We start from the raw sequence: 71,515 nt of genomic DNA on the forward strand, positions 1-71,515 counted from the left end.
TTTGGGATCATTGCAACAAAATTTGATCAGAATAAATAGTTTTCAAATTAAAGGGGACCACAATCAACTAATCAACAACAAAAGATGTTTTGCTGGACAATACAATTTGTATTGTATTCTATAATTCTTTTTCAAAAAAAATCTTCATTCGAAGAAATTGCTACCGCACAATTTTTATTTTGCCACGTTTTTTGTTTATTTTTTGAATTTTTTTGTCATGTCTTTACTTGGTTGCCACAACTTTGTTGGATGCCTTGCAAGATTTTAATTATTTTCTTCTTTCCATAATATATATTTATTTATAAGATATAAATACTTATTTTTAGGTGTATAAATATAAAATTGTGACCATGTTTCGAAACAAAATGCTGGTGAGATGATTTCTTTTTCAATTTAACTCTCAAATATTGTCAACGGGTGAAACAAAAACCTGTTAAAAAATTGCTAAGTCAAACACTAACAGGGGTCGTGGACCAAAATAATACGGGCTTGGAATATGAAAAGTATGAGAATTGTACTAGGAGTTTAAGTTAAAACTCAAGCGAAAATTTAAAAGTACGACGAAACCTTTATAGCCGACCTTTTATTTTCTGATTCATTGAAATAGACCTGTTAAAATTTAAATTATTTTTTTGAATTTGAATAAGTAAATTCAATCTAACATTCGAGCTAAATTCGAATAGCTTGGATATACCACAATCACGAGACATCAATTTTATATTTTTTAGTCTTTCAGGCTCGGTTTTTAGAGAGCTCCCTAAGGTTTTAGAAACATATTGCTCTTTTTAACTTTTTCCAAACATGTTTTCCGACCAAAAGAACAAACCAAACAATCTATGTAAGTGTCATTGTAATTGTAGGTTCTACAATTTTGCATAAGACTCTTGCTCAATGACATTAACAGTATTAAGCAGACTCTGCCTATTCTTTATTGACGTATTATATTTTCTTCTAAGAAAGCTATATCAACAACCTGCTTTCATTGTGTCAGAGCAAATGCAAGAAGAGCAGTGTCATATGTACCTATCGTTGTGGAACAGTCAGTAAGTTGTTATTTATTGCCTTGTTTTGTTTCATTGTCCATGGCTTGTTTTCCCCACTTTGTCTTCTTTTGTCTTGTCATGACGTCATCACGTCTTCCGTAACCTTCTAGTACTTGTCTTATCTTGTCTTGTGCTGGCTTGCCTTATCATGGCTTGTTTTCCCTTGCATTGTCTGTTTTTGTTATGTCTTGTACCACATGTCTCATTTTGTATTACTTGTCTAGTTGTGTTATTCGCCTTATACCGCCTTATACTGACCTTTTTGTCTCTTCCTCGTTTATCTAGTATGGCGCGCTGTTTATAGGGCTGTTATATTGGTTGTTTTATTCGTTCTACTAATCAAAGTTCGTTCTGGTTTAATAATTTTTTTGTTTATCTGGTGTGCAACTTTGTGTGTAATAACGCCAATCAGAGCTGGGTAATTTTCTTCTTTTCAAGTAACATCACATATTTTACTTTTGTAGGGGCGTTCAGAACGAGCGTATGATATATACTCAAGATTGTTAAAAGAAAGAATAATATGTTTGTTTGGACCTGTAAGTTATTTATTTATTTATTTATTTATTTTGTAATGCCAATATTAGGACCAACAATGAGTATGTTTATTATTTTTTATTGACAATATATTTCGGATAAACATTATCCATCATCAGGTCTAAAAGCAAATAAATAATGTTAAAAACAGTTAAAAACAAGTATAAAATTATTCAACATATCATACATAAACTACACCTCACACTACAACAAATCAAATTTACAAGAAAATCTAAAAACAAAACGAGTTTAGAAGAGAGTAAGGTAATTAAATTTTTATTACCAATGCTCTGCTTCTATATTCGTCTTTTGTATTTAAAACCGGTTTGATGTAATTGATCTTTAACGCCTCAAGAGTCATTAAATGATAAACGTTCCGTGTTGATGAACATAAAATTGATACATTTTCCATTGTTAAAGATTATTGCAATCGTCGAAATGCTTTCCCACCGGACCAGTTCTTTTATGTTCCTTAAGTCGTTTGATTAAATGTCGGCTCGTCTGTCCGACATAGCACGAGTTGCATCGTGGACATTCTATTTTGTATACCAAACAACTTTTGAAACATTTTTCAATTACAGGTTTCAATAGAGGCAAAGAACTTTTCAACTTTTTCAATGTGAAAATAATTTTACACGGAATATTCAACTTTCTCATAGAAGTTTCAAATTTCTCCGAAACTCGCCCACGGTATTGAATGAAAATCATCTTCTCTTCAGACTCTTCTTTCTCGTTTTCTTCATCAGGATTCTCGTTATCATTATTTTCCATAATCTTAGATATCGTACTTTTAATTATCGGGTCATAGAAAGCTTTCGGATATTGATTTTTCTCAAGAACAGTTTTACCTTTTTCTAGACTTTGGTGAAAATTCGACAATGTGCTACACGCTCGATATATTCGATGAACTAGGCCGGATACGACTGACCGTTTATATTACAGACGAGCCGACATTTAATCAAACGACTTAAGAAACATAAAAGAACTGGTCCGGTGGGAAAGCATTTCGACGATTGCAATAATCTTTTAACAATGGAAAATGTATCAATTTTATGTTCATCAACACGGAACGTTTATCATTTAATGACTCTTGAGGCGTTAATGATCAATTACATCAAACCGGTTTTAAATACAAAAGACGAATATAGAAGCAGAGCATTGTTAATAAAAATTTAATTACCTTACTCTCTTCTAAACTCGTTTTGTTTTTAGATTTTCTTGTAAATTTGATTTGTTGTAGTGTGAGGTGTAGTTTATGTATGATATGTTGAATAATTTTATACTTGTTTTTAACTGTTTTAACATTATTTATTTGCTTTTAGACCTGATGATGGATAATGTTTATCCGAAATATATTGTCAATAAAAAATAATAAACATACTCATTGTTGGTCCTAATATTGGTATTTTATCGTGAAGCCACAATGTTTTTATCTTATTCGGTATTTTCTAATGCTTCTGCTCTTTGATTTTAATGTCAATGCTACTCGTCTTTGCTCTGTGATGGGAATTCTTTTGGATTGACTGTTCCCTTTTAAATCATGAATGCTTAGGCAGCTGTAACTGTTTAGGAGTCTGCCATGTGGACTTTGGAAGAGTACAACAGAGTGCGCTCATGGAAAAAAGATTTTTTTTAAAGCTTCACATGTTGTTGCTTTTTCAATTTTCAGGTTATGGAAACTATTTACGTAGAATTTTTCTCATAGAAGGTTCTGTTATTGCCGAACGAAAGTGCTCTTGGTAAAAAAAGGCAGAACCATCTGGAAAAAAGTCTTGAAATTTATTTTAATGAGTAGGCACCGTGTCCAACTTTTAGTTAGAACATGCAAGCTGGGAAATGACTAAAATAAGATCGCTTTAGACCAACTCGTTGTTGAAAAGGTTTAAAACAACGTTATGTTTATAAAAACGTATTTCTTAAGCATAAGCTGATAACAACAACAAAAAAAAAGATAAAAAAGCGTGGCAAAAAATTTAAAATCAATTTTTTGTTTTATTTCCAATGCTTGATAAACAATAAGAGCAAAATAAGAACCTTGGAATTTACGTCGAGCCTGATTGCCTTATTATGAAAAATACCTGTAATTGTCTGCCTCTGCGCCATTTTGTGGTCGTGCAAATGCGATATACTATTGACTTATTTGCGAGGAGTGAAGAATAGTTGTGCTAAAGAGCATGAATTTAAATATCACAAAGTTAATTTTTTATGTGCTTATAACAAGTGTGTGAATAATCCATCATAGCTGCTATCTTTAATTTTTTTACTATTTTCATGTTTTAGATTGATGATACATTATCCAGTGTTATTGTCGCACAACTTCTATTTTTACAGTCTGAAAGTAGCAAAAAACCTATCCACATGTATATAAACAGTCCGGGTGAGTTTTTGGTCTTATTAGTTGTTTGGGTGTTGTTGTTGTTGTTGTCCATTCTGCCGGTGTTGTCGATGTTATACGATGTTATTGTTTTTAAAAATTATTGCATTTTCCATTATCGACTTTGTTTGTAGCCATTACTTCACGTAAAAAAATTGTGATTTTATCAGCCACTTGAGATCCGCGGTTGTTGGACTTAGAGTTGCAATTTCATAGAAATACAGACTGGGCATAAAATGTTGGTAATAAAAAACCCGGAAGATTTCTATATGATTGTTGTCAGTCTTTGTCCATGTTTAATTACTGACAGAAATCCTGCCCGTGTCCCTGCAAACACACATACGCACACACTAACTGGGGGGCAAATGATTTCAAATTTGTCAAAATTTTGCTATTAAAATTTTAGTGAAGATTTTTATTTCTTAGTGCATCATTTTACAAGGTCAGATATATATTTTAGAGAATTATCTGTATTTAATTGAGATTTGTCATTCCATATTGAAATTGTCATAGCACAGCAAAAATAAATTTGACATGATGGAATCTAAAACTTAATGGCATATAAACTAGAGCAATGAAAAATAAATAGAAAGAAGGGGATGACTTCATGCAATGGTTGCCTTAAGTAGTTGCTTTGATGCTTGTGAAAATATTTCATTAAAGAAAGACGCATATGTTTTGACTTACTGCAAGCTGCAAGCATGCTCCAATTTTGTCTGGTCAAAAGTTTTTCTAACACCTTTTGTTTTTAAACATTTAGGTGGATCGGTAACATCTGGTCTTGCTATCTACGACACAATGCAGGTATGTGTTAAACATAATAAGTTTCATATCAGTATAAGTTGCGACCAATATGCAACAACACCATCCTGTATTTAGCTATTTCGTAGGTGTGTATGTTTGTAGCAGTTGAAACATAAGGGCCGTTTTACACACACTGCAAAAATCGTTAAAATAAACGTAGTGTTTATGATAGTTAACAGAAGACGTTTTTGTAAGTATAAAAACATATTACCTTATTTGATGCCAGATTGTTGCATTTATCATCCTGGAATTTTCTATCTTTTAAGGCCCAAATACACGACATGATTTTTGTCGTATGGATAAAAAAGCCATACATGAGTTTATCTTTAAAAAAAGTTTAATCGAAGTCGGAAACTCGTTTCTTTGTACCTCGTGTGCTCTTACAACTATATAAGACATTCAAGCAAAAAGTTTCAGTACCGTGTTCCACGATTTTTTTATTTTAAGAATGTGCTCTATTTGATGGGATTTCAGACTAAAACAATAGGTCAATTGTTTAGACTAACAGAGAAACAAGAAATTTCAGGTTAAAAACAATAGGTCTGTTTAGACTAATAGAGATGCAAAAAATTTCAGGTTAAAAACAAAAGGTCTATTGTTTAAACTAATAGAGATGCAAAAAATTTCAGGTTAAAAACAATAGGTCTATTGTTTAGACTAATAGAGAAACAAAAAATTTCAGGTTAAAAACAAACGGTCTATTGTTTAGACTAAAAGAGAAACAAAAAATTTCAGGTTAAAAACAATAGGTCTATTGTTTAAACTAATAGAGAAACAAGAAATTTCAGGTTAAAAACAAAAGGTCTATTGTTTAGACTAATAGAGAAACAAGAAATTTCAGGTTAAAAACAATAGGTCTATTGTTTAAACTAATAGAGAAACAAGAAATTTCAGGTTAAAAACAAACGGTCTATTGTTTAGACTAAAAGAGAAACAAAAAATTTCAGGTTAAAAACAATAGGTCTATTGTTTAAACTAATAGAGAAACAAGAAATTTCAGGTTAAAAACAATAGGTCTATTGTTTAGACTAATAGAGAAACAAGAAATTTCAGGTTAAAAACAATAGGACTATTGTTTAAACTAATAGAGAAACAAGAAATTTCAGGTTAAAAACAATAGGTCTATTGTTTAGACTAATAGAGAAACAAGAAATTTCAGGTTAAAAACAATAGGTCAATTGTTTAGACTAATAGAGAAACAAGAAATTTCAGGTTAAAAACAAACGGTCTATTGTTTAGACTAAAAGAGAAACAAAAAATTCATGTTAAAAACAATAGGTCTATTGTTTAAACTAATAGAGAAACAAGAAATTTCAGGTTAAAAACAATAGGTCTATTGTTTAAACTAATAGAGAAACAAAAAATTTCAGGTTAAAAACAATAGGTCTATTGTTTAAACTAATAGAGAAACAAAAAATTTCAGGTTAAAAACAAACGGTCTATTGTTTAGACTAATAGAGAAACAAAAAATTCAGGTTAAAAACAATAGGTCTATTGTTTAGACTAATAGAGAAACAAAAAATTTCAGGTTAAAAACAATAGGTCTATTGTTTAAACTAATAGAGAAACAAGAAATTTCAGGTTAAAAACAATAGGTCTATTGTTTAAACTAATAGAGAAACAAGAAATTTCAGGTTAAAAACAATAGGTCTATTGTTTAAACTAATAGAGAAACAAAAAATTTCAGGTTAAAAACAAACGGTCTATTGTTTAGACTAATAGAGAAACAAAAAATTTCAGGTTAAAAACAATAGGTCTATTGTTTAAACTAATAGAGAAACAAGAAATTTCAGGTTAAAAACAATAGGTCTATTGTTTAAACTAATAGAGAAACAAAAAATTTCAGGTTAAAAACAATAGGTCTATTGTTTAGACTGATAGAGAAACAAAAAATTTCAGGTTAAAAACAATAGGTCTATTGTTTAGACTAATAGAGAAACAAAAAATTCAGGTTAAAAACAATAGGTCTATTGTTTAAACTAATAGAGAAACAAGAAATTTCAGGTTAAAAACAATAGGTCTATTGTTTAGACTAATAGAGAAACAAGAAATTTCAGGTTAAAAACAAAAGGTCTATTGTTTAAACTAATAGAGAAACAAGAAATTTCAGGTTAAAAACAATAGGTCTATTGTTTAGACTAATAGAGAAACAAGAAATTTCAGGTTAAAAACAATAGGTCAATTGTTTAGACTAATAGAGAAACAAGAAATTTCAGGTTAAAAACAAACGGTCTATTGTTTAGACTAAAAGAGAAACAAAAAATTCATGTTAAAAACAATAGGTCTATTGTTTAAACTAATAGAGAAACAAGAAATTTCAGGTTAAAAACAATAGGTCTATTGTTTAGACTAATAGAGAAACAAGAAATTTCAGGTTAAAAACAATAGGTCTATTGTTTAGACTAATAGAGAAACAAGAAATTTCAGGTTAAAAACAATAGGTCAAATGTTTAGACTAATAGAGAAACAAGAAATTTCAGGTTAAAAACAATAGGTCTATTGTTTAGACTAATAGAGAAACAAGAAATTTCAGGTTAAAAACAATAGGTCTATTGTTTAGACTAATAGAGAAACAAAAAATTTCAGGTTAAAAACAATAGGTCAAATGTTTAGACTAATAGAGAAACAAGAAATTTCAGGTTAAAAACAAAAGATCTATTGTTTAAACTAATAGAGAAACAAGAAATTTCAGGTTAAAAACAATAGGTCTATTGTTTAAACTAATAGAGAAACAAAAAATTTCAGGTTAAAAACAATAGGTCTATTGTTTAAACTAATAGAGAAACAAGAAATTTCAGGTTAAAAACAATAGGTCTATTGTTTAGACTAATAGAGAAACAAGAAATTTCAGGTTAAAAACAATAGGTCAAATGTTTAGACTAATAGAGAAACAGGAAATTTCAGGTTAAAAACAAACGGTCTATTGTTTAGACTAATAGAGAAACAAAAAATTCATGTTAAAAACAATAGGTCTATTGTTTAAACTAATAGAGATGCAAGAAATTTCAGGTTAAAAACAATAGGTCTATTGTTTAGACTAATAGAGAAACAAGAAATTTCAGGTTAAAAACAAAAGGTCTATTGTTTAAACTAATAGAGATGCAAAAAATTTCAGGTTAAAAACAATAGGTCTATTGTTTAAACTAATAGAGAAACAAAAATTTCAGGTTAAAAACAATAGGTCTATTGTTTAGACTAATAGAGAAACAAGAAATTTCAGGTTAAAAACAATAGGTCTATTGTTTAGACTAATAGAGAAACAGGAAATTTCAGGTTAAAAACAAAAGGTCTATTGTTTAAACTAATAGAGAAACAAGAAATTTCAGGTTAAAAACAAAAGGTCTATTGTTTAAACTAATAGAGAAACAAAAAATTTCAGGTTAAAAACAAACGGTCTATTGTTTAAACTAATGGAGATGCAATAAATTTCAGGTTAAAAACAATAGGTCTATTGTTTAAACTAATAGAGATGCAAAAAATTTCAGGTTAAAAACAAAAGGTCTATTGTTTAAACTAATGGAGATGCAATAAATTTCAGGTTAAAAACAATAGGTCTATTGTTTAGACTAATGGAGATGCAATAAATTTCAGGTTAAAAACAATAGGTCAAATGTTTAGACTAATAGAGAAACAAGAAATTTCAGGTTAAAAACAAACGGTCTATTGTTTAAACTAATAGAGAAACAAGAAATTTCAGGTTAAAAACAATAGGTCTATTGTTTAAACTAATAGAGAAACAAGAAATTTCAGGTTAAAAACAATAGGTCTATTGTTTAGACTAATAGAGATGCAAAAAATTTCAGGTTAAAAACAATAGGTCTATTGTTTAGACTAATAGAGAAACAAAAATTTCAGGTTAAAAACAAACGGTCTATTGTTTAGACTAATAGAGAAACAAGAAATTTCAGGTTAAAAACAATAGGTCTATTGTTTAGACTAATAGAGAAACAAAAAATTTCAGGTTAAAAACAAAAGGTCTATTGTTTAAACTAATAGAGATGCAAAAAATTTCAGGTTAAAAACAAAAGGTCTATTATTTAAACTAATAGAGAAACAAGAAATTTCAGATTGAAAACAATAGGTCTATTGTTTAGACTAATAGAGATGCAAAAAATTTCAGGTTAAAAACAAAAGGTCTATTGTTTAAACTAATAGAGATGCAATAAATTTCAGGTTAAAAACAAAAGGTCTATTATTTAAACTAATAGAGATGCAAAAAATTTCAGGTTAAAAACAATAGGTCTATTGTTTAGACTAATAGAGAAACAAGAAATTTCAGGTTAAAAACAATAGGTCTATTGTTTAGACTAATAGAGAAACAAAAAATTCATGTTAAAAACAATAGGTCTATTGTTTAGACTAATAGAGAAACAAGAAATTTCAGGTTAAAAACAATAGGTCTATTGTTTAAACTAATAGAGAAACAAGAAATTTCAGGTTAAAAACAATAGGTCTATTGTTTAGACTAATAGAGAAACAAGAAATTTCAGGTTAAAAACAATAGGTCAATTGTTTAGACTAATAGAGAAACAAGAAATTTCAGGTTAAAAACAAACGGTCTATTGTTTAGACTAAAAGAGAAACAAAAAATTCATGTTAAAAACAATAGGTCTATTGTTTAAACTAATAGAGAAACAAGAAATTTCAGGTTAAAAACAATAGGTCTATTGTTTAAACTAATAGAGAAACAAAAAATTTCAGGTTAAAAACAATAGGTCTATTGTTTAAACTAATAGAGAAACAAAAAATTCAGGTTAAAAACAATAGGTCTATTGTTTAGACTAATAGAGAAACAAAAAATTTCAGGTTAAAAACAATAGGTCTATTGTTTAAACTAATAGAGAAACAAGAAATTTCAGGTTAAAAACAATAGGTCTATTGTTTAAACTAATAGAGAAACAAGAAATTTCAGGTTAAAAACAATAGGTCTATTGTTTAAACTAATAGAGAAACAAAAAATTTCAGGTTAAAAACAAACGGTCTATTGTTTAGACTAATAGAGAAACAAAAAATTTCAGGTTAAAAACAATAGGTCTATTGTTTAAACTAATAGAGAAACAAGAAATTTCAGGTTAAAAACAATAGGTCTATTGTTTAAACTAATAGAGAAACAAAAAATTTCAGGTTAAAAACAATAGGTCTATTGTTTAGACTGATAGAGAAACAAAAAATTTCAGGTTAAAAACAATAGGTCTATTGTTTAGACTAATAGAGAAACAAAAAATTCAGGTTAAAAACAATAGGTCTATTGTTTAAACTAATAGAGAAACAAGAAATTTCAGGTTAAAAACAATAGGTCTATTGTTTAGACTAATAGAGAAACAAGAAATTTCAGGTTAAAAACAAAAGGTCTATTGTTTAAACTAATAGAGAAACAAGAAATTTCAGGTTAAAAACAATAGGTCTATTGTTTAGACTAATAGAGAAACAAGAAATTTCAGGTTAAAAACAATAGGTCAATTGTTTAGACTAATAGAGAAACAAGAAATTTCAGGTTAAAAACAAACGGTCTATTGTTTAGACTAAAAGAGAAACAAAAAATTCATGTTAAAAACAATAGGTCTATTGTTTAAACTAATAGAGAAACAAGAAATTTCAGGTTAAAAACAATAGGTCTATTGTTTAGACTAATAGAGAAACAAGAAATTTCAGGTTAAAAACAATAGGTCTATTGTTTAGACTAATAGAGAAACAAGAAATTTCAGGTTAAAAACAATAGGTCAAATGTTTAGACTAATAGAGAAACAAGAAATTTCAGGTTAAAAACAATAGGTCTATTGTTTAGACTAATAGAGAAACAAGAAATTTCAGGTTAAAAACAATAGGTCTATTGTTTAGACTAATAGAGAAACAAAAAATTTCAGGTTAAAAACAATAGGTCAAATGTTTAGACTAATAGAGAAACAAGAAATTTCAGGTTAAAAACAAAAGATCTATTGTTTAAACTAATAGAGAAACAAGAAATTTCAGGTTAAAAACAATAGGTCTATTGTTTAAACTAATAGAGAAACAAAAAATTTCAGGTTAAAAACAATAGGTCTATTGTTTAAACTAATAGAGAAACAAGAAATTTCAGGTTAAAAACAATAGGTCTATTGTTTAGACTAATAGAGAAACAAGAAATTTCAGGTTAAAAACAATAGGTCAAATGTTTAGACTAATAGAGAAACAGGAAATTTCAGGTTAAAAACAAACGGTCTATTGTTTAGACTAATAGAGAAACAAAAAATTCATGTTAAAAACAATAGGTCTATTGTTTAAACTAATAGAGATGCAAGAAATTTCAGGTTAAAAACAATAGGTCTATTGTTTAGACTAATAGAGAAACAAGAAATTTCAGGTTAAAAACAAAAGGTCTATTGTTTAAACTAATAGAGATGCAAAAAATTTCAGGTTAAAAACAATAGGTCTATTGTTTAAACTAATAGAGAAACAAAAATTTCAGGTTAAAAACAATAGGTCTATTGTTTAGACTAATAGAGAAACAAGAAATTTCAGGTTAAAAACAAAAGGTCTATTGTTTAAACTAATAGAGAAACAAAAAATTTCAGGTTAAAAACAAACGGTCTATTGTTTAAACTAATGGAGATGCAATAAATTTCAGGTTAAAAACAATAGGTCTATTGTTTAAACTAATAGAGATGCAAAAAATTTCAGGTTAAAAACAAAAGGTCTATTGTTTAAACTAATGGAGATGCAATAAATTTCAGGTTAAAAACAATAGGTCTATTGTTTAGACTAATGGAGATGCAATAAATTTCAGGTTAAAAACAATAGGTCAAATGTTTAGACTAATAGAGAAACAAGAAATTTCAGGTTAAAAACAAACGGTCTATTGTTTAAACTAATAGAGAAACAAGAAATTTCAGGTTAAAAACAATAGGTCTATTGTTTAAACTAATAGAGAAACAAGAAATTTCAGGTTAAAAACAATAGGTCTATTGTTTAGACTAATAGAGATGCAAAAAATTTCAGGTTAAAAACAATAGGTCTATTGTTTAGACTAATAGAGAAACAAAAATTTCAGGTTAAAAACAAACGGTCTATTGTTTAGACTAATAGAGAAACAAGAAATTTCAGGTTAAAAACAATAGGTCTATTGTTTAGACTAATAGAGAAACAAAAAATTTCAGGTTAAAAACAAAAGGTCTATTGTTTAAACTAATAGAGATGCAAAAAATTTCAGGTTAAAAACAAAAGGTCTATTATTTAAACTAATAGAGAAACAAGAAATTTCAGATTGAAAACAATAGGTCTATTGTTTAGACTAATAGAGATGCAAAAAATTTCAGGTTAAAAACAAAAGGTCTATTGTTTAAACTAATAGAGATGCAATAAATTTCAGGTTAAAAACAAAAGGTCTATTATTTAAACTAATAGAGATGCAAAAAATTTCAGGTTAAAAACAATAGGTCTATTGTTTAGACTAATAGAGAAACAAGAAATTTCAGGTTAAAAACAATAGGTCTATTGTTTAGACTAATAGAGAAACAAAAAATTCATGTTAAAAACAATAGGTCTATTGTTTAGACTAATAGAGAAACAAGAAATTTCAGGTTAAAAACAATAGGTCTATTGTTTAGACTAATAGAGAAACAAAAAATTTCAGGTTAAAAACAAAAGGTCTATTGTTTAAACTAATAGAGAAACAAGAAATTTCAGGTTAAAAACAAAAGGTCTATTGTTTAAACTAATAGAGAAACAAAAAATTTCAGGTTAAAAACAAACGGTCTATTGTTTAAACTAATAGAGAAACAAGAAATTTCAGGTTAAAAACAATAGGTCAAATGTTTAGACTAATAGAGAAACAAGAAATTTCAGGTTAAAAACAATAGGTCTATTGTTTAGACTAATAGAGAAACAAAAAATTCATGTTAAAAACAATAGGTCAAATGTTTAGACTAATAGAGATGCAAAAAATTTCAGGTTAAAAACAAAAGGTCTATTGTTTAGACTAATAGAGAAACAAAAAATTTCAGGTTAAAAACAAAAGGTCTATTGTTTAGACTAATAGAGAAACAAAAAATTTCAGGTTAAAAACAATAGGTCAAATGTTTAGACTAATAGAGAAACAAGAAATTTCAGGTTAAAAACAAAAGGTCTATTGTTTAAACTAATAGAGAAACAAAAAATTTCAGGTTAAAAACAAACGGTCTATTGTTTAAACTAATAGAGAAACAAGAAATTTCAGGTTAAAAACAATAGGTCAAATGTTTAGACTAATAGAGAAACAAAAAATTTCAGGTTAAAAACAAAAGGTCTATTGTTTAGACTAATAGAGAAACAAAAAATTCATGTTAAAAACAATAGGTCTATTGTTTAAACTAATAGAGAAACAAGAAATTTCAGGTTAAAAACAATAGGTCTATTGTTTAGACTAATAGAGAAACAAAAAATTTCAGGTTAAAAACAATAGGTCTATTGTTTAGACTAATAGAGAAACAAGAAATTTCAGGTTAAAAACAATAGGTCTATTGTTTAGAGTAATAGAGAAACAAGAAATTTCAGGTTAAAAACAATAGGTCTATTGTTTAGACTAATAGAGAAACAAGAAATTTCAGGTTAAAAACAATAGGTCTATTGTTTAGACTAATAGAGAAACAAAAAATTTCAGGTTAAAAACAATAGGTCAAATGTTTAGACTAATAGAGAAACAAGAAATTTCAGGTTAAAAACAATAGGTCTATTGTTTAGACTAATAGAGAAACAAAAAATTTCAGGTTAAAAACAATAGGTCTATTGTTTAGACTAATAGAGAAACAAGAAATTTCAGGTTAAAAACAATAGGTCTATTGTTTAGACTAATAGAGAAACAAGAAATTTCAGGTTAAAAACAAACGGTCTATTGTTTAGACTAATAGAGAAACAAGAAATTTCAGGTTAAAAACAATAGGTCTATTGTTTAGACTAATAGAGAAACAAAAAATTTCAGGTTAAAAACAATAGGTCTATTGTTTAGACTAATAGAGAAACAAAAAATTTCAGGTTAAAAACAATAGGTCTATTGTTTAGACTAATAGAGAAACAAAAAATTTCAGGTTAAAAACAAAAGGTCTATTGTTTAAACTAATAGAGAAACAAAAAATTCATGTTAAAAACAATAGGTCTATTGTTTAAACTAATAGAGATGCAAAAAATTTCAGGTTAAAAACAATAGGTCTATTGTTTAAACTAATAGAGATGCAATAAATTTCAGGTTAAAAACAATAGGTCTATTGTTTAAACTAATAGAGAAACAAGAAATTTCAGGTTAAAAACAATAGGTCTATTGTTTAAACTAATAGAGAAACAAGAAATTTCAGGTTAAAAACAATAGGTCTATTGTTTAAACTAATAGAGAAACAAGAAATTTCAGGTTAAAAACAAACGGTCTATTGTTTAGACTAATAGAGAAACAAAAAATTTCAGGTTAAAAACAAAAGGTCTATTGTTTAGACTAATAGAGAAACAAAAAATTCATGTTAAAAACAATAGGTCTATTGTTTAAACTAATAGAGAAACAAGAAATTTCAGGTTAAAAACAATAGGTCTATTGTTTAAACTAATAGAGAAACAAAAAATTTCAGGTTAAAAACAATAGGTCTATTGTTTAAACTAATAGAGAAACAAAAAATTTCAGGTTAAAAACAATAGGTCAAATGTTTAGACTAATAGAGAAACAAGAAATTTCAGGTTAAAAACAATAGGTCTATTGTTTAGACTAATAGAGAAACAAGAAATTTCAGGTTAAAAACAATAGGTCAAATGTTTAGACTAATAGAGAAACAAGAAATTTCAGGTTAAAAACAAACGGTCTATTGTTTAGACTAATAGAGAAACAAAAAATTCATGTTAAAAACAATAGGTCTATTGTTTAAACTAATAGAGAAACAAAAAATTCATGTTAAAAACAATAGGTCTATTGTTTAAACTAATGGAGAAACAAAAAATTTCAGGTTAAAAACAATAGGTCAAATGTTTAGACTAATAGAGAAACAAGAAATTTCAGGTTAAAAACAAACGGTCTATTGTTTAGACTAATAGAGAAACAAGAAATTTCAGGTTAAAAACAATAGGTCTATTGTTTAGACTAATAGAGAAACAAGAAATTTCAGGTTAAAAACAAACGGTCTATTGTTTAGACTAATAGAGAAACAAGAAATTTCAGGTTAAAAACAATAGGTCTATTGTTTAGACTAATAGAGAAACAAGAAATTTCAGGTTAAAAACAAACGGTCTATTGTTTAGACTAATAGAGAAACAAGAAATTTCAGGTTAAAAACAATAGGTCTATTGTTTAGACTAATAGAGAAACAAAAATTTCAGGTTAAAAACAAACGGTCTATTGTTTAGACTAATAGAGAAACAAGAAATTTCAGGTTAAAAACAAACGGTCTATTGTTTAGACTAATAGAGAAACAAAAAATTTCAGGTTAAAAACAATAGGTCAAATGTTTAGACTAATAGAGAAACAAAAAATTTCAGGTTAAAAACAAAAGGTCTATTGTTTAAACTAATAGAGAAACAAGAAATTTCAGATTAAAAACAATAGGTCTATTGTTTAGACTAATAGAGAAACAAGAAATTTCAGGTTAAAAACAAACGGTCTATTGTTTAGACTAATAGAGAAACAAGAAATTTCAGGTTAAAAACAAAAGGTCTATTGTTTAAACTAATAGAGATGCAAAAAATTTCAGGTTAAAAACAATAGGTCTATTGTTTAAACTAATGGAGAAACAAAAAATTTCAGGTTAAAAACAAACGGTCTATTGTTTAGACTAATAGAGAAACAAGAAATTTCAGGTTAAAAACAATAGGTCTATTGTTTAGACTAATAGAGAAACAAGAAATTTCAGGTTAAAAACAAAAGGTCTATTGTTTAGACTAATAGAGAAACAAGAAATTTCAGGTTAAAAACAATAGGTCTATTGTTTAAACTAATAGAGATGCAATAAATTTCAGGTTAAAAACAAACGGTCTATTGTTTAAACTAATAGAGAAACAAAAAATTTCAGGTTAAAAACAATAGGTCAAATGTTTAGACTAATAGAGAAACAAAAAATTTCAGGTTAAAAACAATAGGTCTATTGTTTAAACTAATAGAGAAACAAGAAATTTCAGGTTAAAAACAATAGGTCTATTGTTTAGACTAATAGAGAAACAAGAAATTTCAGGTTAAAAACAATAGGTCTATTGTTTAGACTAATAGAGATGCAAAAAATTTCAGGTTAAAAACAATAGGTCAAATGTTTAGACTAATAGAGAAACAAGAAATTTCAGGTTAAAAACAATAGGTCTATTGTTTAGACTAATAGAGAAACAAAAAATTTCAGGTTAAAAACAATAGGTCAAATGTTTAGACTAATAGAGAAACAAAAAATTTCAGGTTAAAAACAATAGGTCTATTGTTTAAACTAATAGAGAAACAAGAAATTTCAGGTTAAAAACAATAGGTCTATTGTTTAGACTAATAGAGATGCAAAAAATTTCAGGTTAAAAACAATAGGTCAAATGTTTAGACTAATAGAGAAACAAGAAATTTCAGGTTAAAAACAATAGGTCTATTGTTTAGACTAATAGAGATGCAAAAAATTTCAGGTTAAAAACAATAGGTCAAATGTTTAGACTAATAGAGAAACAAAAAATTTCAGGTTAAAAACAAAAGGTCTATTGTTTAAACTAATAGAGAAACAAAAAATTTCAGGTTAAAAACAATAGGTCTATTGTTTAAACTAATAGAGAAACAAAAAATTTCAGGTTAAAAACAATAGGTCTATTGTTTAAACTAATAGAGAAACAAAAATTTCAGGTTAAAAACAAACGGTCAAATGTTTAGACTAATAGAGAAACAAGAAATTTCAGGTTAAAAACAATAGGTCTATTGTTTAGACTAATAGAGAAACAAGAAATTTCAGGTTAAAAACAATAGGTCTATTGTTTAGACTAATAGAGATGCAAAAAATTTCAGGTTAAAAACAAAAGGTCTATTGTTTAAACTAATAGAGAAACAAAAAATTTCAGGTTAAAAACAATAGGTCAAATGTTTAGACTAATAGAGAAACAAGAAATTTCAGGTTAAAAACAATAGGTCAAATGTTTAGACTAATAGAGAAACAAGAAATTTCAGGTTAAAAACAATAGGTCTATTGTTTAGACTAATAGAGAAACAAGAAATTTCAGGTTAAAAACAATAGGTCAAATGTTTAGACTAATAGAGATGCAATAAATTTCAGGTTAAAAACAATAGGTCTATTGTTTAAACTAATAGAGAAACAAGAAATTTCAGGTTAAAAACAAACGGTCTATTGTTTAGACTAATAGAGATGCAATAAATTTCAGGTTAAAAACAATAGGTCTATTGTTTAAACTAATAGAGAAACAAGAAATTTCAGGTTAAAAACAATAGGTCAATTGTTTAGACTAATAGAGAAACAAGAAATTTCAGGTTAAAAACAATAGGTCTATTGTTTAAACTAATAGAGAAACAAAAAATTTCAGGTTAAAAACAATAGGTCTATTGTTTAGACTAATAGAGAAACAAGAAATTTCAGGTTAAAAACAAACGGTCTATTGTTTAGACTAATAGAGAAACAAGAAATTTCAGGTTAAAAACAATAGGTCTATTGTTTAGACTAATAGAGAAACAAGAAATTTCAGGTTAAAAACAAACGGTCTATTGTTTAGACTAATAGAGAAACAAGAAATTTCAGGTTAAAAACAATAGGTCTATTGTTTAGACTAATAGAGAAACAAAAAATTTCAGGTTAAAAACAAAAGGTCTATTGTTTAAACTAATAGAGAAACAAGAAATTTCAGGTTAAAAACAAACGGTCTATTGTTTAGACTAATAGAGAAACAAGAAATTTCAGGTTAAAAACAATAGGTCTATTGTTTAGACTAATAGAGAAACAAAAAATTTCAGGTTAAAAACAAAAGGTCTATTGTTTAAACTAATAGAGAAACAAAAAATTCATGTTAAAAACAATAGGTCTATTGTTTAAACTAATAGAGAAACAAAAATTTCAGGTTAAAAACAAACGGTCTATTGTTTAGACTAATAGAGAAACAAAAAATTTCAGGTTAAAAACAATAGGTCTATTGTTTAGACTAATAGAGAAACAAGAAATTTCAGGTTAAAAACAAAAGGTCTATTGTTTAAACTAATAGAGAAACAAGAAATTTCAGGTTAAAAACAAAAGGTCTATTGTTTAGACTAATAGAGAAACAAAAAATTTCAGGTTAAAAACAATAGGTCTATTGTTTAAACTAATAGAGAAACAAGAAATTTCAGGTTAAAAACAATAGGTCAAATGTTTAGACTAATAGAGAAACAAAAAATTTCAGGTTAAAAACAAAAGGTCTATTGTTTAAACTAATAGAGAAACAAGAAATTTCAGGTTAAAAACAATAGGTCAAATGTTTAGACTAATAGAGAAACAAAAAATTTCAGGTTAAAAACAAAAGGTCTATTGTTTAAACTAATAGAGAAACAAGAAATTTCAGGTTAAAAACAAAAGGTCTATTGTTTAAACTAATAGAGAAACAAAAAATTTCAGGTTAAAAACAATAGGTCTATTGTTTAGACTAATAGAGAAACAAAAAATTCAGGTTAAAAACAATAGGTCTATTGTTTAAACTAATAGAGAAACAAGAAATTTCAGGTTAAAAACAAAAGGTCTATTGTTTAAACTAATAGAGAAACAAGAAATTTCAGGTTAAAAACAAAAGGTCTATTGTTTAAACTAATAGAGAAACAAGAAATTTCAGGTTAAAAACAAAAGGTCTATTGTTTAAACTAATAGAGAAACAAAAAATTTCAGGTTAAAAACAATAGGTCTATTGTTTAGACTAATAGAGAAACAAAAAATTCATGTTAAAAACAATAGGTCTATTGTTTAGACTAATAGAGAAACAAGAAATTTCAGGTTAAAAACAATAGGTCTATTGTTTAGACTAATAGAGAAACAAGAAATTTCAGGTTAAAAACAAAAGGTCTATTGTTTAGACTAATAGAGAAACAAGAAATTTCAGGTTAAAAACAAAAGATCAATTGTTTAGACTAATAGAGAAACAAAAAATTCAGGTTAAAAACAATAGGTCTATTGTTTAGACTAATAGAGAAACAAAAAATTTCAGGTTAAAAACAATAGGTCTATTGTTTAAACTAATAGAGAAACAAGAAATTTCAGGTTAAAAACAAAAGGTCTATTGTTTAGACTAATAGAGAAACAAAAATTTCAGGTTAAAAACAATAGGTCTATTGTTTAAACTAATAGAGAAACAAGAAATTTCAGGTTAAAAACAATAGGTCAAATGTTTAGACTAATAGAGAAACAAGAAATTTCAGGTTAAAAACAAAAGATCTATTGTTTAAACTAATAGAGAAACAAAAAATTTCAGGTTAAAAACAATAGGTCTATTGTTTAGACTAAAAGAGAAACAAAAAATGTTATATTTCAGTACATCCAACCACCCATAGCCACGTGGTGCGTAGGACAGGCTTGTAGTATGGGTTCATTGTTGCTGACAAGTGGAGCACCTGGGTTACGTCATGCGTTACCGCATTCACGAATCATGCTTCATCAACCCCACGGAGGAGTGCAGGTATGTTTCTTGTGTTTTTAAGAGTGCAGGTATGTTTCTTGTGTTTTTAAGAAAGTGTCGTGTGAGGGATTGTTGATTTGTTGTCACCATGACGACATTTTGGTTGGTTGCCCTAAATCATTCGCATCAAAAGAAAAAGATAAGATTGACCATTTATTATAAAATTTATTGACCATTTTCACTAATACTTCTACGTGCATTAGGGTTTGTGTAATGTGATCAGTAATTTTGTTCGTTGATTATCAAAAATCGATGTTGTCGAAAAGAAATTGTATGAAAAAAGCAAGAATTTATTAGAAAAGCTGTGAAACCTACATATTTTTTTCACATCATAGTTACAATAGATTCAAATTTATTACCATAAAGTCAAAATACAAATATAACTATACATATATAGGCCAAAATATGAAAAATAATAAAAATAAAAGTTTTGCTGGCTTACCGAGCATAAAAAATGACCTGGACACTAGTTTAACATCGAAGTTAGAGCGTTTTAAATTTTTTTATAGTGGACAGGAATAAATAATTTCAAAACAGCAGAACATTAACCAATCAAATTTCAGAATTAATATTGTGTCGTACACTAACAAGGCACCTTTAATCACCGCCTTCTTAATATTTGTCACTTTTTCAACTTTTTTTTTTGCACTTTTAGTTTCGACCAAAGAAACAACTTGTTTGTCCCTCTTATAATCAAGACTTTTTAAAGTTGTTTATTTTGTGTAATCATTGCGCTTGTGAACTTATACTTTTTTTGGAAGTATTGTTAAAGGTACTGTCCAGTAAAAATATAATAATAAAAAAGTAGCCTGAACTTAATTGCACTTCTCTTATTTGTTGCGAAAATGTAAGTGGTTATATCTCTAAAGTTTTACAACTTGAATAACATTTCTTTTATGTTTACAAATTTTTCATATCGCACGTTGTCAAAAGCAAATTTATACCGAAGCCATTCTACATGAAAGGGAGGCTAAAATAATATTTTGTTGTGACGTAAGCGTTGGGTTCTCGGCAAGTCAAAACATTGTAAATAGAAAATGATTGTTTTACTCTGAACAATATTACCAGATTAATTTAATCTTTTTTTTAAATATTTTACCCCCTTTTTAAAAAAATGTACTAATTTATGAATATTTAATTTCAAAGCATGCAACTCACTTTCAGAGATAGAACTTAATGTCCACACAAACAGAATGTCTGACTCTACACAAATTAAAGTAGATTATGTTAAAGCTGCTTTATTTTTTGTGCCGATACTGAGACCAGACACGGGTAAGATTATTTACGTAAAAGTATATCTATGCAGACATCCGTTGGAGTGGCCAATGCTTAAACGCAGACAGCAACGTGCGATGATGAAATGAAAAAATCTGACGCGACATTACAAGTTAAACTCCTTGACGAATCTGAATCATTTTTTGTAATATACCAAACGATATGACAACTGTTGTTGACATATCGTACATATATCGTACTCCAGAAAGCCGACCAGCAAAAGAAGGAATTATAGAAAATACAAACGCATTAAATAAATTGTGTTTTTTTGTACCTTTATACTTCCTCCACAATTATAAACCTCGTTCCCAATACCCCTATTCTATTACCAAAGCTACCTCAATTAGCGAACAAAAAGAAATACTTGGTTTGAGGTTATTTATATTTATACTTTTTATACCGTAATGCTTCGAATAAACGCCCATTAAACGCCCCCAGAAAGATTAAAATTGTTTAAATAACACTTGGGGCATGAAAAAAAACCCAGTAAATTCGGACCTGCTATGGTTTCCAATTGTTTTGTCAAATGAAGAAATTATCTACACTTAAATCCATGATAACATGTCTGTTCCGCCCGTAAGTGCAGTTTTGCAGACTTGATTCATCCGTGCTCCGTCGGCGTTCACCTCCGCATAAGTTAAGAACCGCATGGCTGGATTTCTTGTGTAAGACCTGGTTACCAACGACGAAGGGGCCAGGCAAAAGACATTCATGTCTACGTAGTTCTTTTAGCTAAGTCAGGAGTTGGTGAATTAGCTAGGATGGTCAGGTTGGCTATAAATAGGCTTGCTCGTGGATGAAAATGACCAGGACTATTCGATAATTCTGAGATCTAAAAGTGTTCGGCGAAGACGGAAATCTATCAACGTTTTGTCCGACGAAAGTCTGACGAGACTCCAAAAATTATTTCGAAGGCTGTCATCGCACGCTGTAAAATGGGATTTTATAGGATTGATTTTTAAAACTCATTATTAATTTTTCAGGCGTTCAATTAATCGCACGCCTGAAACGATTTACGCGTGTGCCACGACGTGCGCGTGCGATCGAACGCCTCTCCTGCAAAAGACTGTTGTTTTTAATTTACAATCAAATATTCTCATCGTCAACTTCATTTGTCCGAGAAAAATCAATTTGAGATATTTCTTCACCTTCTTTGAAGCCAGTATACATCCCATTCGTACTTGGATATTCTCTACGTATCTTAGACACGAAACAAGATGGTATAACCCGACGAACGCCTTTTCCCAAGTGGTTATGAACAAACCAACAGAATTGGCGGTATGCCGCATATCGATAAGATCTAAAAATATCATCCTCAAATAATAAGATTGGAAATACTATGACAACAGAAATTTCAAGAGTGCTAGGATTTTTTAAGTCCACGGCTTTCCCGATCGTGGAGAGCGACTAACGCTGTCCACAAAGTGTTCTTTAAAATCACAACCGCGTTGACATCTTCGTGCTCTGTTTAGTATGCTCTGTTATACATTTCTTATCTAAAACACAATAGAAACCTTGTACCCAGGCGCTCATTTATAATACAACCAGTAGAAAAATGTGAGGTCAAATTATATAGGTACCGTAGTTGCAAGTATTTGATAGTGTCCACCTCGTTACAGCACAAACACTCAACAGCTGAAGGCATTCTCTCGCAATTTTCACATAAGCACCACTCACTGATATATAAATCTGTGCGAGAAGCAGCGGGTAATTCTGGTGCGTCTGGGCCATCAAGAGGGAATTTGTTGTTTGTTATTGGGCCGTTCTAGCTCAAACTGAAATCCAATTATGTTTTAATTTCTGCTTGTGAACATGATTGATAAACGTAAAAAAATTTTGTTGGAAATATCATTAACTTTTTTTTCTTTATTTCTCTTTCTGCACGCGCCAGTCTCTACACGGGGGTAACCCAAAGAATACGTCATTGCATAAATTGCGCATATTAATGTTTTTACCCAGTCCTTTTCCGCGTTCGAAGTTCAGTAAAGATGGCGATTGAGAATGGCATGGTCAAATAAACAAATTCAGTTTAAACTTATGAAAGACAATTTTGGTTGTATTTAAATACTTTTTTCTTTACTTTTGTGCCGAGATGTAACTAATATCAAGTTTTAATATTTTACCGGACAGTACCTTTAAATTTTATTGTTCACTTGAATTTGACACTCTTCCTTCAGATTCAAAGAATGACCGAAATACCTAACAGAAATGATCAAGTGTAAATATAACCGAACTGGAACTTTGTTCATTGTTCTCTGGAATTCAGTTATCTGCCTTTGAATTGAGAACAAAAATGACTAAGTGTAAATGTAGCCGAACTGAAACTTTTCATGTGACGTTATTCTCCTTGTTCTCTGGAATGCTTTTTTGAATTGGAAACAAAAATGATCAAGTGTAAATGTAACCTAATTCTTTTTTTGATCATACCAGGGCCAAGCCACGGATATCGCGATACAAGCGCAAGAAATTTTAAAACTGAAGAAACTTTTAAATGGTATTTACAGCAACCATACAGGCAAAGATATCAACACGATAGGTGAGATAAATGTTTATAACAATGTTGTTGGCGTTCTATGGGCGGCATGCTAGGTAAAGTGGGCGGGTATAATGGCGGATGTTTTGTACAACCCAACAAATTTCTAATATCAAAATTGCGACAACAATGTGAAATTTTTTGTTTGATTTTGATTTGGTGTCAACAATGAAACTTCCCATTACGTAATATGAAAGACTTGAAATATTCTTTTTAGAGGAAGCACTTGAACGAGATAATTTTATGTCTCCAGAGGAAGCGAAATCGTTTGGTGTGGTTGACCACGTATTAAATGCTCCTGTCGCATCCAGTGAACCAGAGGAGAAAAGCTGATAGTTGTTTTTGCATGGATAGCATCTTATTGTAAATTGTATTCTTTTTTTTAGATCGTGTTGTAGTTACATTGTTTTCATTTTTTCGTTCTTCTTTTACACATATTCTGTGCATTATTCTCTTCAGCTGTTCCATGTATGTCACCTGTGCACAGCGACATTATAGATAATGGCATTTTCCGAGCCTATGTAGTGTAGACATGGACATATTCTATCAATGTTGAGCAATTATAATCATAAAGCTGGTGACACATGTTCTGTTTGTGTGCATCTGAGTCTCTCGAGGACGAGTTAAACGTGTGAAGCACTTTTTGATTTTTCCTCACAGACCCGTTTCAAGGCGCATGAAGTGGGAATAACATCGATTTTGCTCTTCACCGAGACGTCATATAAGAACTATACGGAGTTTGCATAGTGTATGTAACCTTGCTTCCAGCCTCCTTTTATTTTCATTTGAGAACTCGTTTGTGTTTCTCACTATTGCTTGGTGTACCAAACCACGTGATACCAAATAGTGTATGTAACTTTGTTTTCAGCCTCTTTTGTTTTGAGAACTTGTTTGTATTTCTCACTACTAGTCTTTAGCCCGTGGAAACTCCACGGGTTCGCCCGTCCTTTTTATACCGCATTGCGTGCTTCTCGCTATTGCGCAGCTAAGCTACCATTTTGCGTGACAGACAGACAGACGTATACGGGTATTATAATATAGACTAGTCGTTAGCCCGTGAAAAAATACACGGCGTCGCCCGTACTTTAAATTAACCCGTTGCAACAAAGTGGACAGAAATATATCGCATTTGATATTCGTGTTTCCGTAACATCATTTTCTAACGCGGCGGGGGGTCCGCGCAGAGACAGACAGACGACGGCTATTATTATAGAGACTAGTCGTTTCCCGTGGAAAAATCCACGGGTTCGCCCGTCCTTTATATTTACCCGTCACAACAAAGTGGATAAAAATATATCGCATTTGATATTCGTGTTTCCGTAACATCATTTTCTAACTCAGCGGGGGTCCGCGCAGAGACAGACAGACGACGGCTATTATTATAGAGATTGCTTGGTGTACCAAACCACGTGATACCAAATAGTTTATACAACTTTGCTTCCAGCCTCTTTTTCTTTTGATTTGAGAACTCGTTTGTATTTCTCACTATTGCAAGGTAGCGTCTCAATATATTGTTACCTATTAAACGTTGCTAAGCATTGAGACATATTAAACCACGTGATACCAAAGTCACTCATTGATAAGAAAAAACGATAATGGTAAAAATGTTCTTTGGAGAACATATTTTTGCTGTTTTTAATTTTGTGGATTTTAGCAGAAGGCAGTTTTAAAGTTTGCGAAAAAAAATCTGTGAAATAAAAAATCAAATGACAAACCTTTCTAAATTTTTTTAGCGAAGCAAAATTTTGGCGTGCGTTGGCTGGCGAAGTAGACGGAGAGAGTTCGTGACATTTTCAAAATGTCCAACATAAACGAATCTTTTATCCTCTAATAAAATTAGGATGAAAGAGTTCAGGAGATATTTTTCAATGTATTGTGCCTATTTAGATGATTCTTTTACGGAGTATAAAAGTACAAAAATTCTAATAATTCAGCTCGTTACACCAACGGCTCCTAAATAAATTAATATACATACGCCATTTAGATGTCAGGCACACAGAACAGACATCCTCGCCCCCAGGGTTTGTTGCCTATGCCAGGGCCGCTAGCGCTTACTTGACTCGATGTCAAAAAGGCAAAAAACCTGGGGACGAGGTTGACACAACAGAAACATTGCTATTGTTTAAACCAATATAAATTCAATGCGAAGATATCTTCTTTCTATCGTCTGCGATGAGGACCTGATGAGAAGTTTTTGTGTAATATAAAGTCGATATCCAACCTCGGCCCCAGGGCTCTTTTTCTCTTTTTGACAATCTCAGAGTCGAGATCAGGTTTTTTGTGTGATTTGGTCCGACGAAAAAATGTAAAATTGATTTGATTAGTAGAAATTCATGAAAGCCACGAGGTTTACCTTAAGTTTATTAAAGTTATAAAAATTAGCCGTCTAAATGAATCCATCCTTAAATCTTAAAAAAACTTCGAGGTTGGTTATGATCATACACATTCACCATGTATCTATTATTTCTTGTAGGTGTAACTGAACTGGGTACAAATCGAGTAAGTTTCCCAAACCTGGGTCCTTAACTCATTTCGGAATGGACGGATTAAAGACGTTGTCAAAAAGCATTTAAACTGAATATCTTTGTAAGCGTTCGTCGAAAGTGCATGATCCTATATATTCCTGATCAGAATTTCAAGCTTACACGACGAAGGCAACGGGCACACAATTTTCTACAATAATTTTTTTGTGCTTTGACGAGTCATTGCTGACGTCAGCGAAATTTTTTCAACCATATATCCCCTTATGCATTCGTCAACAGCACAAAATCCTATCTATACATTTTTTCGTCAGCGTTTCAAACTCTACAAAAAAGTTAGCGTGTAAACAAACTTCCAAAAAAATTGCTTTTTAACAGCTGATTGCTGACGGCATCAAAATTCAAGTGATGGTTCTCTTTACAAAGTAAGTGTATTATTTCGCGGGCTTTATTGACCAACCTCGTCCTCAGGACTATTTGCTTCTTAACAGCGCTGCGCTTCTTTATAGTTCTACCGAAAGAACCGTCACAGTAAAAAGGCGCTGCGGTCAATCTTAGTTGTCGACTCGTAACATATAGAAACAATCGTATGATTCACTAAAAGTGTTTATCTTGACATGCATTGTATATGTAGTAGTTAATTTTTTTCATGTTTTAAAAAAAGATTAACCAATATATAACGTAGTTAATGGAAGAAATTATGATGTTAGACAAGGCTTAATTATTAGTAACTGTTTTTGTCCTAAAAATTTTGTTCTCCTAATTATTGACCTCAAAACCTTATAAATTTTCTCTATTTTTTTCTAAAATTATAAGATTTTAAATACGTGGCCACCTTTAATATTCTTTATCTCAAACAGCAAAAAAATTTTTTATTTACCTAATAGAACTGTGATAATATGAGTCCTGCGAAGGGGGTCCTAGAGCATTTAAAGCTTCCATAAGCTACGAAAGTCGTGCAAGCCCAATAATCGCTCAACTAGACAATCACCTAAGATATCGATCCTTTTTGTCATGCTGAACGTTAAGCAGAAAGGATCAATTCACAGGTTATAATCTCTGGCATGACTGGGCCAATGTTTGAAACCTTTCCGCAATGGAGGCGAACGCTCTACCACAAGGCAACCAGACAGTAACGAAGCTAGTGTCATGCAATGAAATATTTACGTTTTGTTTTTGAATATTAGTTTAAATTTTAGAAACAGCTTCCTTGGTGGCGTGACTTCTTTCAATATTTTGTCCACAATGTTTAAACTGAGAAAAATAAATGGAATTGTATATCAAAGAGAGATTACCATACTTCCTCTTTGAAAGTTAATTTGTGCACTTAACTTCTCATAAATATTTAACTTGAAAAACTTAGTTAAAAATTCGCCCAACCTCATTTCCAATGTCTTTAGCCTTGAAAAGAAAGTTAAATTTCATAACAAAATGCGTGGGGGTGAAAGACCCTCTGTTGAGTTAAATTGTCAAAAAAATTTCTTGAAACAAAAAATGTGAAAAGAAGAATAAACTTTTCCTTTTTTATAGAAACGTCCAATTTTCAGAAAAAAAAGGAACGTGGGTGTTTTTTGAACAAATTAAGGGCTAAATTGTGGCAATTTTTTAAATCATTCGTAAAAATTTAATATAAACATACCAATTATTATTCAAAATATCTATTTATGCTCCAAATGCCTTCTATAATTTAGCGACGCGCGAATTATGTACGGCGGCTAAGATTTTCGACTATTTAACGAAACTATTTTGCGAAAGAAACCTCGATACATTTTCTTGTAGCTAAAGATTTCAATTCCATTTAGAGACAGCTAGCTTATTAACGAGTTAAATGCAATTTCGTCTCCAGACCTATCGAGGCCATTATTTTCTAACCCTGTTCCAAAGTTTGTCTGTTGTTGTTAAGAAGCGATCGCTCAGTCCATCTTGGACTGTTTTAATCCAATTTCCAGGTTTCAGAACTCCAACTAGGAGTTCAACCCGGTGTCTACAACCGTCCTAACTTGGAGGCGCTCATTATATAATAATATATATCGCGACTTCGTTTTCTATTCTGTCCCCGAGGCAGAGTACCAGTAAGAGTCATCCACTGGTATGACCACTCACCACACATCCCAGGCTCGGGTAATACACCCTTGCTAAGTCATTCTCTGAATGGTAAAAAAAAAATGGACTTAGGACAAAGATCATAGGTTATATGGTTAACTTTCCACTATCAAAATTTGTTATTTGTTGCTCATGTAAACGAGGTCATTCGAGGTCAAATTTTGAAGCCTTTTTGACCCCGATGTGGATTATGAACGTGTTTTGAAAGTGTGACTGGTGCTTTTAGCTTTTAGCTCTGACAAACCTACGCATCTAAGATAATAGTAGTACCGGTAAACTGCGGAGAATTTACAACCTGCTGCTTGCCAATTTTGTAGTGAAATGGCAGATAAATGTGGTATTGTTTCAATGTTTTTATCATGAGGTGTTGTAGCTGCGATGTTATCTTTCGAACTAGAAGAGAGAGTTTTTATTGTTTCTCTCTCTCATTCTTCGCCATATTTCTTTTCATGCAATCACATCTTCATTCGCAATAATGTTTTAAATAATTTATCCCTCCAAATTCACCTGTTTCTGGCGTGACCCGGTTTCTATTCGCACGGCGCTCTGAAGCGCAATAAACACAAAATATTTTCTGTTTACCTTTTGAAAACTGATTTTTAAAATCATGCTTAATGTATTTGTCAGATATCAAGAGGGGTAAATTATTCATGAGAATTTTCGTTAAAGCGTTTCTTGCATTTTTGTAACTGCGAATATTCGTTTGTGGAAACCAGGCTACCGCATATTTTACGGAATTTTTTGCCACCCTTCTCTAGGGACTGAATGAATACAGAAAGATTTATATTGTCTCTTTCAAATAGATGTATTTTCTTTGATCAATATATCCTTTTTTCATTTTATCATTTTAGTTATAAAAACAATTTTTATTTTCGGAGATTAATTTTTTTTAAAAGTAAAAGGATACAAAAGATTCTTCGAAAATAAATCTCTTTCCTTATATATATATTTTTTACTATAACCTTTTTCACTATTATTATTTTCACTTTATTTTTTACTTGAAGGTGGAAAAATATCGAAGAAGGAAAATTTTCACGTTGCTTTGAGAGAAGATATAATGAAACTTAAACAATGGAATATAAAATTACAACAACAGTATTAACAATTAAAAGTAGCTTCTAACACATCTCAGCTAAGAAGAGAAAGTTCGTTTTCATCATGAGATTTATGTTGAAATTTTTTTGAGAATCACAAGTGGTGAATACTTGGGATATTTATTTTATATTAAATTTGTAAAGAACGTCTAATGGAAGAAAAACCAGAATTTTGAATTTCATATCCTATTAGGTATTAGACTTTGATATTTAATTCCGTTGGAGGGGTATAATTTAAATTGTTGGGTCAAATGAAAAAGAAGAAGAAGAAGAAGAAGAAGAAGAAGAAGAAGAAGAAGAAGAAGAAGAAGAAGAAGAAGAAGAAGAAGAAGAAGAAGAAGAAGAAGAAGAAGAAGAAGAAGAAGAAGAAGAAGAAGAAGAAGAAGAAGAAGAAGAAGAAGAAGAATGTTTATAGCATGTAAAGGCCATTTCTTTATTTTGTTTTTTAAAGAAACTAGTTTTGCAACAATCGATAACTTCGTGAGGCAGTGTAAAAATTTAAGTTATCCCTTTAGCATTCTATTAGAAGAATGTTGTTAGTAAGTTTGTGTTTCGCTATAAAACTATTATTCATCTACAATGTTAAATATTGAAGTGGAGGAAAACAAGAAAGCATTTTGAAAGAGAAATTTTAATGACTGTTTAAAATTTTGTATCTCTAAATTAATTTATTAACCCCTTTTTCTTATTAATTTAACTTTTTCTTGATAAAGTTATTAATCTACGCCTCTTAATCCTGTTATCGTGCTCTTACTACCAAAACTCATTTATAAGGCGCCGCTGGGTAACGCCCCTAAACTCCGCCCAATAGCATCCTGGTTGCATGTAAATATTGAGTTAAAATTAGAACGCTCTTTTAATATTTTATAAAATTCTATAAATATTTTAACCGTTCTACGTAAGGTTTCTCTCTTTTATATTTATAAGTTAGATCAAGTCAGTCTCAATACTTGATTCAAAATAACCAAAAACACGCTAGTTGCCATTAGCAACAGCGACAGCGACGACAACGACGAGTACAATGACGACTATTTCATACGATAAAAATAACAGCCGTTTTTATGAATCCATGTCAGCTTTATTTCATCTTCACCGCAAGAGGTATTTTAATAAAAAAAAGTCTTTTTATCCAAACTAACAGTAAGGAACATATGTGAACTAAAAAAGACAGCGCATTCCAAAACATTCTTAACTTATTTTATTCCTTTTTTATATAATACATTCTATATTCTTTACTGTTCTATATTCACCCGGTGTTCTTTGTAAACGAAAATAGGGAATAACAACTTATTTATTTGTTATTTTTCACATATGTACTTTCACACCCTTTCTTCGACATGCTGTAAGGTTTTTTTAGGTAAAGGTTTTATTAAATAAGAGATATTCAATCCTTCTACAAGCCATCCAATGTAAGGCTGTCTGTGCGTTGTAGGAAACCTTGTACTGCTATTTTCTTTAAACGAAGGTGTTATTCGAAAGTTTTGTGTTTTAGCTTGCACGTCATTAGCTTGTTAATGACAACAGTTAATGACGACAGTTAAAGACGACAGTTAACGACGGCAGTTAACGACGTTACTACTCACTTTTTGGACCGTGTTTTACATTGCTACCATGGCGACTGGTAAGTTATTTCTTAAGTAAATCATTTCTCCGAGAGCATACTAATTTGGTTGTGTACTTCGGAAACTGGTATTGTAAAAAAACGTCCTAACAATTTAAATCCAACGGTTGCAATCGGTGAGAAAGCATTTGTAATGCGCATTAGAAGATAAATATCCGGCACTTTGATTACATTAGAGATGCTTAAGTTTTTACATAGCATTCATTGTTTCTAAGAACTTCTGCTTTGAAACGTATATTTAAAACAATTTGTGTAACATTTTAAGATGTTTATAAATATGCATGTTTAGGGTTTCATTTCAGATCGGTAAGATGCCATAACTGAGGAGAAGGAGATGTCAAACCACTATGATTGGAACCCATACTATTGTTATTATCACCATTATTTACGCAGGGTAGCCTGTTCAGTTTCTATAGGAAGTGTTATTATTGAGGGTCCTGGAAAGAGGTTCCTAGAGGATATAAAGCTTCCATTTGAGCTACGGAAGTCGTTCAAGCACAACAACCGCTCAATTAGGCAACCGCCTAAGATAGAAATCCTATTCTCATGCTAAACAAGAAGCAGAAAGGATTGATTCACACTTTTATAGGCTCTTACATGACTCGGTCGGGGTTTGAACCCAAGACCTCCGGGAGGCGAACGCTTTACCACAAAGTTACTAGTCGTTAAAAATAAAGTTCCTCTACGGCTGATTTTTTGGATAAACTTAAATTTTCTAATTTTAGGCTCTAAACAACAAAAATATCAGCTTAAAGTCACAAAGTGGCGAGAAAGAACTGATTTTAAAACAGAAAGCTGTTATTGCAGAATTTCAAGTTTACCATTATCAAATGTTACTCTGGAGAAAACTGAATTACCTGAGCAAATTTCTAGAAATTGTTAGAAAAGGGTTTGACATGGATATTCAATAAAGTGTTTCGGTATGAATATGAATAGAAGTTGAATGAGAAATAGTAAATACAGCTTTTAAACATTGTTTGTAACCACCCAAGATATTATAATTATATCTTGAATTGGGAAAATATATGAATGAATTGTTTGCACAAACGAATAAGAAATTTTATTTTTACTGTCTATGGAAGGCTTATCTGCAAGAAACATACAATGTTTTTAGAGTTTTTTGGCGATAAAAGGGAGAAAAAACCATTCACTCTGTATCGATTTTTTAATAATATGAAATAGATATAAGAAATATTAGTGAAGATTTAATTATTAAATTAAAATTGTTTTAAAGTTAGAAGTTGGAATACTGCTGTAATGTTTGTTTTTTGTGAGTCGAAGTAAAAGTTAGCTTCTCTTTCGCTTATAAGGATATTGTTTCTTTGATAGAGATTTTTATCTCGAATATAAGCATAAAATTATAATTTTAACTGTTATAAATATTTATTTGTTTATATTTATAAATATTTTATTTGTTTTGTTCTTCTCTTTCTGTTTTTTATCTAACTCGGAGTGTTCATAGCCTTGACTTAAAGGTTTATGAAATTATGAAATTTGTGTAGATTTTTTTGTCGTGCGTTTGACCAATGATTCTTTTTATCAACATTTCGCTCTATGCTAACTGTCTTATTTTTGATAAATTTTCTATAGACTAATATAACTAATAAAAATAAATCGCATCCAGTGAGATGAGAATCAATAATGGATAAATACACATACAGTGATGATGAAGATGACGCTGTTGACAGACTTTCGTTGAACGTGGGAGGTGTCAAATTTGAAACTTACACGACTACTTTGCAGAACATATCAGATACGAGATTAGCATGGTTGACAGAAAATGTTGACCCGGAAATTCTCCACACTAAAGAATTCTTCTTCGATCGACATCCCGGTGCATTTGTGCATATTTTAAATTATTACCGGACGGGTAAGCTTCACACGCCAACTGATATGTGCGGACCGGCGTTCGAAGAAGAACTGCAATTCTGGGGAATCGATGAAAAACAAATGGAACCATGCTGCTGGGAGACGTTTACTAAGCATCGTGAAGCTGAGGTAGGTTCACACTCACCTTATATAAGTATTTGCATTTGAACGCTGGATTTAAATTCCGAGTTGACCATATTCAATATTCAAAATACCGCCGTAATTTATTTGTTTAGCGATTAATTTTAAATGGTTATTGTGAATGTGAAAATGGTTTAATATACTTTACACGCAACCTTGTCCTCAGGCCTCGTATGAGTTAATATGCTCCACACGCAACTTAATTTATACTAGTCCCCAGGATTAGTATAAATTATTATGCCCTACATACAACCTCATCCCCATGGCTTTTGTCAATTAATATGCTCCATATGTTGTTAAACTGTCTTGCGTGAGAAGTTTCCACACGGCTTCTTTGTATCGCGCGTTAAATATTCGCATCAATTGTTCGCTAAGAAATAGATTTCATGTTCACGCTTTGTTGACAAGAATATGCTATATGCTATGTATGCTAGAAATGTTATATATGTGCTATATATGTTATATGTGCTATACATGCTATATATGGTATATATGCTATATATGCAATATATGCTATATATGGTATATATATACTATATAAGAATATTAGGCTGGGATTTCCGGTTTGCGTTGAACGATAGAGAAGTGAAACTAGTGACAGGTGATAATGTAACATAGGTAATGTAAAATAGTTAAAGTCGGAGGGTAGAAAGAGCCCACTGTTAGGATGGAATCCCCAAGGTCCTTAAAACTTCCCGTCACTTATTTACTTACAGGCCTCGTTAGAAGTTTTAATATTCTTACAAAAAAACGTGTATTACTTGAGCCTAGAATAAACTTGCTCATGTAACATGACTTGTATACTCTCGTAAATCCCAAGATTGGGTAGCACCGAGCTGTACTTTTAAATTCCCTTATAATCTAGATGTACTTAGTAAATTATAATTTACTAAGTACATCTACCTATGACAAAGTGACCCACGTTGGCACACGTTGTAACTTACTTAGTACATCTGCCTACAACGGAGTGACCCATGTTGGCACGCTTATAGAATTTTTGGTATTTTTAAATCCTAAAAAGTTCGTTCACTGCATCAAATTACGTATCTATTATATTTTAGGAAAATTTACGTAGCTTTGAAGGTCCTGGCTTTGAAGATCTACGAGCTACAAGCAGTCGCAAAATATCGACATTTTCGAACCGTTTTGTTTCGCGTGAATATTTGAATATCGATTTGGAGAAAATTTGGCAGATCTTGGAGGACCCACATTCGTCACAACTCGCCAGGGTATGCAAGATTAACAATTGTTTTACTCACCTGTGATAAGAAAATCTAATCGACATTTTTGGTCAATGTGAACCTGGGCCTTCCCACCTCCATAAAAGGCGGTACATCAGACTATTTTGATTGGGTAGTGTTTCTGTCGTTACTAAAAAAAATCACAGTTTATCGCCAAATGTTTATTTATGCTGACGTAAACATAAATTTAATTTCATATTACCGTTCTTCTTCTTTAGAGATTTTCGATCCTCTCCTGTCTGATGATAGTCATATCTGTTTCACTGTACTGTGTGGGAACAATGCCAGCGTTGAAAGATAATCAAGTCATCCAAGTGATCAATTACATTTGTCTCGTTTTCTTCACGATGGAATTCTTAGCTCGAATAATTGTAACACCGTCTCGTAAATCGTTTCTAAAAGACTACAAAAATTGGATCGATTTTGCATCTTTGCTACCATCTTACTTGGTGTTAATATTCCCGATTGACGTCATCAAAAATATGGTGATTATTCGAACACTTCGACTTTTTAAATTCTTTAAATTGTCGTATGGTTTACAAGTACTCATTCACACCCTGAAAGCGAGCTCTTACGAATTGACTCTGTTATTATTTATCTTGCTCATCCCAGTCGTAATATTCTCAAGTCTCGTACATGCAACAGAAAACGCTTTCGATAAAGGCACGACTAAGTTCGATTCGATTCCGACAACTTTTTGGTGGTGCATTATCACCATGACAACAGTCGGTTATGGCGATTTAACTCCTGAGACTTGGGCCGGTCAAATTATTGGATCTGTATGTTCAATCTTTGGCTTGCTTATAGTGGCTTTACCTATTTCGGTGATTGGTAGCAACTTTACGTTATATTATGCCCATGTAAAAGCGAGATTAAAATTGCCGAAAAAAAATCGAACTTTACTCCAAGGAAATTTACGGGGGTTATTACGGCAGCCATTAAGTTTATCGTCAAGAGATCGAGACCGAAAAACGTTACGGCGAAATAATAACAACGCGATACGACGAAAGAATGAAGTTGTATCTCCAAGCTCGTTTCAGTTGCAGTTAAAAAGAAGAAAAGCATTTGATCAAATATCTGGAAATACATCCGACGGCACACCTGGTACTGAGACTCCTTCATCAAAATACATTAGCAGTGATTTAATAACTAATGCAAATGCTAATCAAGCGAGAGGACCGGGACGAAGTGGTGGTCGAAGGGCCGCGATGTTTGCAATCGATTTATCAGACAATGGGTCTGTGACGTCAGAAGGTGACACCGATACAGGCTTGCTTAGGAATTCTTATGTCGATGAAGCATCTATGGCTGATACACCGACGCATAAAGATACCTTGCAAGATAAATCGAGTGAGCTTAATAATGAAGAAGTCCTGGTAGATTTAGAATGCTACTCCTCCTGCGATGATTTTAATGACGATGTATTCGACGTGAAAGAAAAGACGAGACACACGGAAGAAAATGTGGTTAAACACGAGCAGGAGGAGAAAGCAGATTCTACTAACTGTTCAGAGATTTCACAGAGACCGGTTAACAATGGAAACATCAGCACGGACAAACATGAAAACAGTGAGAAGGAGAACAAACACAGTAGCAAAAGCTGTGAGGAAGAGAGCGCGAGCAAAGAATTGTGCGACAACAACCATGTTTATAACAACCGACGCAATAAGCTAAGCCAATTAAAAAATAATACGAGTAAAACAAATTGTCCTACACCTCGAACTCAAAGACGAGGTGCTTTGGCTTTGCAGCCTGCCATATCATCGTCGGAGGAGAGTGACGGGGAGAACATAGAAGCGATAAACTCCGTTGTAAATTTTAATTTGCCTTCTACTAAAGAACTACATTTAAAAAATACGTTTAATTCCGACGCATACATGAGGGTAGCTTCCGATTCGGATTTAACGGACACAAAACGACGAATCTCTATGAAGATGATGACAAGTTTTGACCATAAACTTTTAAGTAACGCAGACAGAAATAACCATAGGCCGTTAAAGCGCGCCAAAACGACCAATTGTCAAGAGCATCAGAAAGAAAAACCTTTTTTCAACATCAGTAATATAATGAAAGAGGCGTGTGACTCTAGGAGAGAAAACGGAATTGCCTCGGGACGAAGACATAAAAATAGTGACGACGTTTCATGTACGACTGGTTCATCGAGTTCACTTTCAAGAATCGACGATGGATCAGAATGTTCCATAAGCACGGGTAATATGCTTGAACCAGTAAACAGACAGGAAAATAGTTGGGATAGCAGAGTCAAAAGCGAGAACGACATAGTAAGCTTTAAAATCCTATCGCGTCATAAAGCGTTGAAAGAATCAGGTGTATAAAGAAAGCAACTTTCTTACCAGTCCTTTTTTCAAGTACTTAATTCTTATTCAAATATTGGCCTGTGGTCCAATTTGACGGTTACCGAAAATTTTTTCTTAGTTCAGGCTGCTGTAAACACGTTTGGTAGCTAAGTGTTTTTTTTAAAATAGTTGTTTTTTTTGGTTTAGCCTCGCAAATCTTATTGTTTTGACAATTCAGGGTCATATTCTTTAATACATTCTTCGCGTGTCATTCAGTCTGGCAACATACATTATCCCTCATATTCTTATAGATGCTATTGTTAACAATAATTGCTAACTGACGAGCAAGCATCAAAAAAGTAAGAAAACAAATCACAACCTCGTTCCCAGGGTCTTGTGGTCCCTGAGTTGTTATTACGAAGTGATTTTATAAACAAAACAAAATGCCCTAGGAACGAGGTTGGACAAATTAATCATTTTCATGTTTCGGGTAAAAGTTGAGCCTTAGCATACTTTTGACCCTTTTTAGCCTCAATATTCTCAAAAAGAATTAGTTTGCCCCTTTGTTGCTTTACCAATAAGTTACTTGCAATAAAATCTCGACTAAAGGACACATAAAAAATCGAAAAAAAACACGTGAGATTGACTAATAAAACAAAGACCGGGCGCTCATTGTTTTTACGGGGCGAGGTAATAATTTGAACTGTTAAGATTTGTGCGACGAGCTAAATTTAGAAATATTAGCACCCTAGACAAGCTAAAAATGTATTTTGCCCTAGTCTTCTAGATATTATTAACATCGATCAATCTATTTATCGATCGATGCAAATCTTTGTCCTCTTTCCCCCTGAGCACTTCAGTCTTATAGGGCCATGATAAAATAAAAACTAGGTAATTTCCCCAATTTCCCTTCGCATTAAATTGCATTAATTTGTTGTTGTTGTTGTTGTTGTTTTATATCCTGTTATTACAGTTTATTTTCTTGCACAGAAATCTTATTATTATTGTATAAATTATTAATACATTGAAAATTTTTATTACATTGAATAAAGAAATTTTTGAACTCATGGTTTATGTTTTTTCTGTAGCAAAATGGCTCCTATTCTAGTTTAAATCATGTGTCTCCTATTTTGGTGCTAGAAAAAGAACCTTGGCAGGTGCGGATCCAGGGTTAGTCAGATAAGTCGCGTGACTTAGTGTAAATTTGACGAAAAATGTTAGCCAAGCGAAGATGTCGACGATCCAGGCGTTGCAAACGGAGGGCGTTAAAAATTGTAATTTTTTTACGGCGAAAAGCCATGGTTCACAGCCCTCTCCAATTCGCCTATAGCGATGTTGACGTCAAAGTTGTGACGTCGCTACCATATAGACTGAGAGGGTTGCAAATTATAGCTTACAGATTTTGACTGATTCATTTTGACTAATCAGTCACTCAGTCAGTCAAAAATCAAATAGCTATGGCCCGCAACCCTCCCCATCTCACCTAAGGGGCCTGTGACGTCAAAATCGTGACGTAATTTTCACACTCTATGCGTAGTCCAACAATATGTGGCCCGCAGCCGGCGATGGAAATTTAGGTTCCGAGCTGAAGCAACTACTTATACTGAAGAAAATCTTACAGTAGATGATAGAAGCGAAGACAGCTGATACATACATACATACATACTGCGTGGTTACTAATAACCTGTTAGGCTATAGTTTTAACTCCCATCCGTCAGGATTAGTCAAAGACTCACGCCTTTTGGCTTGGATTCTTTCCGTACTATTATTGATTATGGCTGCAGCAGATATGTTGGCGCGGGTGCTTACTGATTTAAAGTGTGATAATTTTGAATCTGTTCGTAAAATGCAAAAAGAACTTTTAGAAAGTGTTTATTCTCGAGTATTTTTGTTGTCTGGGGATATTTATTTATCCCTTGGTTGGTAAAAGTCTTCATCGGAATTCAGGTCCAGATATATACCTTCCATCTGAGGCGAGGTGTGAAGATAAAGGAATTATTGCTTTAAGGTGAGAAGTATGTTTTTTACTCTCCAACACACCTTGCATTTATTTAAAGGTTTTCAGTATATCTGCTACGAAAAGCTAGTTGGGGAGAGCTTTATACAACAGACTATTAAAACCAAATACAAAAAGATTTAATTAGCTAATAGCTAGGGCTAATACACCTTTACGATAATTCGGAAAAAATAACACTCCATCGCAGCTTATTTTGCAATCAGAGGAGGTAAACATTACACTTTTATAAGAGTTTATTAAGGAGAAAACACGTTTTTTCGTGATAACTTTTCTTGCCACGTTTTGTTTTTAATGAAAAGTACACATAAGTTGTATCTTATTATTATTAACGTTTCCTGAAAATTTGAAAGAAATTGATACGACGGAAGTTAAAAAACTGGAGAAAACTTTTTTCCGATATTGTAAAACGATGGAGAGCCATAGGAACGCATGTACATTTGAATTATCATAAAGGTGTATTGTTTTTGTAATATAAGCTTTGAACAGAATTTTCAGCATTGCGGAGGAATTCTTTCTCAATTAATATTTGTGTTGTTATTAGAAGCAAGAACTTGACATCTGGATAAGTAAGGTTGGTGATGAAATTAAACAACTCTTCGAATGACTATTAAGAAACAAAGTTTGTTGAGTAAAAGGTCATGGTAAAATATATTATTTTTAGATCCAATCCATCAGGGGACTGTCTATACAGCTCAGCATCGTTGGTATAGGCATAGGTGATAATTCTCTTGTTGATGTTTTGAGAATCTTGACATCCATAGAACTTTTCTTGCATCCTTCCTTTTATTCCAATCATCCTTGTTTTCAATTTGCTTTTAAAAACCAAAAGGCAAATATTTTTATATCTGAGAAAAGTTTATTCAGATTTTCCCTTTCCCATATTGTTTGTGATATGACTCTTTCTCCTGAGGAGGCAGTTAAAGCAGAAGCAATCAACAACTGTACCCCCAAGACATGGTTTCCTTTTCTATCAATACTTGCCTTGTCAACAGTAATAAAGAGAAAAATTAACACATTTTACCCACAATTCGGTTTGTTACAGTTTGTTACAACTTTCTTTACACAGTGTATATTGCCACACCCATCTATTTTACCTGATGAAGATCAGTTAAAAATTTTATTTTGTTATGAAGATATTGTTAAGTCTGGTGTAGACTTCAAGCCAAATCATTACGTTCCCCTTTTTCCAGGTTGCAACTTTCTTAACTGAAAGTTGCATTTTCCTATTTCAGCATGCAAAAAGCAGTAAAAAGCCCTTCTTAATTCTTCTTTTAAAGTTCAAACGAAACTTGAGTTTAGCCCTATGAATAAACAAATATATCTGAACAAATACATGGGTTGAGGTGTGTTTGTATCATATCACATGTACGTATATTTCATCTTCATTATCCTGATCTTTCCATATTCTTATTGTTTTTGTTATTATTGTGTTTTATTTTGCTGTCCATGGCTGGTGTGATCATTTGATTCACCTAGTCATGCTGATGAAGCCTGATATTGGCAGAAACAGCAGGAGTTTATAAATAATGAAATATATTCACAATTGTCTCACTTTATTATAGTTAATCCCTGTTAATTTTAGTGGTTTTATCTATCTAAAATAAGACGTGTAAGACGGAGATTTGATTCTTATAAAAGATGTTCTTAGCAGATTTTGTTATAGCTTAGCGTTTCTTTTGGTCAATTTTATTAATAACTAGATAAATCGGAAGACAATTTTTCGGCGATTTTTGTACCCGCAAAGCTTAAAATTTAGCCCCCAGCTGCTAAATTCAAGACTCAGTCTTGACTAAGTCTTGAAAAAGTCTGGATCCGCCCCTGCTTGGAACCCAAGTTAATTTTCGGGAGCGGAGCTTGATCGCACGAGGTTACAGAATTATATATTATTGACAATAGAAGATTCCCTGGGGACAAGGTTGGTTATAACTGTTTTAATAGCAACTTCGTCCGCTAGTTTTGTTGCTTGATGTCAAAGCCCCTATCGATTACTCAAAACAGCTCTATGGGGACGAGAATGACCATCGTTGGTAACTTCAGCTGTTTCTATATTATAGCATTGACAAAATTAGAAAATGTTCACAAGGGACTAAAGATCTTATTTTAAGCCGTGCTAATACCTGCTGATGTCAGCATGACTTAATTTTGAGTTGTTTATGACTTCATGGAACCTGACGTGGATTATTCCGTAATTCTGGTATGTTAGAAAGTGCGATGAGCACATTTCAAACAATACGCCCCTAACGCACGTATACATATAGATTTGCAATTTTAGCAAGTTGATGGTCTTTTCCAATTTCAAAGATCTACCAACAATCTCGAAGAAAAAGGTAATTTGGCGTGAAAAACGTAAGATGTTTTTAAAGTTTTACCATTTTTCTTACTTTGCTTAAAAATGATTTTTTGATAACAATAATTTTCAGGAGGGGTCTTAAATTTGCTTGGAAGAGAAAGATATTTTTGTGTTAAAAACTTTTGTGTTTTGCTGTTTTAAAGTTTTTAAAGCTAAAACCGAAAAAGGCTAAACACACGGAAAACGAAACCGTTTCTGCCCACTAAAGTTTTTTCCCTTAAAAGTAACCAATCCAAGTTCTTCGCGACCTTAACATGGTGACGGAGAAAACATGCTACAATCGGGCTACGCTTACGAAGGCGATTTTGGTTTAGAAGTGATGGTGTGAGATTTGTAGGTCTCCTTTTTAATCGTTTTCCTTCTAAATACTTTTTATCTATAACATTTTTTTCCTGACTGCTGCCATGTATCAGTCTTAAACAAACCAATTTTATGATTTTCCCCAGCTTCAAACGTAAACATCGAGGCAGAATTATGTATTAATTATGTTGGAGTTGTGACTATATACCTAGTCCTTTAACATGCTTTAAAGTTAAAGTAGAAAAAGGCTGTGCTAAACGCTGTTAGGTAGCTACACTCTTATGACTGTCATGAACACTTACACTCCAAAATAACTGGTCGAAGTATCGGCGAGCTGTGGGTATTGCACCTATACTCATGTGCGACACAATTTACCTGCACTAAGCGCTTAGCCTGCTGTTAACGACGGGCTTTTTCCTGTTTTCGTTTTTACAGATAAAGTATTTTTGGAAAAAGGTATTACGCCTATACGGCGACCTTGGCCCCAGGGTCTTGTGTTCTCTGAGCCGTTATTACGGAGTGGCCAACAATGGCCCTGAAACAGGCTGGTCATGTGATACAAAAATGCCCAGATATGGTAGGCATTTTTGAAAGACACAACATTAAAGAGACTTTTTTGTCGATGAAAGCAAAATTGTCAGAATATTACTGACTTTACTCGATTGGCTTAGCTTGATTGTTTAATAGTGGCGAAATGTTTTTAATTTAGAAAATGTTTTGAAAGTTTTTTGCCATTAAAATTATGAGCTGTAGCTAGCTCATCCTTAGACAGTGTACTTAACCACTTATTTTACAAACGAAATATATTCAATAGTTATTATTATCAAGGTGGGTAATTTTGATTAGAATACGTAAGAAATTGTATGAGAAGATCTGGGCGCTCAGTTGCACACAAATTTTCTTTAATATGCACAACAATTTTTCCTATTTTTAAAATCAAAACTAAGAAAGATAGGTTGTAGTGCTAAATCTATATTATAAAACCCGTATACGTCTGTCTGTCTGTCTGTCAAGCAAAATGGTAGCTTAGATGCGTAAGTAGCGAGACGCACGCAATGCGGTATAAAAAGGATGGGCGAACCGTGGATTTTTCCACGGGCTAACGACTAGTTTATGGATAATTCTTAAATCTTAGTTAATATGCTTGACATTTTCTGATCATATTCAACAAAAGTGACCATCATATTTAAAATCATCATCAAATACTACGGAATTCTGCATTTTTTCAAGTTTATGCAATAAGTGAACTGCTTTTATTAGTAGCAAAACATTTAATGATTCATGACGAAATGACAACACAAATCAACTGCAGTAAAATAGTTCACTACAGTGTAAAATTTAAAACATAATAAACCTTGTTCTAATAATCATATGTCATTCAAAATTTCCTATCACATATAATTTATGTTGTAAATCCAAATGTGCAACTCATTTTCTCCAAACGTTTTTTTGTTTTCTCTCTTAAAATGATCATAACCGAAACTCGAGAATTAAAAGTCTATTCCTACCAGTTTTAAAATGTAAACTTTAGCCATGTTGTTCTTAATCTATATTATAATACCGGTATACGTCTGTGCGTCCGTCCGTCCGTCTGTCACGCAAAATGGTAGCTTAGCTCCGCACGCAATGCCGTATAAAAAGGACGGGCGAACCCGTGGATTTTTCCACGGGCTAACGACTAGTTATATATATAAACTGTCACCAAGAAAGGCTCTTTTTTGCAAATACGGATTTTGCAAGATCTTCTTTCGCAAAAGGGACAACCTTTGATATCATTTAACGGTACATATGAATAATGGGTTAAGTTAAAGCTGTTTTATTATATACGTGCAGGGTATTAATTCTTAAAATGCTATTTGTACTTGGCCACAATGTGCAAATATGCCGGTAAAGCATAATCAATCGCTGGCCTAAAGTATGATAATAGGACCTTTTGATGTTAAACGTTCTTAATATGGTACATTGGCCTTAGAAGAATTAATTTGTTAAAAAACTTTACTTGTTTGTTCTTATTCAGCCTAATTCCTGATATTTTTGCGGGAAAAACTTTCGCGGAGAAAGAAAAATCAAGACAAATTTTTGATTTATATATCCATTTTTAACACCTATTCAATTTTGACAAGTTCAGGGTTATATTTTTTCCTGCTTGTCGTTTGAGACATTTCGTTGTTTCGAACGACAGGATTAAACAAATTTTGTTGAAAAATTTCGCGGGAAAATCTTTCGCTGTTGGGGCATTTTGAAAAATTTCGCGGGAAAAACTGCGAAACCGCGAAACTTTCTTACAGCGAAAGTTTCTGACCTTATAGTATATAAATTTTAATTTCAAATTCAAGAGATACCCTTACCTGATAATAAAGTTTGGAGTGGTCTAGTACACGGCTTACCACTTGTATTATTTTGTCTGTCGATTTGCGTAAGAGATTTGGAGATTATAAGCAACGCATTATTTAACGATGAGAGTCAGCTGCATAGTTTTTAGCCAACAAAATGTTTCTTAGAAATGTGACAGATAATTTAGCTAATTTGCCCACATAAGAATTAAAGAGAACACAGCCAGCTTGTCACCAAAATGTTTATCAAAATAGACTTAAACATTGACTAACAACTTGAGTTTTGTACCCAAGTAGGGAAATAAACTAACAACATCGACATATATATGGCCACTAGCTATTAATTAAGATGTTCACGTAATTTGGGCGGTATACGCTAGTTAACCACCAATTCCGCAAGGAAAGACCTCACATATATCAACTTAATTATCGAGATAAATTTGCTTTATATCATTAAGAACTAAAAACATATTTCTTGAAAGAGACTTCCTAAAGTTGATGCAAAACTTTGGCCAGTCTTATTATCCACGCTACGAAATACCTTAAGGGAACTAACTTTCGCTGGAACTAATTTTCGCGTTTTTGGGTATTAAGCGCGAAAATTAGTTCCCGCGAAAAAATTTAAAGAGCCTGAGCGCGAAAATTAGTTCCCGCAGAAATAATATTTTTCTCTCTTGATTTTCACTTTAATGTCAAAATTTAGGTATGTTTTAATGAAGTGAAGACAATTACGAGGTTTCTCCTCCTAAAAACTACCATCTAATGCACGTGGAACGTTTTTTTCTTTATATATTTATCTTGTCTGGTGGATAAAGGATCCGATAATTGCGCTTTTGATATCGATTTAAAGTAAATCGATATAAAGTAAATCCAATAACCAGTTTCTCGATGATTTTCTTGTTGATTACTGTTCGTGGCATCATTACGGTTGCATTACACGGTATTTCAATCCCTCCCTGAATTAGAGGAGACCTTCTGTAATTTGCAGTTGATAGCTGAGCGTCGATTATTGCTCCACGTTGCAATAGAAATTTTATACAGCGAGCAACTTCGAACGGGAGGTGTCCAACGATTCTTCCCCTACGTTTTTCCATTGTTTTGATGGCAAGGTAATCGTAAGGATTGTCGAACTCATGTGCACAATCCAAAACTTGATTTTCTACTGGTGACCAGAATTTCATGTAGTTTGATTCAATAGATCCATTGGCAGACCTTCAAGAGCCAGTTGACCATTCTGATCGTGTTCTTGACCCCAACGAGCAAAACTATGTCGTAAATGACAGAGAAGAAATCGAAGATGATAACGAATCAGACGAGGAATGGATTGAAGAAGAAACCGGTGACGAGATAGAGCCATTTCTGATATCCTTGAAGATGAGGAGAAAGAAAATTAATTTTTATCTTTTTTTCTTCAATATATGTGCTTAAAATATACATATCTGTTAAAAGCTCATACGTAAAATCCAAATATCTCTTTTCCTAAAATCTTGCTTGAAGGTACCCAACGCGAAAATTAGTTCCGCGAAACTTTTTAGAAACCCTCCGAGCGCGAAAATTAGTTCCGCAAAATATTCCAATTCAATGCCCTCCGAGCGCGAAAGTAAGTTACGCGAAAATTAGTTCACGCGAAAATTAGTTCCCTTCAGGTAATTGACCGCCATATTTGTTGTATTCTTGTTTACATAAAACTCCCGCGCCCATAAATCAGTTCTGGGGTATATTTATGATAAATTATAGACCAGCCTGTTCCAGGACCTTTTCGCTGCTATCAACTTCATCAACAAGGCAATTTGAACTTTCACGGGTAAATTTGCTGCGTGATTTTTTAGCTGGACAAGCGACGAACGGGTTCCTGTGTTCTCATTTAAGCCAAAGTTGTGATATAACGTCTTTAAAAAAGTGTACTGCGCCTATACGCATGTCCGACACAGTTCACCTTACTATGTGGTCAGCGTGACGGGCCATTATTATGTTTTGAACTTTCTTGGAAATATATTCCAAAAAATAAAAAATGTTGGCCGCCTGTTTTCCCTATGATGAGTTTTTTTTCAGCAAAAGTATTACACAACATTGCACATGCTGTGTGCGGCTTCACATGACTTGCGACATACTGCATACCTGTACTAAAGCGTTCCACCTGGATGTGTGGTACAGTTTACGGCTCTTCTTATGCTCTCCTCCAATCGTTTAACACAGTTACTTGTGACTTACCTGGCTAGTTTTATAGATTCTCTTAAACACGAAGGTAGTTTTACAAATAATTTTGATGTTTTTGTTATTTACATCCTCCCTCCCTCCTCTCTTTAAAACATTTTTTCTGCTGGAAACGTTTTGGTTTACTCAAAGACATTAAAGAGCTCTTCGAGTATAAAATTCGAGAAAAAAATTCCTGGATAAAAATATTTGTCGTCATTGATGTTGTCAGTCGTAATAATAATTTTATCACCAATAAGGTGACAAATATAGAGTCATCAAGTCCAAGATAAAAAATATTATTACCCGGGTATTTTCGACAATCGCGCAATGTGATTGGTTAGAACTTACGTCATTAGCGGGCAATATTAGCAACCGTGTTTAAAGTTTGAATATGGTAGCATCAAAAGTAAAATAAACACGGAAAAAAAGGAAACAAAACGCGAAACAGAAGTGAAACTTACTTTTATCTTTTAAAGAATTCTATGTTGTAGCTACAATAAAGGCCGTTTCACATTACAGCAATATATAGAAAAATATTGACAGCAATATATTTATGAATAATGATATCAATTAAAAATTATTGAATTCATTATATTGGAAAATATTTCGAATTATTGCAAATTGTCTCTTTAAATGTCTCTTTAAATGTCCATTTAAATTTTGTTGTAATTCAAAATGTCTGAGGAACAGAGAAAAGCGGTTGCTGCGATTATTATTGCTACAACTTTACTTCCGACAAACTTTTCCAAACCTAAGGTTACGCGTAGAATTTGGGTGAAGGAGTGGATGAAAAAACGAAAATCGATCGGTGTTTACGATAACTTAGTGCAAGAACTACGTTTGTATGACGAAGAGAGTTACCGCAAATACCTGCGAATGAGCCCAGACATATATGAGGTGAATATAATTTTTAACTTGATATTCATGTGAAATAATTCTGAGTTTGATCTAAAACAATCCTTTTCTTTAGCTTTTACTTGAGAAAGTCAGAAATAAATTAACGAAGAAGACAACGCATTTACGGAAACCTTTGGAGCCGGAGTTTAAGCTGACAATAACTTTGCGCTTTCTCGCTACTGGGGAGAATTTTACTAGCTTACATCATCACTATTTTTCTTCCTCGCTTCTGAGGTTTCGCAGAAGTTTCATCTTCTGGATTTTGAAATACGGGGCTGAGTGAAGGTTGAAGTTGTTGTGGCACGCTCTGACCGAATATTTGTGTGTTTTGGCTCAAGATTGACGAGGTTGGTTTTGGTGAGCTCTGAGTGAAGACATGTGCGGCATGTTGCTGTTGCGTCGTAGCTTGAGGAAATAGTATTTGATCATTCGTAGCAAAATCGTGTGGCTGACTTTCAAAATAATAAATGTTATTTTGCTCCATCTTTTATCTTCGATCGTATGTTTCATTTACTGTTTATTTCAGACAGACAAATTTCGAATACTTTGCTGATTCGATTTTTCTATTGTTCGGAGAACAATTGAGTCTTCTCACAACAAAAGAATTTCCCTTGCAATATTTTTTAATTCAAACCGTGTTTGAATTAAAAAGTCTTGACAAGTATTGAAAGCGATTGCGTAATGTTTTTTCGAACGTGTCTCAAAAGTTGGTTTCACATTATGTCAATTAATTGAGGCAATATTTTTCAATAGTTATCAATAATTTCCAATATATTGGATTCAATATATTTCTGTAATGTGAAACGGCCTTAAAAACCTGTTATGTTTACAGGATATTCGATTTTTTAAAAAATATATTTTTTGTTCGAATGTACGTTCCATATGGAATAGTTTCTATAAAGACATGGTTTCTACGTCCTGCTTATAATGTTATATTTTTGTCGTAAAATGCAGTACCCGGATAATAATCGAATATTGAACTCTGTCGCGTATTGCCCTCACAAGCTCGGGCAATACTTTGACGTCGGTCAATATTCTCCGGTATTGCCCACTTAAACAGTTATTATAGAATTAATCTTTTTACAGTCGTGCGAGTTTTCTGTGATATCTTCCAATCCTTTATATTTTCGCGAATCGGCAATTTCAGATTTTATTTCTCAATACTGAGAATGGTCAAATTTTGCACATTTACGAAGATTTCTTACCGCAAAAATTTCGAAGATACACGACCTAAAGATAAAAAAAACGACTCTACAACGGATACTGAGCGGTTTTGATGTTGTACTGTGTAATACAAAGCCCAAGGTCAAAGTACAGACCGAGCCTGCGAGGTCTGTGCCCTGAGTTTTTATTATTTTCTGTTTCATGAATTCAAAAACGTATTGTACCACGAAGCAAAGTGTCGCTTTTTTTCGTTTTTAAGGGTTTTTCACAGGGCACTACCCCTTGATAAAATATTTCGTGGTATTTAAAAAATTAAGCTGCAAAAATCATTTTTCAATTTGCAAAAATAATCAATGTAATTTTTTTTCAATGTGTTTTTTTGATAAGGGTAATGAAGTGGTCATCCAAGCAAAAATTAAAAATGGGTTTATTGACTTCTTGTTATAGAGGACTCTATTAGAATTAAACATTAAAATATCATATCTATGCATAAATACTTCATAAATTTTAGAATTTAGAGATATTTAACGGATGGTGCTAAGGTTTTTGAAGAAAATTATAAATTTGAACCAAATAGTATATAAAATTATGAAAGGAATTTTTTAAAAAGACCTGTATTAATCGTATTTTTTTCGTGCCAAATGATCCTGGGTTATTATATTTTCAATCAACACATTTCTAGAGTTTGACTTAACTTCAAATTCTCTGACGTTGCACGAATAAGTTTAAAACAAATATCATATATTTCAGTATTGTTTTTTTTCTAATAAAATATAATTTATCTTGTACTTTCAGGCGATGATACATGATTCGATTATTCGAATTGGATTTTTTAAAATCATATTGAGAAAGAAAAAAAAAAAATCGAAAGTATATGGATAAAACATAGAACAAATTTTGGTTTTCTTTTTCTTTTGCAAAATGCAAACAGAAAGTATCAAAATCATCATGATGGTTATGTGCGGTCATGTGCACAAGCTAAGCAATGCTTTGATTTTCTACTGAGTACTATATATGAATTCTATCCGAGGTTTAAAAACAATACTTAAATAGCTCCTAGAAATGTTGATTTTTTAACACTAAATTTTTAAAAACTTGATTGAGCTCTTGTTTGTTTATTAAATCACACATATGGAGTAGCGTGATTTGTGTATTACCCTTTTGTCGAGGCGTTGGTGGCGGTGGTGGTGGGCCATTTTAATCACACTAACATATTGTAAGTATGTTTTTGTAGAGTATCTGTTATTTTTATTTAGATTTTAAATTAGAAATTGTTACATTTTCATAATTTAATTTGGAAAAAACTGCATTAAGTTGTTCTTTTTAAAAATAAAATGCAACATCAGCATATTTTATGTCAGACTGTATTTAATATCTGGTGTTTGTGTTTTTTTTAATTACTTTTACTATTTATAATAAAATAGCGGATTATCGTAGCTTTCAAAGGAGGTATAATATGCCTAATTTCCCTTTTCAGTATTTAAGTCAATAAAAAGAGTATTTTTATGCTGATTCTGTTTTTTTGTCCTTGTTTCTTCCATGTTTTCCTGTGGCACCGAATGAATTAAGAGGAACATACTGCACTATACACTGGCTGAAGTTGATTTCATGCAAATAATCGATTAAACGTTTACGGTTTAAGTGTCTAACTATATCTTGTTTTGGTTGTATACATTATTTACTTGTTTTAGAGTTTTGGTAGAAATGTTGAAGTATTCCCGATTGCCATACTTGATGTTATTTTTGCGCGTCATTCAGTTTTGCAACATGTTCGCTTTGAAGTTTAGCTTACTCAGTCACTGATGGACCGAGAGAGAAAAAAAAGTTAAGCGAGTTTTACTGCAAGTGAAGCTTGATTAATAATAAACTTCGAAAGCATTTCAAAAAGCTTCATTTGCAAGTAAGCTCGCTTGATTTCTAAAAACCTTGCAGCTTTAACTTACAGGAATTTGTCATTAAATGAATATTTTACATTTTTACTGTTCTGATTTTAAAAACTTTTGACTGATTTCAAAATACTCTGGGGAAAAACAATTCGCCTTGTATAATCTTACCCACGTAAACAATGACTAAACAATTTCATAACGCATTTCTTCCTAATAGCTAAACAAAGTTTGGGGCAAAGTTAAAAAAAAATTGCATAAACTGTGCAATGCCAAGGGGAAGTCACAACTGATGAGGACTTTGCTCGACTCGGTTCTCATAAAAAAATGTAACGAGCTGAGTAGAACCGACACGTGCTGAATATTTAATCACTTCGGTTCAGCATGACACGGGAGAGTTATAAAAAGACCTAATTATAAAAAGTCCAATTAAAGAACTTCTGTAAAAAAATAAAATACAAAAATATTGTCGAATGCGTAAAGTATCAAATCTACAAAAACGTGAACGTAATGAACAAAGGTTACTAGATATAGCCGTTATTGTGTATTCAGTATAGCAGTCTTTGCACCAGACCCTCTATTTGGAACCATCAACTGATATTCGTGAATAGAGTACGTACAAAGCATATTCAACGCAAGTATTGGTTCTGTGCAAAAAAAAAAAAATAATAATGAAGTTCGACATCCGATATCAATCGCAAGTTCATCGTAGTATTACCAACTGTGAGGAGCCTTAAAAATTATAACAAACTAGCTGTTAGTCCACCAAAAAATATTTATACTTAAATATTCATTCCATTGTAACTGAATACTCATATTCAGTTACAATGGAAAAAAATCTTTTATGCCCACCTATACGCCCACATATGCCAGAATATCACATAATAAAAAAATGGATGGAAAATGGAATTTATTTAAGCGCGAGTTTACCAGGGGCGCAAATTGATAGCGTTAACAAACTTTTGCGGCTATAATTTGAACGCCCATGCACACGCCTCTAACGTTTAATTAAACACAACAAAACTTACAAAATTATACCCATTAACATGACCACCATACATATCCGTTAACTTTTGAAACTTTTTCATGACTTAGCGCTCCATTTTACTAACGGAAGGCAAAACTATTCGACCACAAAACAGTTCTATTGCATATCTGTCCTGCATTTCTGAAGCAATCGCACTTCATCCAAAAACAGCATTGAATCCAACAAAGGCTAACAACTTCGGGAAGAACACTCCTTTATATGTCAGTAGATTTTCCCATTTTTTTCCTTGCAAGCAAGTGAATTACTCATAAAAAGAGAATGCATAGTGTATCCCGTGCACAATATTACCAACCCATCATCACGAAAAAAAACTATGATAATCATACTTTCTAATATTTGCGTAAAACTATGATAATCATATTTCCGCTGGGTGCCAATGCGCTCATATGTACTTAACCGGTTCCGATAAATCTTTCAGTCATAAAGCTAAAAGGACCGTGTAAATTGGTTGCCGTGATTTTCATTAGGCGATTGTTGATAATAATGGCAGGCATATGGCAGATTGACACAGATTGTGGCAGATCCTGCGTTTGGGTTTGATGGCTGTGAGATGACATTAATAAGTAGAAACTAGTTGGTTATATGAACAGAATTTTATTCACATGGATAGCAGTAAAAGTGGGAAAGCTGAAGGGACTCGCGGAGAGGTGAAGGAAGGTGAGCTAGATGCTATAATGTTATGAGCTCTATTATGGCCCCAGCCCAGGCCAGTATAATATTTAGTAGGATATGATATAGCCTAGTCCTATAGCTATAAAACTACCTAAAAACCTCTTTCCATGTTTTTATTGCATTTGAATTTGAATCTGTGTGCCACTGAATTTTCTTTGTACCGTGTATTATAGCATACAAGACACTTTACTTTTGTACTTGAGCTAGCAGCTAGACGGTTTTAAACTACAGTAAGATAAATTTTTTTCATTATTATAGCTCACAAACTCTTGCAAACACTGCTCAAACCTGGTTTACCGACCAGGAAAAAAGCAAGATTTTATGAATATAGCAGAAGTTCCAAGACTGGAGAAAGAATACTCAAGGAGCACGTAATACCAAAACGCAGGTACAAAAAGAAAACAAAGCCGAGAAATAGAACTGCAGAAACATACTCATCAAAACAGAGAGGTATTTGCGCTCTAGGTGTTATACATACATAGCTAGCTAGCTAGGCAGTACTGTGCCAGTACTACTATATATATTTTGGATAAAAGAAGAGAAAATTATGAAATGGAAAATGATAGCTATGCATTCATATTATATCTTTGTTTTCTTTTTAGATAATGTCACGCCTGAAAGTAGTATTGCAACAAATGAAATTGTCAATAATATGGAAAATATATATGGTATTTCTTGAACTATATATCCACTAAGTTAACACTAACTACCCAGCTGCTAAAGAACATTCAATCTGCCAAAGCAAGCTATAGTAATAAAGTAATTAAAATAAATATATATATATAATTACATCTATTTTTAGGTACTGAAATCAGCAATGAAATTCCTAATAGAAGGGAAGATGTGTTCACCAGGAGCACTGAGTTGTTAAGGACTATGATTCGGCCAGTTGGTAGGAAAAAATATAAAACTAAATCTTGGTTTGACCGAACAAAATCTAATCAAGATAAGTGGCGAAGAAATAGACCTTTAATTTGGGAAATTATGTTGGCAGTAGAAGAACTTACTGGGTTTTGTTCTGTATGCAATGACAGAGATGCAGTCATTAGATGTGATGATTGCTGTAACAGTGCTCTCTGCTATGTGTGTGATGATATTGTGCACACTAATCTCCCCTTACATGATCGATGTGTCTTTTTGGATGGAATTCAACAACGTATAACTCCGTTGGAAGCAATAAATGATAACATGGACATTGAACCAACAGGCATGTATACAGTAGCATTTATTGTATAATGATTTAGTGTAAGACACTGCTTTTATAACTTTCACACCCTCATTGATAACTGTGCCAATAGGAACTGAAGAGGTTGTCCTAACTAAATAATTATAATGTAAATATTGTTTTTTATGCTGCAGTAAAATCTGTGAAGCTCAAGTGTTTCTCTTGTGAGCATTGCGATGGAAAAAACATAAGACAAGAGGTTACTGATGATATCTGTATGGTGGTTACATTGAAAGGTTTGTATGTCAGATAAACATATGCGAAAAAACCCCGTTATTTTCAATATATTCATATTAATTTATATCCATGTGTATTGTATATTTATAGGGCGGTATGACATTTTCAAATATAGAATTTTATGTGAAGACTGTGGCGGCATTACCAACCCATTTGATATTAGCTCAGTGCTAAAATCAGGGTATTGGCCTGGGAGTCCGTGTTCCATTAATCATCTGATTAAAGAAGATGTTTTTATATTATGGGATGCATTTCGTAGCAGAATGCCTGGTAGCTCTTTAAAGGCATTCCTTACATCATTATGTGATATTGGTGAATACTATGGAAGGGTACGTTTATTGCTTCAATATTTTTCACTTTGTCCTATAGTAAGAAATGATATATAGTTCATGCATATTTCAAATTCTGAAAATATTTTGTATGCTCAATAAAAAATTTGCTTACGTGTATATATACACATTTTCTAGACAAACATGATCAATGTCAACACATTCTCATCGTCATTTAAAGAATGGAAATATTGGAGACATGAGAAAGACATGATTCAAAAGATGAACTGGCTTGAATGTCCGCCATGTACAGTAAAACAACACAGCTGTCATGTAGATGGAAACTGTAAATTATACAGATATTCCTCCTCCGGCAAGTAAGACTAAACTAACAATTTTTTGCCATATGAGTACCAGTTTTATTATTCAAGTGCAAATTTCTATCTTAAAGGTATTTTTAATGCATTAAGTATAAAAGACAAGTATTACTTTTTATAAGGCGAAGAAGGCCATCATATTATGGTGAAATGCTGTTTGGGTCAAATGAAAAAGTAAATTCATATTTGGAACAACTATATGGAAATTGGTCTTTTGTAAACAAGGTTTGTGTTTTTTCTTAAATGTATCTCTGTTTTCATGTTATCTGTAATAGTAAATTGAAATATACTTTGTAATATCCATATATTTGAAAAATGTGTTTTGATTTTACTTACAAGGGTGACACACAATGTGGGGGGCGATGGTCAGCAGCAAGAAATGTGAAAAGAAAAGCGAAATCATTAGATGAAACAGGCCTTGAGGTTGCTACTTGTAGGCATGTTATTGGACAGAAAGCTGTAAATATGTTCCAAGGAGAGCTGTTTGGGTATTCCTTGTTTATAATGAAGGAATTCATGATTCCAAACAGTGTGACATTTTGTTTTGCTGATGTAATGTGTAAACTTTGGAAATTCATCTGCAAACATGCACCTGACATTTCAATTGCAATTAAACCAGCTCTATCTATTATGCATGCTAAGGGACATGCACACGACTGCCAAGTAAGTTTTTTTTGTAATATTTTTTTATATAACATACATGACATAAAGATTCTGGTTTATACAAAAATGTTTTTAAGTTCAGACACCAAAGATAGATTATGATGTATATAGTGAGCGTTTAAGTTTGCTTATGTATATATGTATCAACTTAAAAACAATTTAAAGTCAATTTTGTTTTTGTCCAAATTAAGGTTCTGTGGAGTGGTCAGTGGTTGAACGGTACTGGTAAATCTACTGGAGAGGAAACAGAGCAGATTTTCAGTTACTTATCTCGTTTTGGATCAACTACAAAACATCAAACCCCAGAAAGTTAGTGCATAGTTGGACATGCTATAGCTTTTCTGTTTCTTTGTTTGCTTCTGTTTGTAAGTTCTGTTTAACATGATAAGATATTTAGTATTATGTAAGGCATAATATAATTTAATTTGCTTAGATCGTGAGGAAACAATCACAGAGATGGTGCAGGCATGGAATAAAAGAAAAATTAAAAATATTGTGGTGAATTTGAAAAAACGTTATATAAAGGTTATAGTTGCCATGTTTACAATAGATTTTTTTTACAATATATATATAGTTTATGTGGATAGTTTATGATAAACTATTTTATTAAATCTCTAATGCAGTTGCATTTCACAGTATGCCAATACTACACTATGTTATTGATGTATTTTACTGGATTTTTAGAATGAAAGGGAGATAATGAAATCCATCCAAGTACTCCGGAAATTGGAAAGTGAAACTAACTTACAAATACGAGAAAATGTGTCAGACTGGATAAAAGAAATAAAAAACACGGCTAGAGGTATTTGTACTTTACATGACGTAAACATGTTTTTAAATTTTGAACAAATGAACCTGACAATTATTCTTTTATCGCTCTATACTTATTATTTCAAAATTTTATTTTCATAAAGATTCGGAATACTTTTATAATTTCAGGTATTCATCTTTCAAAGTCGAAAAAGTCGCTAACGAATTCAGAAAAAGCTGTGTTGTTAATAAATGATCTGGAAGTATCAAGCCACATTGAATTATTAGCAGGAATGTTTTTTCCAAAACATATAAAAAAGTCGGCATATTATTCACTGCTCGATTTTGATAAATCTGACAAGACAAAAGAGTTTGAAAGACTGTGTAAGGTGGTCAGTGTAACTAAAAACGTAGTTAAAAATTCTTACGAACAGATAAAGGAGTATGTTTGGAAGCCATTACTACAAAAAGAAATCGAAAAATTGTTTATGGAAAAGGTTATTTGGGCAACGAATATCAAGAAGGCAGCTGGTATATATACAAAACATTTCTGTTTTGTTCTGTTCTGTTCTCAGAAGAATTCCTTTCATATCCAGTGAAATGTATTTGTGTTTAGATACAAGTAAAAGACGACATATTCTTCGTGGAAAACAAGCTGTTGTCAATAATAAATTTAAGGAGATATTGAACGAATACCAAAAGTTATATTGCTGTAATACTGATGACAACGAGTTGTATGATTTGTGCGAAAAAGGGTCATTTCCATGGCTCAATACTAATGTCAATGTGGTCTCTGGAACAGGTTAGCCAGAATATTTGTTGAGATAAAAGATTTGGTGACATTTCTTTTGCCTGATAATGTCCTAATTTATTTTAAACAATTGTAAAATGTTGACAAATACTGTCCTTTTTTCGCTTCTAATGTAATAGTAAAAAAAATATTTCTTGTAATGAAAGTATTATTTTCTTACATACATACCTAGCTGTCGATCGACGAATTTGTGTGGAAGCCTACCTCAATAATACTCATCTGTGTGAAGAAAAAGAAATTCTGCTGGAAGAAATGCAAAGTTGTTTACATTATTTTTGCTCAAAAGTTAAATTGCTCGAGGCAGATTATAAACGAATCAGTTAGTATTGTTTTTTGTTATTTTTTGCTTTTTTGCATCAGTCATTAGACGCAGAGGATACAATACAGACATGTAGATCGATATGTGTTCGTTTATCAGTGACCTGTCTGTGTTTTTATCTTTAAGATATATTTTTTTAATGCAATATATTCATTACTTTGTAGTGACAGAAGTTGAATCGAGTGGAGAGGAAGAACTGGAATACGGTGTTTGTTTTTCCATGGTATGGTGAATATGCAATTGTAATGTATTTTTAGCAGGCATAAAATACATCTTTGTGGAAAACAATTGAAAAAAAATTTTTTACTAGGATCCTGCTATCAGAGGGAGATTGGTTTTGGTAAAAACTGCGATAGCATATTATCAAGGTGAAATTGAAAAAGCGTTAGCGACATTTCGAGGTTACTTCGACAGTGATGGTTTACATGTTTGTGAAGGCGCGAGCATCAATCGTGACATAATTAGCAGAAACGAGAGCAGCACCGAAAACAGCAACGAGAGTGACACACATCTATCAGATGAAGAGAGCAGTGCTACATCACCTATTGAAATGTTCGATATTGCAGATATCTCATTCGATTTTATTTCATCCATGGGAATGGAACTCGGAAATTCATTTGCATTTGGTGATTGTACTGTTAAAGAAAAAAATGAGTCAATCGATATTATGCTACCAACGGATTGTTGCCAAAATAAATTGGCTGGCAGTAATGGAAGCAATGCATGTGTCATCATTTCTTTACTAGTCGGATATATGATGACTAATTCCAAGGGTGTTTTAGCAAAAAATAACAATTACCAACAATTCTGCGAATCGTTTATCTCCATTTTTTGTGGCGCTGTTTATGCCGGAAATTTTTTGTATGACCATCACGACACTAGAGGTTTTCTCCATATTGTGGAGGCTCTAAGTATACTACCTGCCACTATAAATATAAACATTGGTGACGAAAATAACATTTTCGCTTCGGAGTTTAAACGTTATATTGAAGATACTTCGCAATTGCAGTGCAACTATTTTTCTGTACTAATTGTCAATAACATGGCTGTATGTATTCTTCCAACAGAAAGAGGTGTAGTAATTGTTGATAGCCACGGTTATGATCCATACGGCGGAAAAGTGTCTTTCATCGACAATAAAAATATACCTGACGAATTTCCATTGTTTAACAAGGACAACGATTTAGCCTACACATGTGTTGTCAAATGTAGGTGACAAATTGCACAAATGTATTTAAACGTTTTTTTTACTTTGTTTTTATATCTTGTACGAGTGTTTAAAAAAATAAATTCTGACCCAGAGAAGTTAGTTTTCACATGTCGTTACCAGACTCCAATAAAGACATCAATCATACAAATATTTGGCGTGCATTTTCTCCCGCGAATTTGTAAAAGTAAGAAGATTACATTCATCGCTTTCGCGAATTAGGAGTTAAAATGTACCTTAATCTAAGCATTGTATTTCTTTTAAACATGGCTATGAAAACATGTATATAGCGAACTTAAGTACACCTTATCGCGGTTCGATTATTCGGTACAGAGTAAATAAACTTCGAGCGAAAAAAGTTTACCCTATAGTTGTCTCTTTTTTATACCGGGGCGTGGGTATAGCCGTCTGGATGTAATACGGTCTGTTTAACGTCTGCTATCAATTATGACCGCCATAAGAAGATTTAACTGTGCAATAAAATATTTTTAACCTCAAACTGAAATATGAATGACCCCAAAATATTTTTATTTTGCGAAAAAAACAGGCGACCAAAATTACAAATTCATGATTCAGTGAAAATTAGTTGTACCCTGCCGCCTTCTTTTTATATCCAAGTATTCTAGGTAGATAAGTCTGCGATTGCAGCCGGTAACGCTCGTATGTATATAATATATTACTATGATAAGACATTTGGTGGATCGACATGCGAATAAACAGGCGAGCAAAATAACAAATTCATGATTCAGTGAAAAAGAGTTGTACCCTGCCGCCTTCTTTTTATATCCAAGTATTCTAGGTAGATAAGTCTGCGATTGCAGCCGGTAACGCTCGTATGTATATAATATATTACTATGATAAGACATTTGATGGATCGACATGCGAATAAACAGGCGAGCAAAATAACAAATTCATGATTCAGTGAAAAAGAGTTGTACCCTGCCGCCTTACTGTGTTTTCATATTTTTATATCCAAGTATTCTAAGTAGATAGTCTGCGGTTGCAGCCGGTAACGCTCGTATGTATATAATATATTACTATGATAAGACATTTGATGGATCGACATGCGAATAAACAGGCGAGCAAAATAACAAATTCATGATTCAGTGAAAAAGAGTTGTACCCTGCCGCCTTCTTTTTATATCCAAGTATTCTAGGTAGATAAGTCTGCGATTGCAGCCGGTAACGCTCGTATGTATATAATATATTACTATGATAAGACATTTGGTGGATCGACATGCGAATAAACAGGCGAGCAAAATAACAAATTCATGATTCAGTGAAAAAGAGTTGTACCCTGCCGCCTTCTTTTTATATCCAAGTATTCTAGGTAGATAAGTCTGCGATTGCAGCCGGTAACGCTCGTATGTATATAATATATTACTATGATAAGACATTTGATGGATCGACATGCGAATAAACAGGCGAGCAAAATAACAAATTCATGATTCAGTGAAAAAGAGTTGTACCCTGCCGCCTTACTGTGTTTTCATATTTTTATATCCAAGTATTCTAAGTAGATAGTCTGCGGTTGCAGCTGGTAACGCTCGTATGTTTATAATATATTACTATGATAAGACATTTGGTGGATCGACATGTTGAAAATCACCGCTAAGTTACCCCACAACCCTCTTCCACTCCTCTTGGTCCTCAACACAAAAAAACCCAGTGGAGGATTCGAAGTATCGTATGTAGAGAAAGGATGTTGTGCGGGTAAACCCGTAAGCGGTCGGTCATTATAAAGGGTCTGATTATAACGAAAGGGTTACCTCTATATACAGTGGAATCTCTCTAAAGCGGACACCATTGGTGAGAAAAAAACAGTAGTGTCCGTCTTATAAAAGTGTCCGCTTTATAAAGTATGCATCCAAAAATCACTTTCAGAGCAAAATTTTGCCGAAACATGACTTTCTTTGTTTATATACGTTTTTTCTTTCAATCAAGGAAATGAGACATATAATTTGATGAATGTGAACTGTTTGTGAAATATTTCGAGATCCTCCACTTTTTTCGTAACTGATGACAGCATGTCTTGACTTTCCTCGTCAATAATAGGGCTGCGACAAGTTTATTTTTCATGCGTCCGCTTTACACAGAGGTTTTTAAGGGAAAATCTCATTTGATGCGAAAAAAGTGTCCGTTTTATGAAGTGTCCGCTTTAGAGAGATTCCACTGTAATTCTTTCTCAATTTGTTTGTTGGTCATGCTTAACAAATTTGGTAAGTGATCGATAACAAACCACGTGCGATGATTAGCGAGGTAAAAAAGCGTCTTTTAATTGACTTAGTTGTACCAAGCCGGCTTATTAATTAGTTGTATCACGCCGGCACGAAAAAAAAATAATTATTTGAGGAAACAATGAGCGAATGTCTGACTTATTATAAGAATATTCTGCCACTATCGGTGTTCTTGTCAGAAAGTTAAATTATTTCTTGGAAAACACAGCTATACATGTTATATCCAATTCAATGAATAAATATTCATAATTTCTGAACATAATGAATATTTCATCATTTTACACTCTAGGCATCGATTTTTTTTATTTAAATGTTGATTATGTAGGCCTTAAACTCGACAAGAAAAAAAATACTTGGATCTCCTTCTTTGCGTTTTGTTGTTGTGTTATTCGCTTGTAGCTTGTTTGTTTGTTATTTCGATTTATGTTTTGGCCGTACGACATCACGCCTCTTCACTTCCAGTCAGAAACGCCTTCCGCCTTACCCCCTTTTTCTAAATTACCGTACCACCACCTAGATTCAGCGCACATCGCTTTCATTGGGCCCACAAGATGTTCGATATAGAGGAGAGGTTTCATATTATATATGGCGAAGGAATAATATATATTCATATTGAAGAAGAACAACTTTGCTCATCACTAACATAGTGCCTGAGGTCCGATCAGGGTAAAAATTTCTCCGTCGAGAATGAAAATACGGATGTGCAATAATAAAATTCACCAATTACTAATATATTATTTTTCACAGCCCCCTCTTCATGAAAGGTCGAATGCACGCGTTTATACTGTACTACTGGAAAAATCCACGGGTTTGCCCGTCCTTTTTAGGTACAGGTTTTTTTTGTAAGCAACAAAAAATAAATTAAGTGTGACTTGATATTGCTTGTTCTTATTTTTACAGACTAAGCTGTTTATTAACAATTAACTTCGACCAAATTCGCATTTAGGCTAGCTTTTACTTTTCTCATACTGAACTCACAGAACACGATAAGTATCGGAAGCTTTGGTGCTAATAAAATTTCTTATTTCTTTAACCTATTTTCAAGCTGGGAAATGATTTTAACAATTAGCGCCAATTGCTGAATATATATTTAAAAAAATAAATTGGTCTTACAAGTTACATAAAAAGAATAAAACCCCTAAAAACTATCATATTTCTTCTTTAAAGCCTTATCGAAACGGCGGGAAATCGACAAAACTCTTTCGCTGTTTTCTATTGTGTGTTTTTTGACGTGTGTCATAAATCTGTCGAAGTATCTAAAATAAACAAACTACATGTTTCATAATGTGGAAAAAAAGAGCTTTAAGGCGAGAGGCCCTTTCGTTAATCTAGCATTGACAAGACACGTAAAAATAGTCAAAATATATATTTTTCTACGGACTTTTCGTAATAAAAAATAAAATAACATATACCTGTTACAAGCTTTACAAGGAAGAGGTTTGACTTGACCAATACGATAAATCTTCGTGTAATAATTAAACAGTCTAACTTGTCTTGATTTGAAAAGTCCAGCCAACTTGTCTGAAACCGAGTGCACAGCTTTCATGTGACGGTCAACTTTACCTCCTACATATTGACATCTATTGAATGGACATTTCACTTCATATATTATTCTGCTATTTATTGCTATGACCTTTACAGCATCTGTACTACCAAGATGATTCTGTAGATCGCTTAGGATCTCAGTGCATCGTCGACGCACGAAGTTTATAGCCTGAATATGTCTGAAATTTATAATGCATAATATAGTAATTTTTTTAGGTAAAAAACAAACTTTTTCGCATCAACTTTCGCATATTTAATTCAAGCAAAATTAAAATTTTGGCAATGTACAATGAACCAAAACAATAACAACAGCAAAAACAACAACAACAACTAGAGTGAATTATTTAACTACCTTGGATGGTTGTCGGCAGGAATGTTGTGAATAAATGGCAGTTCTAAATAATAAAATAATAAAAACACACACAAATAGTACTTTTAAGGTAATGTTGTTATTCACAGTAAATACAGGACTTCCCTTATTTCTAGTATTCATTTCCCACATAGATATAGTATCAAGGTAATAATTAAAATTTCCAAATGGAAGGAGACTTGAAAAGCTAATCGAGGTCACTATCATAAGAAGATATAACAATAATTTCAGGATTACAAGCAAACAAGTAAAACAGCATAATTAAAGAACATAAAGAATATATACGATCAAAGTGTAAGCCAATATTTAAAATGTGTATAAAATGTGACCAAAGAAATTAAAACACGTGCTTATATAGATATACAGATATTATAAAAAAAGTACCTGGATAAAAGTTACGATCACCAGAATACTTGAACTTCGATTCATTTGATTTTGACATTGTTTTTTATTTATAATGACCTAATGAAAGAACGTATATATAGACATTTTCTCAACAAGAAACATTTTTCTTCTATTAACAGTGCGCAAATTTTACATGCCTTTATTCAATTTTGAAAATTTATCCACACTAATGAACAAAAAAAAGAACAAAAACATATATTTACATCATATGTATTTCAATATACATAAATATACATTAAATTTACATCAACAGTTTCTCTTTTGGATCTGTATATTTGGATTTACGTAAGATAATGTAACAATATGTGTTGTACAAATTTCTCAAAGCATATTCGCAAACAACTAGACAAGTATACAGATCTATGTATAGATAGAAAAGTATACAATTCTATGTCAGAGACAAAAAAGAGAAACTGTATTAGTTACAATTAGATATGAGTAATTGCTCAGCTTCTCCTGATATATGGAACACACCAGCCTCACTCAGAGCATGAAGGACGAAGTATGTTTTACCATCCTTCGAAATTCTCACAATGTTGTTCCACACAACCTTACATGGGTCACCAATACCATATCTACATTCTGATAGCTTATTCAGCCACATGCCTTCAATTTTACGCCCAGTTGAAGACACTACTTTTAAAAGCCAAAACGTTTCATTGTCATCAGGTTGAGCATATACAGACAATATATGCCCAACAGTTATTTCTGATTTTGGTAACACTAAACAAAAAAAAACATGATATTTACTTTTGTCTCAGATCAGCTAAAAATAAATTGCAGTAAAAATTTTCTCACCTGATACACCATCCACAAAGTTTCCACCATACACGCTCTCTTCCACAACATCAGGTGTGGCATTGGTTTCTACAAATAATTTTTAAATATATAAGTTTTCTCTTTGCTTAGAATCAAGTATTTAGGTGGATAGAATCTTCATGCCTAAAAATAAAAAATGTAGAATATGTTAAAAACATTTAAATTTCTGAAACAAGTACCATTGTTTTGGTTAGGCAGCTCCTCCAAAAGTACGTTTGCACCATCCTCATCCATATTTCTGTTTTGTTCTAAAATAAAAAATGTATTTCTAAATTTACAGTTTGAGAATAAGAAAGTAGATTAGAAAAGTGTTCTGTATGAGCTGCTTGTGGTACTATGACAAAATATGCCTTTGAAAACCTTTTTGTTTGCATCACACAAGTGGTTTGTGAAACTTTATTTATAACTACCTTCTAAATTTTCTGGTACAGATATCTGATCTACTTCAGAATCTTTGTTCACATGTCGTGTTGCGCTGATATCATGTGTTTCTATAAAAATTAAAATGTTAGCTGCTAGACGGATATGGATTTAATCCACACCTCGTAACAACGACACACTAGCGTTTTATTTCATCAGTCATTAGTCATACTGAAGATTCATGGTTTCATTACATAAAACACAAAATACAAGATATATATATAGATAGATATATACATATATACCTTGAAAGCAATCTTTAATGGTCCTAATTATAATGCTACCATTTGGCGTTCTATTTTCTCTGGGGCCCAGGAATTCTTCGGCAAAGCCAGGAGTTGCATATGAATCACAAGTGATGTTCTTGGTTCCTTTTTTAATCATAAATAGGACTGAATGATAGCCATGTTGTTCATTTAAACCAAGCAACTGATTATAAAAAAAACGATATATTTAAGAGCTAGAAACTTCAGCCAAAAGTATTTAAAAATTCTATTGTTATTTATCACATACCCGTCCATGGATAATATCCTTTTGCAAGGTAGGATTGCTCTTACCAGCAGGAATATAATGTTCTATACCCTTTCGTTTTTTTTTTATTATGTTACCACATTCAATGCATTTTTTAGTTGCAATCTCATTTTTTGCATTGCATTCCTCACATTTCTAAAATAAACAAACAGTTTTCCATAACTAAGTTATGACTAAGATACTGTAATAAACCAAAATTCATTGTTAGCCCATCAGAAAATCCACAAGGATTTGCCTGTTGTAAATATATATATATATATATATATATACATAATAATATATATATATTATCCTTGCCTGCATGTGAAATGACCACTTTTAACACACAAAAATATGAATATTGTTATAGAAAAGGTTAATAGCCTATGAAAAAATCCACCTGTTTAGGAAGGTTACAGACATCAACACAAAATTCAGATTTGATTACCTTTAGGCGTTTTCCAAATGTAAGTTTTTGAATCTTCTTTTTCTTTGCAGTGAAGTGACTTGACGAAGCTAAAGAAATAAAAAATAATGTCAATGTAAGATTTATTAAAAACTCTGGGGAATATTCAAACCAGCAACCATTGGGTTAGCGCCCCACTGCTCTGCCAACTGAGCTATCGGTCTGTAGTGAGACAAGTTTGCAATTGCTTTTTATCTCACTACAGGATCAAACCCCACATATACACATATACATATTTTTTATTTATATATAGCTATATATATTATATCTTATCAGCTAGCTGTTCATCAAAAAAATGTATATAATCTTATATCATTGAGCTGCTCACTGAAGAGGAAACAGTGAATAAATATTGGTGACATCGATTTAAGATTTTAGATTTTTTGTGTGAAGGAGTCAGTCCCCAACTCTATTTATGAAAAATATCATTGTCAAACATGATGAAAGTTACTTGTCAGAAAATAAACAAAAATGGTTTTGACGTAAACCTGGAAGACTTACAGTAGGCACTAACTTATGTAACATACGTGTTTGTTGGCATTGATTTGTCAGATAAATTTCATTTAGCAAAACTGCCTAGCTAGTCACCACCCAGGCCTAGGATGTGCAACAAAAAGCTTTTTCTTGTAGCGAATTACACAAAATAAACAAACAGTGGACATATTCTTTAGTTTCCACAAAGCCAGGTCAGTTATAACTATAAAAAAGTTCAACAAAAGGTGCCAGGATAACCCCTGAGAATTTTTCACCCCTGTGCTAGCTAGCTATGGCTACACTGTGTATAACTATATAATAAACTTATTTGTCCATGCTAGGTATTTCATTTTAAACACAGAGTGAGTCTTAGCTAGCTAGGTAGTTTCGAATAATTTTCTTCTTTCTCTCTTTCTTACAGATTTAAATGAAGGTAGCTATAGCTAGCTAAAACTCTGTTTTATCCCAAGGTTATAAAAACATCAACCGTCATCTCTTACTTTCATTGCTCAACTTGTTAGATTCACTACTACTTTCTTGTCGAGATTCAGTATCTTCCATTTCTTTTATTTTGTAGAATTAATAGCTAGCTAGCTACGTATATATATATATATATATTTATTCTTTGTTGTTCCTTTCGTTCGCTCCGCACGTGGTGGCTCGTTTCTTTTCTTTTTAAAAGCAGAACGAGTTAACATTTGTTCTGCAAAATATATTCCGTAAAGTAGACGACTAAATTACTATGATTAACATAATATTTTTTAAATTTCAGAAAGTATGATTATCATAGTTTATTCTTGGGAGGACATGTTGATATTACTGCATCAACGTCATTAACTGCTTTCATTTTTAAAATAAACTGCTCTTTCAGCAATTCTTTCTATACCAGACCTTATCTTAATAATACCTACGGCAACACGCACACATAACTCGTCACTGAAAATCACACTATTTGAATTTTTTGGAGTTAATCTTAAGTCTTCGTGGTTATACACCATGTTACCAAGCTTGTTACCAATGCTCAGCGTCGTACAGAAGCTGGTGCGAATTGCAAGATACCAAACCGTGAAGCTGTTAGTTCGATTGGAGTTTTAACACCAGATAGGAATCTACCAATAATGCATGATCCATGTGACGTTGAGATGTAAACGTCTTTGGCGTGCTTAGATAGATCGCATGCCCTATCACTGTAAGAAACGAATACGCTGCAACCTGGAGCGTAAGGATGTTGGCGAGAAAAAAAACAAACATGCGATATGGTCTGGTCAAAACATTTGTCTCAAGTTTTCAAGTGTTTGCTGAGCCTAACATATACTTTAAAGGTAAGAAATTCACCGAAACAAAGTTTGGCTCCCGAAAAGTTTGATATCCATAAATCGGAAATAATTTTATTTTTGTAATTCACTTGCATTTGACATAATTTCTTAAAACAGTGTGAAATAATACATTGTTCATTTTGTCGTTATACCCCTGAATTCGCGAAAGTTGATTCTCGCGAAAGATCCAAAATCTAGAAAGTTTCTATTAAAAACCTCGCGATTGTTTTACCACCTAGAACATTGTTTCGCGGAAGTTTCTACTTTATTTGGGTTTCACTGACAGTTTTTTCTTGCACGTACCATTGTTTGTGAGTGTTCAAAATAAAACCTTAAGTCCGATTTGGTTAAATTACATTTCAGCCCTAAAGCCCGATCTGGTTGAATTACCTTTACCAATTGCTGTTTGGAATAAAAATATTGGAAAAAATTTACTGCGAAACTTTATTGCACGCAAAATGACATCTCAAGTTTATTGCAAAACATTATTACACGCAAAATTTCAACTCAAGTTTGATTACTTTTGAGAAATAAAATACGCACGAAATTATAAAGAAAAATAAGGACAAAGCCAATTTTTAAACCATTGCGAATAACGATGAGTACAAGAGTATATCAATAAAAACACTTACCACAAGAACTTCCAAACAACACAAACAGCAACTTTTTTATTTTCAAATGCTTTCCAATTCTTATAATCTTTAGCATGTATGACAAATCCATCGAAAGATTTCAACATTTCATTCAATTCGTGTGATGCGCGGCACAGTATAAAAACCAGTTGAAATCATCAAATAATCAACTTGTTTACATAAACCTTCACATGATTTATAGCTGACCAACCACTGTTGAATGATATTGTTTTTATATATTGACTCGACATGCACGATTTCACATCCAAACTTGATATGTTTGTACAGATGAAAGCAATGAGCATACACATGAAAGAAGCGGCAGTAATCGGAAACAGTCAAGTAATACAGAAAATCATCCGGTAAAGGAAAATCGGAAAAACCGGAATAAATGTGAGTGATATTCGTGATGGTATTATGCGGTACACAGTGCCCGTTTTTTTATGTTCCACATGCCACCTATTTGATTCTCTTTTTTAAAGCAAGTTACTTCTAATCTGCCATCTCCCATGCTTTTAATGCTTGTTAACCACTTAAGCTAACACAGACAGATTTCAGATTCATTGTATCTATCGAACTACATTTAAAATAATAACTAGCTCAAGTACAATTATATAAATTGAATCAAATTAAATAAATTCGAAGGGATATTTCACTTTAGTATTATCCAAGTGAAAAAAGTAAAATAAAAAAGGTTAGTATGGATTATGTAAAAAGTTTTAAATACGTTTAAGGATTTCAAGATGTTTTTTAACTTTTTGTTCCAATTCTAGTCATATCTTCAGAATTATATATGCACAGACAGCTTAGTAAAACCAAGTCAAACAAGGTAAATGTAAAAAGCCAAAAACGCTAAAACTTCTAAGAAGCAAAACATTTTAAAAAAAATATTCCTGTTTAGAGTTACAAATGTTTATAAAATTTTGTCCATATATATGAAAAATTATTATATATACATTAATTCCTTGTATTTTTAGGCCTTCAATTTTCGCACCCCTCTAAAACGTTTAGCTGTCAAATTTTTAAGGGATTTCCTTTTCACCATTTTTTAATATTTTAAGTTTCTTTTGCAAAAATAGCTACTATATAAAATTCTACTTTCGCGCATTTAAATTATGTTTTGAAAGAAAATTCTTGTTTTATAGATTCACATTATTTGTCTGTAACAATCTTTTTATTTTAGCCTCTGGCAAAGACCTTTTTTTTAGCTATATCGGACGCTTTAAATTGTACTTAAATGCGCCAAAATGACACAACTAGACTAGCTAGCTTATTTACCTGGAAATTTAAAAAGACGCAAAAAACTAAGACATACATTGTTATAAAATGATAATTTATATTTTTTTACAAAAAGGATAGCTCCTTTGATGTTTTGTTGGATAACATAAAGAGACTAAAGCACAGTTTTTTTCAGAGAACAGAAGCAATCATTTAATAGCATTTGGAACATCTCTTGAGCCATTCATGAAAGCATACATAACCTTGAACTGGTCCATAATTGCCTGTCTGGCTCCAGACCAGGAATGTGGTCCATATAAACGATATTCGAATGGGGAATAAGTACTAACTAAATGCCAAGCTAGCACAGGGTCTGTCAGCATTACCCATAACATTGACGGCCTACACCCAACCTCCGTCGCAAGTGAATCGTAATAAGACCACGGGTTGGTATGCTAGAAATGTGAAAATATAACGTTTGGAATAACTTCTGTACATACGATTACATTAAAAAAATACTTAAGACAAAATGAACTACAAATGTGTTCAGAAGTTTCTCAGCAAGAAAAACACATATTGTCGCTAGACAAAATCTTTACCCCTCGTAAGACATTTGACTAAAACATTCCACTGGCTTCAAAGTTGTTTTTCCAGGAATAAGGCCTCCTGTAACAGATACTTCTGTGTTTATAACGCTATACAATATAATATCATTTGGATGCATGTTGTTTTTGCAAGCAAGTGAAAATTCGGAGTCAGGATGGAATATAATTATGCATATAACACAACTAGGGGCATTTCATAACTACTTAAGATATATGCTTACTGAAGTAACAAATTCAAAACTTAAATTCTCCTGTTTCTAGCCGCAAAGAACAAAAATTTCTATTGTCTACACAGATAGACATCAACCATCTATGTAAAAATGTTGCTTTGTCATCCTAATGTCCGAAAAAATCAAAGTTCAGCTCTGAATAATAAACGGACACAAATCTGGCCAATCATACTGCAACATTTTTACACAATCACCTAGCTTTTTCTATGAAAATTATTTTCTGATGCCATACAAATGTGAATGAAATAAATTAGATAATGTACAATTTCCAGGGAATCAAACTAAGCAAGTTTGGCATTCCCATACAAAATGAGTATGGAAAAAATTATTGTACTTTATCGATATTCTTGTTTTATTTGCAATATGCTCATTAGAGGGTGAATTGCATAACAGTAATAAAGATCTTACTAAGTTATATTCTTTCAAATCACCACCAAGTGCATAATGAAGAGCAGATTTTGCAGCTAATATACTTTCTTCCATTTTCTCACTTGATGGCAGAGATATATTTTTCTTAAACACTTCAGCAGCGTATCTTGCCTGCATTTCAGACGTCAGAGTAGTTGATCCAAACACTGAATACATACCAACAAAAGCCAAACTCTCGCGAAATTTTGTGGTAAATATGTTCTTGTATAAAGGTATGTGTTTACCGTTGTGCTCTAACGGTATAATACCAGCCTCAAAATATGGAAAATGTCTTTGATATCCAGTACATAAAACCACAGTGTCAACATTTTCAGCAACAGTTCCATTAGAGAAATAAATAGTGTTCCCATCTGATTTCTCTATAGAAGGTTTCACCTTTATTTTCCCACTAGCCACTCTAATACATATTTCATCGTTCGCAATCACACTTGCCATATTGGGCGAAGACAAGCGAAGTTTCTCTTGATTGTAAATAGCATTTGACATTTTTTTTGTCATGTATGAAGACAGTTTTCTCTTTAAAAAAGCAGGGAGGTATTGTGAAAAACGTGCTCGTGACAGCTCTGTTGGGATTACACCACCATTTAAGATTCTATTAACAATTAAAGCACCATTTGATGTACTGATGTACACTTGTTTACCGTGATCAGAAACCTCACTTGCAACATCTCCTTGAAAATTGAACAGAAAAATATCAAACAACAGATATTAAAACACTGCTGCACTACTGCTGTTGTCAATTAAATCTTTATTGCTTATTAAATTTGATTAAGGGCATTTATTATTGTACTATTAAAAATTGAAAGGCTGTTACTGTGATGTTTATACAATGCATTTTTAACATAAAAATACATTGAAAAAATAAGAAAATTATAAAAAGTAAAAAAATTTAACTTTACATAGATCTTTTTGAACATTTGTTATATTAGTGTAAGATCTGTTAAAATTTGTATATACAGCGGAACCCCTCTATAACAAACAGCAGGTTTTTCCTAAATTATAGTTCATATTGCTTTAAACATTTCATACCAATTCATCCAGGGCATGCAACCAATGTCATAAATTTTGTTCATTTCTGCTTCAGTTTTTCCTACTTATAAAACTCACCAGGTCTAAGATTTTACCATCTAAAATTGAAATTTTACACAATTTTGCGTCTTTTGAACTATCGCAATTAAAAATTTCACTAAATTAAATATATACAAGCATTGCAACTCATGAAGATGGACAGAAAATTCATGCATCTAGTCCCAAATTTTAGTTTTGGGGCGCCTGACTTAGAATCGCATCAAGATGTATTGTTGCAGGATGTATCTTGGGATCAGACTTTTTATGGTAGTTCATTAATGTTTGGTTGGTGTGGAGACAAATTTAAAAGATCGCATTTGTTTTTACAATACAAAGCTATAAAGCTGAGTGGCAAAATAAAAACCTTAAAAATAAAGATCTCCCATGTTATATTTGATTTTTAATATTGGCTTAATTTCCCTGAAATCAGCGATTCGGTTTGAAGTCATCACAATTTTTTGGAGGTGAAAAGTTTCTGTATTTTAGGTGAAAAGAGTGCAGAGCTAGACACATTTTGGAGTTTTATGAACATTGTTAGAAAGTTTCAGCAAAGATAATTTTTTTGAGCAAAATCTAGATAGCTAAGCATCATTTCCAGACAGATTTTTATTGTGATTACCTTTCATTAGCTAATTATTTTTCTATTTACACATTCCGAAATTTTAAAAATGGCGGATGTAGCACAAATGTGATTCGTCAATTAAGCCAAATGCAAATCATCACTATCGCAACAAAGCTTTGGGTCATCTTGTAAATTTTATTAAAGTGGATATATCGATAAAAAAGCTCAAAAAAATTAATGCTATTCTTTAGGAGCATATATATGTGAAACTTAACCCTTACCATTAGTTTGAAAAATACAAATAGTCCTGATTAATTATTCACACCTATAAATTAAAACATTTTCCTGACATATGACAAATTCCTGTATGACATTTTTTAACAATATTTTCATGACACTCTGACAAATCCTGACAATTTAATCTAAGAGCAAATTAAACACCCTGTATGTTATACAGAACAAAAATTATGAGTTATAGCTTACTAACAATCAAATACAACACAAACACTTACATACCTCCTGTATTTCCCAAACCACACACCACAACTGTTTCATTTTCAAACTCCTTCCATCCAGTATAATCTATACTATGGATTACACGTCCCTTAAAGGAAGCAAGTTTCTCCTCTATAATCGCAGGTACATACGGTTTACTATAAAAACCAGAAGCCAACACAACAAAATCAAATTCTTCTTCTTCTAATTCTTCTTTTCCAGCATCTCTGTATGTCACTCTCCATCCTGGACATAATTCTTTTGAAGCTGGAGTCAAATTAACAACATTACAACCTAGTTTGATGTACTTTCTTAAACCAAAATTGTCTGCATAAAGTTCTAGATACTTGCAAAATGTATCAGCTGAAAAATATAGCGGAAATTCATCTGGCACTGGGAAATCGGAGTAGCAGGATAAATTCCTTGTGAGGTTAGTGATTGTACTACGAGGTACAGCATGCTCAGTATTTTTATGCCAACGACCAGCAATGTTGAACTCTTTCTCAAAGCACGTTACTTTTAACCCAGCTTGGTTCATGCACTTAATAACTGGAAGTCCACTCAAACCAGCTCCAATAACACATACTCTTTTTTGATGTTCCATAGCTGTTGTTATTACCTTAATAGAAACATAAACAATTAAAATTTATAATATATAATATATAATTTTAATATAACTAGATACAAACTTAACAAAATTAAATCAAGGCAAAAGAACAAAGGGAAGATAATAATTAAAAAAAATGTTCTTGTCCAAAAAATATACCTAAGTAATTTTGCTGTCACAGTTTTTCGTTAATTTAGAGGGCTGAGTTAGGTATAAAACTTTGACAGAAGTGCTAAATAAAGTATGAAACATATGGATAGTGCAGAAATAAACTTCATTGACTTTTTAAAAGCAGTAGTAAAATGCAGGTACTTAAAATAGTCAGTGAAGGTTCACTGACTACTTAATTTTGATCATCTGGATACAAAAACGAACAGTCAAATTGACACCTATAAAC

The 71,515-nt window shown here is 32.2% G+C and overlaps 6 protein-coding genes and 1 long non-coding RNA gene across 8 annotated transcripts in view; 4 read left to right on the forward strand and 3 right to left on the reverse strand.

Annotated features, from left to right (window-relative positions):
- Positions 1–283: 283 nt before the first annotated feature.
- On the forward strand, positions 284–23,558 carry LOC130629567 (ATP-dependent Clp protease proteolytic subunit-like). Its single transcript, XM_057442822.1, has 8 exons — positions 284–371; positions 957–1,043; positions 1,508–1,579; positions 3,858–3,954; positions 4,712–4,755; positions 19,195–19,338; positions 23,044–23,149; positions 23,364–23,558. The coding sequence occupies exons 1-8, from the start codon at positions 351–353 to the stop codon at positions 23,477–23,479; spliced, it is 687 nt and encodes a 228-aa protein (XP_057298805.1). The 5' UTR covers positions 284–350; the 3' UTR covers positions 23,480–23,558.
- A 5,078-nt stretch (positions 23,559–28,636) lies between these two features.
- LOC130629568 (uncharacterized) lies at positions 28,637–31,641 on the forward strand. Its single transcript, XR_008981983.1, has 2 exons — positions 28,637–29,362; positions 30,316–31,641. It is a non-coding gene; the product is annotated as an uncharacterized LOC130629568 (long non-coding RNA).
- Positions 31,642–32,015: 374 nt separating this feature from the next.
- On the forward strand, positions 32,016–37,059 carry LOC130629569 (potassium voltage-gated channel protein egl-36-like). The gene is made up of 3 exons (XM_057442823.1): positions 32,016–32,442; positions 33,516–33,683; positions 33,914–37,059. Exons 1-3 carry the CDS (start codon positions 32,086–32,088, stop codon positions 36,029–36,031), a joined length of 2,643 nt encoding a protein of 880 aa, XP_057298806.1. The 5' UTR covers positions 32,016–32,085; the 3' UTR covers positions 36,032–37,059.
- A 13,428-nt stretch (positions 37,060–50,487) lies between these two features.
- LOC130629570 (uncharacterized) lies at positions 50,488–56,808 on the forward strand. Its single transcript, XM_057442825.1, has 17 exons — positions 50,488–50,837; positions 51,111–51,302; positions 51,455–51,520; positions 51,655–52,059; positions 52,212–52,313; positions 52,405–52,643; positions 52,782–52,960; positions 53,083–53,185; positions 53,300–53,623; positions 53,815–53,932; positions 54,057–54,148; positions 54,308–54,425; positions 54,563–54,904; positions 54,990–55,175; positions 55,357–55,503; positions 55,668–55,726; positions 55,814–56,808. Exons 1-17 carry the CDS (start codon positions 50,783–50,785, stop codon positions 56,717–56,719), a joined length of 3,633 nt encoding a protein of 1,210 aa, XP_057298808.1. The 5' UTR covers positions 50,488–50,782; the 3' UTR covers positions 56,720–56,808.
- Positions 56,809–60,017: 3,209 nt separating this feature from the next.
- LOC130629573 (uncharacterized) lies at positions 60,018–61,450 on the reverse strand. The gene is made up of 4 exons (XM_057442829.1): positions 61,247–61,450; positions 60,845–60,887; positions 60,360–60,671; positions 60,018–60,203 (listed from the first exon to the last, which is right to left on the reverse strand). The coding sequence occupies exons 1-4, from the start codon at positions 61,302–61,304 to the stop codon at positions 60,086–60,088; spliced, it is 531 nt and encodes a 176-aa protein (XP_057298812.1). The 5' UTR covers positions 61,305–61,450; the 3' UTR covers positions 60,018–60,085.
- Positions 61,451–61,542: 92 nt separating this feature from the next.
- Positions 61,543–66,549, reverse strand: LOC130629572 (uncharacterized). 2 transcript variants are annotated; one of them, XM_057442827.1, is made up of 8 exons: positions 65,905–66,549; positions 63,465–63,532; positions 63,020–63,172; positions 62,752–62,935; positions 62,497–62,577; positions 62,266–62,334; positions 62,066–62,134; positions 61,543–61,990 (listed from the first exon to the last, which is right to left on the reverse strand). In XM_057442827.1, exons 1-8 carry the CDS (start codon positions 65,993–65,995, stop codon positions 61,686–61,688), a joined length of 1,020 nt encoding a protein of 339 aa, XP_057298810.1. In that variant the 5' UTR covers positions 65,996–66,549; the 3' UTR covers positions 61,543–61,685. The 2 variants fall into 2 exon arrangements, with proteins under 2 accessions (XP_057298810.1, XP_057298811.1); XM_057442828.1 differs by lacking the exon at positions 65,905–66,549 and adding an exon at positions 64,457–65,137.
- Positions 66,550–67,156: 607 nt separating this feature from the next.
- The window catches only part of LOC130629571 (dimethylaniline monooxygenase [N-oxide-forming] 2-like), an 11,044-nt gene continuing 6,685 nt past the window's right edge, over positions 67,157–71,515 (reverse strand). The window contains exons 2-4 of the mRNA XM_057442826.1: positions 70,533–71,130; positions 68,366–69,057; positions 67,157–67,577 (exon numbers count right to left, since the gene is read on the reverse strand). Coding sequence (XP_057298809.1) covers positions 67,332–67,577; positions 68,366–69,057; positions 70,533–71,115 — 1,521 coding nt within the window. The 5' untranslated portion in view covers positions 71,116–71,130 and the 3' untranslated portion in view covers positions 67,157–67,331. The remainder of the gene's footprint in view (positions 67,578–68,365; positions 69,058–70,532; positions 71,131–71,515) is intronic.

This window comes from Hydractinia symbiolongicarpus, chromosome 2 (assembly GCF_029227915.1).
Source record: "Hydractinia symbiolongicarpus strain clone_291-10 chromosome 2, HSymV2.1, whole genome shotgun sequence".
In the NCBI taxonomy this organism is placed as follows: Eukaryota; Metazoa; Cnidaria; class Hydrozoa; order Anthoathecata; family Hydractiniidae; genus Hydractinia; species Hydractinia symbiolongicarpus.

Bases quoted from the DNA above. Each gene is read 5' to 3' on its own strand.
- LOC130629567 (XM_057442822.1), top strand. From the start codon at position 351: ATGTTTCGAAACAAAATGCTG. The intron at 1,580-3,857 runs GTAAGTTATTTA...TTCATGTTTTAG, and splicing joins TAATATGTTTGTTTGGACCT to ATTGATGATACATTATCCAG. The intron at 23,150-23,363 runs GTGAGATAAATG...TATTCTTTTTAG, and splicing joins CAAAGATATCAACACGATAG to AGGAAGCACTTGAACGAGAT.
- LOC130629569 (XM_057442823.1), top strand. From the start codon at position 32,086: ATGGATAAATACACATACAGTGATGATGAAGATGACGCTGTTGACAGA. The intron at 32,443-33,515 runs GTAGGTTCACAC...ATTATATTTTAG, and splicing joins CTAAGCATCGTGAAGCTGAG to GAAAATTTACGTAGCTTTGA. The intron at 33,684-33,913 runs GTATGCAAGATT...CTTCTTCTTTAG, and splicing joins ATTCGTCACAACTCGCCAGG to AGATTTTCGATCCTCTCCTG.
- LOC130629570 (XM_057442825.1), top strand. From the start codon at position 50,783: ATGGATAGCAGTAAAAGTGGGAAAGCTGAAGGGACTCGCGGAGAGGTG. The intron at 52,314-52,404 runs GTTTGTATGTCA...GTATATTTATAG, and splicing joins TATGGTGGTTACATTGAAAG to GGCGGTATGACATTTTCAAA. The intron at 55,176-55,356 runs GTTAGCCAGAAT...ATACATACCTAG, and splicing joins CAATGTGGTCTCTGGAACAG to CTGTCGATCGACGAATTTGT.
- LOC130629573 (XM_057442829.1), bottom strand. From the start codon at position 61,304: ATGTCAAAATCAAATGAATCGAAGTTCAAGTATTCTGGTGATCGTAAC. The intron at 60,672-60,844 runs GTAGTTAAATAA...TATAAATTTCAG, and splicing joins CCTGCCGACAACCATCCAAG to ACATATTCAGGCTATAAACT. The intron at 60,204-60,359 runs GTATATGTTATT...TGTTTATTTTAG, and splicing joins CCTTGTAAAGCTTGTAACAG to ATACTTCGACAGATTTATGA.
- LOC130629572 (XM_057442827.1), bottom strand. From the start codon at position 65,995: ATGGATTTGTCATACATGCTAAAGATTATAAGAATTGGAAAGCATTTG. The intron at 63,533-65,904 runs GTAAGTGTTTTT...TTATTTCTTTAG, and splicing joins GTTGTTTGGAAGTTCTTGTG to CTTCGTCAAGTCACTTCACT. The intron at 61,991-62,065 runs GTGAGAAAATTT...TTTTTTGTTTAG, and splicing joins CTTTGTGGATGGTGTATCAG to TGTTACCAAAATCAGAAATA.